The sequence below is a fragment of the Lissotriton vulgaris genome, chromosome 10, assembly GCF_964263255.1.
Source record: "Lissotriton vulgaris chromosome 10, aLisVul1.2, whole genome shotgun sequence".
Lineage (NCBI taxonomy): Eukaryota > Metazoa > Chordata > Amphibia > Caudata > Salamandridae > Lissotriton > Lissotriton vulgaris.
Genome location: NC_141698.1, coordinates 47,438,705 through 47,510,793, shown reverse-complemented (window position 1 = coordinate 47,510,793; position 72,089 = coordinate 47,438,705). Strand labels below are relative to the sequence as shown.

At 44.1% G+C, this 72,089-nt stretch overlaps 1 protein-coding gene across 2 annotated transcripts; it reads left to right on the top strand.

The window, feature by feature from the left end:
- The first annotated feature begins 44,995 nt into the window (after nucleotides 1-44,995).
- LOC147684565 (metalloproteinase inhibitor 3-like) lies at nucleotides 44,996-69,884 on the top strand. 2 transcript variants are annotated; one of them, XM_086940401.1, is made up of 6 exons: nucleotides 44,996-45,145; nucleotides 49,764-49,932; nucleotides 60,330-60,403; nucleotides 63,753-63,867; nucleotides 67,989-68,110; nucleotides 69,352-69,884. In XM_086940401.1, exons 1-6 carry the CDS (start codon nucleotides 45,023-45,025, stop codon nucleotides 69,502-69,504), a joined length of 756 nt encoding a protein of 251 aa, XP_086796527.1. In that variant the 5' UTR covers nucleotides 44,996-45,022; the 3' UTR covers nucleotides 69,505-69,884. The 2 variants fall into 2 exon arrangements, with proteins under 2 accessions (XP_086796527.1, XP_086796526.1); XM_086940400.1 differs by having other exon boundaries at nucleotides 45,037-45,154.
- The last annotated feature ends 2,205 nt before the right edge of the window (nucleotides 69,885-72,089 follow it).

The following is a 72,089-nucleotide window of genomic DNA, read 5'->3' as shown; positions in this document are numbered from 1 at the left end:
GATTCCTTAAATGCAATCGCAAAATAAGGAATCACAAATTTTGCGATTCCTTATTTTGCACCCAAATTCTTTCATACATACCATTTTGCGAAAATTAGTTCGCAAACGCCGAAATTCTGCGAATTTCGGCGTTTGCGAACCCATTTGGCCTTGATACATATGGCCCTAAGTGAGCCTCCAAGTACACAGGACTGATGGAAGAGCACCTTGTATCTGAAAGAGAGCTAGCTGCTGGGGAGGAAAGCAGGAAATAGGAGTCTCATTGAAAGTGGCATTGGGGTGACTGGATAAGACTGCAAATGGGGGGGTCTGTAAGGCGGGAGGTGGGGACAGACAAGTTAGAAGAGGGAGAGAGTCACAGGAGATGTGGGAGTGCAAAGGACAGCTTGGGAGGTACAGGGAACCACAGAGGCGGACGCAGAAAAATAGAGAGATCCAGAAGTGGACAAAGGAGTCGAAAAAGCTCCTGATTGGCCAGTTTGGCCCTAGGCCGAAGGTGCAGTGGGAGGTATTTCCATCATCAACTATTTGCATTTTGCATAACTCATTTTTTTAATTTTTTTTTAATTTTTGAAAACCTTTATTTGTAAACAAGGTGTACACAGCTATTCAGCCGAACATCCCGGAGGCACGGCAGCAGGATTAGAGACCAGAACTATTGCAGCACACACAATTTTGCACAGGATGAGTGAGGTTAATTTTAAATTTTACAACAGGATAGTTACTGTTAGAAGAAATGAATTTCAATATAATAACCAAAAGAGCAGAAAACAAGAAAGAAGGGTGGGATCAGTCACAGAATCTAAATCATATATCTATCGGCATCTTTAAGGGGGGCCAATCAGTATACGCGTGCAATCAAACACTAAGCACACCCGGCCATCGCCTGTTCACGGGGAGGCTTAATGAAAAACATTCATGGGCGGAACCCACGGTCAAATGTCAAGAATACGAAATCAGGTAATGCACTGCACCGATCCCAGAACCAAGAAAGAAGGGAAAGGAACAGAGAGTCCAGTTAAACTAATGAAGAAAAAAGGCCATAGAAACAAGAAACAGAAAAACAATAATACCCCATCCCGCCCTCTCCCCCCACCCTGCACCCCTGCAAATGGCTACGGCCTACCACCCTAGCAGCGTGCCTGTCGCCCAGCATCCAAAAACACGAAATATAGCGAGAAAAGGGAAATATAAAAAGATAGAAAAAGGAAAAGATAAGAGAAAGAAAAAAGACAGAGGAGGAGAAAAATCACATTTGCCCTCGGTCCCCTTACCCCCCCCTGCGGTGCACGGTCCCAGTTCTAAGTATAGCAATTACGTAAGCAAGTTATTGAAAATAAAGCCCAGGGAAGGAGTCCGACACCACCCCACCACCGCAAGCAACAAAATGGCGGATCCCCCGAACTTCACGCACCCCCAAAGTAGAGATCTACAGCGGTCTCACCCTTGACCCCTCCGAATGTTCACAATGAGTTCAGCCAATTGCACTAGAACGTATCTAGGAAAAATCAAAGTTTCCGCCAGTCTGTGGACCTGCATAAGGAGTCTGATCAAGCACCTCAGTCCATCAGGATCCGCCACCGCCATGACACTTGCCGTTTTCCAGCCAAAGTACGACCATGTCGATATCAAACTCAGGGCAAAGTCAAAACAATCGAGTGATGTTCGCAGCATCCGCCGGGTCGTATTAGCCGTGGGCTCAGGAGAAGAGAAGACTACAAGCACATCAGTGGACGGATGCGCCGATAATGGCGGGCGTCTCTCTGAAACAACAGGTCCATTAGCACATAGTGTTCCAGGCGATAATTGCGAGGTTTCGACATGAAGGGAGTCTCGTTTGGTAAGTACCGGGAATAGCGTAGATATAACAGCCAGCTCAAAGGCACCAGGCAGGTCAGGGTCCTCGCACGATCGGGCAGTTTCAGTGACATCCGCGATCGTCTTCTGGTGGGTAGAGGCCATGAAGGATCGCAGCTCTTTAATGGCGGCCATCACGGTCCTCAAAGACGGCTCTTCATTACCCCGCACCGCCTCCTCACAGTCAGCTCCAGACATTTGAGTGCACTTCGGAGCGCCCGATTCCCCCGGGGACCGAAGTGCGGGTCGTGCAGGCGGGGATTGGAGGCTCACTTCCGAACAATGACGGGGCTTCTCGGGCGGGGGCACCAGCCCGGCGAGGGGGCCAGCCGCCGGGAAGGAAACCCCCGACCTCTCAGCCACCTTCAGGATACGTACACCTCCGCAGTGTGCACAGGACCGCAGGCACCTCACCAATATAGGGATGGGAAACACTCCAGGTCAAACATCCGGACCACGTCTGGGGCACCCAACCGCCGCTGCTGCCCAGTAACCCGGCTGGGTCAGTAATCGAGGTCCCGGCTTACAGGCAACTCTGGGCCAAGATCTTTCACACGGCACAATTCCGCCAATCCGGGTGGGAAAGTTCTCGGGACCACACCGCCAGTATCAGCAAAGATTACCCTGCACGGGGGTGAGGCGCGAAAGCAGGATATATGTCAGGATCTTCAAGCAACAGGCGGAGGTCGACGGAGCCGAGAGCTTATGCGGCCATCTTCGTTCGTCGCTAGGCTCCTCTCGCATAACTCATTTTTTAATCATTATATCTCCACTATGCTGATGATAGCACCAGCATGATGAGCGTTTAAACAATGGAAGAACAATGTCCATGACATTTCAAACTGATTGTGTGTCCCAGTGGATCAGTCAGGGTGTCCTGGGCTCCAATACGAGAAAGGACAAATTGGTACCTCTGCCCAGTATTTTATTTAACAGATGCACACACGCATGTGTGCACACACATACACATGCCACACGCGCGCACACATAACCTCCATCTTCTCTCTCTCTCTCTCTCTTCTCTCTCTCTCTCTCTCTCTCTCTCCTCTCTCAAAGTCCTCTGAAAGTAAATTTAGAATTTAGACTGTCAAATGTACACCTAGAGCATGCTTAAAATAAGGTCATGCCACTAGGTTCCCATGGTGAGGCAGAGCACAATGACCTGGATTCATTCCTCACAGCTAAAATGGGGCAGCGCCCATGAATAAGTCAACTCATGATCACATTTCTGCCAGCTTCCTCTGATCCATATCTTGGATAAAGTTGAGGAAAGTAAGTTTTTTCAGGGTCAGGCAGAGAAATATACAGGAATGAACAAGTGACTGTGGTTCAATGCATCAAGGTGGAGCAGGCATCAGCCTGAGACACAAGACTTTTATGATGAGATGCCATAGAGAAATGCTCATTTCTCTTTGGGCCAAGGAAGTCCCTTAAGAGTGTGCTGTTCACACCAACAATCCTTCCTGTTCTCTTGTCAACGTTTCCCATGTGTACATTTCTGATGGTCCTTCCAAGCAGCTTCTCATCGTGAAACATAAGTTATCGGTCAAGTTTAAATTTTATATTGATTTAGGATTACGGCACTCCCTAAGAGGTCCACATAAAATCACATCATCACATAGGTATAAATAGAATAGGATTCTACAATTGAATACACATAATACAATACTCAACCCAACCAAGAGATCTAACAATCTTATGTTATGTAATGTTAATAATAACTTGTAGAGCGCACGGACACCCGTAGGCTTCATGGCGCTAAATCATATAAGATATCCAAAGTTCTAAAAGCTTTTACTTATCAAAAATTCCAACAAACAGCAACATGTAATGCATAACAGGAATAAAAGTGCCTTTTGTGCCATCAGTGCAAGAATTTAAGAATAATATCAAAAAGAAAAAAAGTAATATACACGAAGTGGCACTAAACAGCCTCTACACAAAATACAAATGAATATAACTTAATATAATTTTAAGAAACACTTAAAAAAGTTACAAATTCTATTACAGAATATTTCATTTGGAGGAGCCTAAAGTGATTGTAATACTGCTGATGCTGAGAGAATGGATAACTGCAAACATACCGGACTAAGCGACATAAAAGCAAATCAGGACAAATAAATAAAACATGGTTAATATCTTGGAATCTATTTTTACACAGGTTGCAGATCACTGATGAACCATACCATTTTGCAAGAAGGAGATTTAGAGGAAGCATGCCCTGCCTCAGAAGTATCCAAAAACGGCACACTGCATGAGGCAGATTCCACAATATATACACCTGTGCTTTGTTTATCAATCAATGCAGCCATCCCTGTCCATACTGAAACCTAAGGACCAGGTGGACTGTTTTAAAGTAACTTTTAATTGGTGAGGTATCAAAGTGAAAATCAGATAGGGGTCTAATAGTAGCAAATCTTTTGAAGTCATAAAATGTCTGTAGATTAATACATTTTCTTTTGGACGATTAAAATTTATTTTTGTAGCCAGAACCTAAGTGTATCATGGTTGCTCTTTGCTAGGTCAAAGGCCCAACTCACTACCCTTACGAGGCCCTGCAAAAAAGGCGCTTCTCATTCTAGCCTAAGGGTGGCCATGGAAAGAGCTGGGTTAACCGAGTCTAGGCTTCTAAGAATTCTACCTTCTATTATATTTAAGAAGCCCCCATTTTGATACATCAATCAAATCTTAGCACAATAAACCTCCAATAAAGGTACATGTCTTCCCCTTGTGGCCCTATAAAGGGAGTCTAGACATTTTGCCTGGGTAGTGGCTTTAGACATATTATTTTCTATATGAGTTTTGTCATTTAGATTTCCACACACTATATTTGCCAAAAAAGGATACAATTTCACAATTTTAAATTTTGACCACCCAAAAACCATGCAAAATGTCCATATTTCGGCTTCTTCCTCCCATGCACACACATAATTTTACTTTTGGATACACTGACTTTAAGTAGTGAGCCTCAGCATATTTTTGGAGTGCCTGCAGATGACTATTTAAGCCCTTCAAAGTTAAATAAAAAATTATTATGTTTTCTGCATAAAGTAGGCACAAAATAGGCTTTCCCCCAACTATCAATGCATTACATTTAATTTGGGCCAAATGATTATGGGACTCTCAGACATAAAGGGAAAAGTGAAGGGGGCAATCTACCCCCCTTATGTTAACCCATTTGTGGGAGGAATAGCTTGTGATAAACCCCTATTCCCACCCAATAAAACTCTACATCAAGTATTGGTATGAAGGGCGTGAGCTAACTCTAGAAGGGTACCCGGCATACCCAAATTTAAAAGCTTATTCCACAGCAAAGAGTGTTCTACTTCATAAAATGCTGTGAGAAAGTCAATAAACGCTGTGTATACCTTTCCCCCTTTAACTTTAACATATTTTTCATTTATTATCAGAAGGGCAGTCATTTTATCACTCATTCCATGCTTAGTCGTGAACCTTGTTTGCGCCATAGGTATAATTTTTTGAGCTTTTGCCCATTCACTAATCTGGGTCAACAGGCATTTAGCAAAGACTTTACCAACCACGTCAAGAAGGGCGATCTGATGATACTTTTCTGGTAGGTTACGATCTCTCTTCTTAAAAAGAGGAACTATGATACTGTCCTTCGCATGGGGGTACCTCTTTTCCTTTCATAGCAACATTTAAAAACTGGGCAAAGAATTTTACTCAAAAGAGGACCATTTTGTTTTCTAACAGTATTTGGTACTTCATTGGGGCCCATTTATTTATTTATTTATTCAAAGTTTTATATAGCGCGAACAAGATCCTTACAGATATCAGAGCGCTTCACACGGACAAGGTAGGGGCAGTAGGAATGAACAGAGATAATGGGAGCAGTGTAATAGTCATTAACATGGTAATAATCATAACATACATAAAACATATGCATATACAATCAAATAAACAAGTAATATAAGACAGCACAAGTCGTTGATCACACTACAGGGGTGTTCAGGTACACCTTGGGTATGTGGATGGCTTATACCAGTGTTATAGTATATAGAGAACACTGAGTGAGGGCAACGGGAGAGTGGATCAGTAAACCAGCGTGTATCCTATATTAGTCGGTAGACGAGAGTAGCGTAGTAGTGTCCCCATCAAGTAGAAGTATGGTGCCAAGGGACAATGAGAACAGTGGTACAAGGCAATGCAGAGTCACTGATCCAGCACCTGTGAGGTTCAGGAGATCTTGGCCAGAAGGATGCTTTTCACCTCTTTCTTGAAGAGTGTAGTGGAGGAGATAAGCCTGGTTTCAGGGGGGAGCGCATTCCAGATCCCGGGTGCCATTCCTGAAAAGGAGCGCTTGTATGTTTTCTCTTTCCGGAATCTACAAGGTTTCAGGAGTAGATTTTTTGTACTTCTATTGGATCTCGACCCTCCTGATATAGACAACTTTTGAGCGAGGTAGTTGGGTGCATTGTGGTGCACGGCTGCATGTGTCATAACTGCAATTTTTAGCTGTATTCTGGCTTCAAAAGGCAGCCATTTTAGCGATTTTAAGTCTCCCATCACGTTCGAAATGTGCTTTCCCCTAATAACAAGTTCCCTTTTTCATGGGGTGGGACATACAGAGAGAAATCCCCCTTTACTATAAAGTACTTTAAAATGCCTTCATTGCTGAGTAGAGATCCTGGATAAAATGTAAGCCTGGGCGAAGTTCTGCTATGTGCAAAGTGCAAAAAAAATCCAGCTTGCTACGCGGAGCTCCGCAAGTGGCAAAGTGCGTTAGATAAATGCCGTTCGCAGTGCTTTTCAGCACCAGGTGTTTGTCCACATTGTGCAATTATTGTGAACAGCACCATGCACAGCACAAGCGGGCTCCGCTTCCTCTTTGCCGCTTGAGTAGATTTTTTACTCAGGCGGCAGCTTTCTCAACGGAATGGATGGTTTTTAAACACAAGCGGTCGTGAGCATATGCCACCACCTGCAATGAGAAATTTGATTGCCCGTGTTGAGAAATCTTGCCGGGATGTTCATTTTCCATGCTTGCACTCGCCAACGTGACATTACCGATCGTGAACAAGCAAAAATCTTACCCGGAGGTGGAGTTTTTCTTGCTCACGCTCGCCAACTTGACGTTTACAACACAAACGTGGAGTGGAGTTGAGTTTTTCGGAACTACGTGAGCTCCGCGTAGCACGGAGTGCTGAAAACTCTGCAAACTCCGACTTAATAAGATTGGTCCATCTAAGTTCTTCAATAGAAATAGGGACAGATCTGGCTCTGGCTTCGCACTCTCCAAAACAGGAGTCCAGAAAATCTGTATCTCACCTTTCAATACTGCTTCATAAGTTTTATCCAAAATCTTTTCTAAAACCACCCTTCAACTAACTCCTCCTCCTTTTTAATAGTGTGTCTTTCAGGGGAATAATAAAGATATTGCTCCCTAACCAGAGCATGTATTTCAGGATTTAACCAGAGAAAGGGATGGGGAATCCCTTTCAAACGTTCCTTTGGGTTCACTTGTTTAACTGCTTTAACAAGCTTCGGCATAAAAGTAATATAGCTTTTTATTTTATTTCCTGCCCAATCAGACAGTTTATTTTGAGAGCCTCTAAGATACCTTTAAGGCCAACAATTGCAGTATGATCCCAATGGCTTCTCCCTGTTTTCCTTTTAAACCTCACAAACTGACCATCCACCATCCATGAATTAATGGGAGACGTATTAACATTTACAGAAAAAGATAGGAGATTAAAATCACTAAGGATGGAATCAATAACCTTTAAGTCACCTAGTAAAAAGAAGGAAGCACATTCTATGACCACATAGTCCAAAATAGACGCTGCCCCTGATGTTTTATGTGTATATGGCGTGGGTAACAATCTTATTAGATCAATTGATCGGTTTCGTACATATCTACCCCTGTTGCAATTTGAATTTTCCCAAGTGAAGCAGAAAAGTTAAAGGCAGAAATGTTGTTTTTAGGTATACTTTGGATGTGTTCTGTAAGTATTAGGTTGGATATGTATACGTTTCTATATTTTTTTAAATGTATGAAGTACAGCGATAGAGCTTCAGGAATTCCGTGGTACCTCAAATACAATAAAAAAATACATTAAAAAGTAAAGATACACTGTACTCCCCAATATTTTGCAAAGTTAGTGAACTACAGTGTACTTTTTATTTCTAACTTATTTATGTCTTTGCCAAAACATTTACAGAGTGCCGTGGATATACCTACAAATTATTGAACTATTTACAAAGTCCCTAAAAAATTCACAACTCTCTCTAAACAGCTGTAATAAAAATATAGAAAACTATAAATGCATTTCTCTACTTATTAACATTTTAATAAAGTGGTAATAGGTGGGGGACAACAATAAAACCTACTTGTTACCCTGACATCTCCTTATTTGATCAAACAAAAATAGGTCCATACAGTGATCACTATGCATGGTGCATTTGCATTGCTTTACAAACAATTGGTTCATTTTGCCTCTTCCTGCTCATTGCAGACCTTTATTCTGACTCTTTCTGCTAGTTTCTGACTTTTAATTCTGCCTCTTTCGGCTCATTTCTCACTCTTTTTGCTGGTTACTGACCTTTGTTCTTCCTCTTTCTGCTCATTGCTGACCTTTATTTCTCCTCTTTCTGCTAGACCTAGGCAGAGTTTGTGGAGTTTCACTCCGCAGAATACCGGGGAATTACCAAAAAACTTTGCGGAGTTCCATGAGCAGCCAGAGAATCACTCTGCCACTCCTAATAAATCACCTTGGCTGCTGAGAGTAGTTAGGGACCAATAACCCCTCCTGCTACCACCAGTAATTTCCCCACAGTGGGATTGCTCGGACGTCATTGGAGGCCCTGCCCCCTTTTTCAAAAACTCTGCAAATGAGCCTTCTGGTGCACTACTGGTTGGGGGATGACGCCCCCTTGGCTGGTGAGTGTCGTTTGTGGCCTCTTTCTGATCTTTATTTTGTCTCTTTCTGCCTCTTTCAGCTAATTTCTGACCTTTTACTTTGCCTTTTCTGCTCATTTCTGATCTCTATTTTACCCCTTTCTGCTTGTTTCTGACCTTTATTTTGTCTCTTTCTGCTCATTTCTGATCTCTGTTTTTCCTCTTTCAAGTCATTTCTGACCTTTATTTTGCCTCTTTCAGCTTATTTATGATCTCTATTTTGCTCTTTCTGCTTGTGTCTGACCTTAATTTTACCTCTTGCTGCTTGTTTCTGTCCTTTTTTTGCCTCTTTCTGTGGCAGGATCTGATACCGGATTGGGAGACACAGCCATAGCTCTAGTGGCTGGACTATTGGCAAGAGTTTGAAGACTCAGAAGAGAGAGCTTCCAACAGTACAGGTTTGTACTGGCTGAGAAATGTGAATGCCAAAAGGAAGTCTATAGTTTTCAAACTGTCTTCCATTTTTTTAGAAAGAAAATCTGTTTAGGTACATATTTTTCCTTAAGAATTATAATCACAAGCGGGAGGTAGAGGTCATGAAGGAAAAAAAGTTATTTTTGTTTCTTGTTTTAGATTCAGATATGGGTACCATTTCATGAGATGTGAATGGTATTGCTGCCAGTCCATTTTTTGATTGGTAGGGTTGTCCAAGGTAAATCTTGAAGATGACCTCTTGCTAAGTTTTAAAAAAACACACACTAAGAGGGTCATTACGATGGCGGAAGGCCTGCCACTGTCAGCCATGCAGTGGCAGGCCCTCCCCCATCTGACAGCACTTTTCCCCCGCCACATTACGACAGCGGGAGAATCGTTCTGCAACCGTTGCGGGCACAAAGACCGCCCACCACACTTCCCCCACAGGCAATTGTTACGATTGCCTGGCGGAGCGGCAAGTATATGTAAAATGGTGGCGGTGCCTCGCAGGTAGCATCCGCCAAATTACAATGCTTGCTGCAGCCAGATTTTCCATGGCAAGGAAACCCCCATGGAAAGTCTGGCAGGGATTGCATTCAGGAGCAGGCAGGGATTGGATTCAGGAGCCCACTGCATGGTGCGTGCCACGTAGTGCAGGGAAATACAGTGCATGTAGTTTTTTAGCTCTGCAGACGATGCTGCAGCCAGCAGTACCATCCGCAATGGTAAACCGCCTTGGTGTGCCTGCCATGGTGGCGGGCAGATCGTAATATGAGTAGTGGGATCGCCACCTTACACGCGGGCAGTCCCAAGCACTGCGACGATGGCAGGCCGACTCCAGTCCGCCCACCATCGTAATGACCCCCTTAGGTAACTTGTTTCCCCATTAGGTTCACTTTAGGGAAGATTAAAGGATAACGGTCGCAATTTGCAACACTTCTTTTTCAATAAAGCAGGTTTTTTTAAGTGCTGCCCGTTTTGGGATATATCTCAAAAATAAAAATGAAAACTGTTTTTTTCATTTTTTAGCAATGGTCTGTGGGACTGATGTCTCCTCTGAAAAAATATTGGTGCCCCCCTTCACAAAGGGAAAGGAGTCCCTAGGTGACCCTTCTCATTTGCGAATGGCTAATCACCAATTTGATATTGGGGGTAATATGAGTGTTGTAAAGTTATATTATGTTATGTTAAAGTATAATTGCAAAGCGCCAACTTGAACTCACCAATGGTCTCTAAGCGCTATTACCAGGAACCCAGGGATGGCATATAACTTGAGGATAGGGCAGAAAGGTGGTGAACTTATCCAAACGCCTCAGTGAACAGGATAGTCCTAAGTTTCTTCCTAAATGGAAGGAGAGTCATCTCCCCGCGCAGATTTTCTGGTAATGTATTTCAGATTTGGGGAACAACAACCGAGAGTGGTTCTGTAAAACCGCGGACAGGCCAGCAGGTGTGTCCCTGATGAATGAAGACAGAGGCCAGGCACATAAGGCTTCAGACGGTTTTTGATGTAGCTAGGCGCCGTTCCATACTTAGCCTTATGTGCAATGCACAGACCTCTGCTTAATAGGGAACCAGTGTAACTGCCGTAGCAATGGTGTGGCATGTTTTCTTCTCGGCAGTTTAAGGATCAGTCTAGCTGCATCATTTAAAACCACCTGAAGTTTCCCCAAAAGTTTATCGGGGAGTACTAGGTATACTGTGATGCCGTAGTCCAGGCGTGACAGGATTAAAGCTGACACCATGGTACGCAGGGTAGCAAAAGACAGCAAGGGTACAAGTTTCCTTAGTTGCCTTTTCAACCCCACACAGCTCCCCACTAAAGCAGCTACCTGGTTATTCAATGTTAACTTAGAGTCTAACCTGATACCCAGTACCCAGGCTCTTCACTGCTGGCACCTGAATCGGAGTAGTGCCAAGGTCTTGTGGCCAGAAGAGACTGGACCAGGTGCTAGCCCCTGTTGCAATAGCAGGGGCCCCCATCTTGTCTGGATTTACTTTGAGTGAATTCAAAGTCATCCAATTCATAATAAACCGACGGATGTTCTGTACCTTGAGCTGTGCGTGAGAGGAGTTATCAATGTGGACAATTAGTTCAGTATTGTCGGCATAGGTATATATCTTACAATCCAGTTTAGCTAATGCTGCTATCAAATTCTGGAGATTAATATTGAAAAGCAGAGGGGACAGCGCAGAGCCCTGGGGAACTCCCCATGGCAAAGTGCCAAGAATGGCTTTACCTTCCCCTAGTTGGACCTTTTGGGACCAACCCTCCAAAAAGGAGGCAATCCATTGGAGGAACGTCCCAGTGACTCCCAACCGACAGACACAATCCATCAGTAGTGCATGGTTCACTGTGTCCATAGGATCAACACCGAGGGGGACTTCCTATCAGTTGTTATCCATAGCTCATATAGCACTGAGAGCATCACCAACTCACTGCTATTGTGGGCTCTAAATCCCGCTTGCCTGGCATGTAGTAGCTGATGCGCTTCCAAAAAGGATGAGAGCACTCTAAGCAAATGTTACTCAAGCACTTTAGCCAGATATGAAAGTCTGGAGATAGGTCGAAAATTCTTCAGATTCTCCGGGTCCACCCCTGCTTCCTTTAGCAAAGGGGTTTGGACCACAATTCCCACAATGCACATGGACAAAACACTTTCAGATCCACTTGACACACTTCAGTCATGGGATTCTTGGTGGTGATGGTCCAGGGGAGGTATGTTACCTGTAGCTTGCAGGGAGTCTATTCTTTTTTCCCCTTGAAGCAAGGTACATTCAAAGGGCTGTAGATCCAGATAGTGCAGCAGGCGCAGTCAGTCAGAATGCAAGGCCTGATGGTGCAAATCAAGTTTCCAGCTTAGCAAGCCTTCTTCTTCTCTTAGTTTCAAGCAGCTGATCTGAGAGGCTGTGCACCTCTCACATACTTATTCAGCGTTCACTGGGTTCAAGCTGGAGAGCACTCCTGTCCTGTCAACACCCCTGAGCATGACCACTTCATCCAAAGTGTGGCATAATCTTCTCACAGAAAGCAATATTCCTCCAAATATCAGTATGGCTGTATTCTCAGCAGAGGAGCAAGAACTACTTAAACCAAACTCCAGTATGGCTCATTTTCATAGCTTTCCTCCCCCGGCCATCTGGCTGGGTTACAGGGACCAGGGTAGATGGACATACGTAGGAACTGCAAACGCAAAGAGGACTATATGCGAGAGGCAGAAATACTTAAAACCAAACTAGTAGCCAGAGGCTATTCCAATAGAATTGTCAAGAAATCCATGAAACCGGCTTGGTATTGCCCTAGAGAGGAACTTCTTACCTCCAAAGAGAACGCACAGCTTAACAGAATAGTTTGCGTCACCACCTTCGGGGTACACACTAACAAAGTTCGTAATTTAATTACCAAGAATTGGAACATAATTAAAAGCATTGACCCCCAAATGGAGGTCCCCATGTTGGCCTACAAGAGAGGTAAAAACATAAAGGACCACCTTATCCGATCATCCATCCGAGATTACTAAACGAAAAAGCAATACTCTATAATCCACATGGGGATTACCGGAGGTAAAAGTTCATCATAAATGTGGTAATTGTGTAGCTTGCCCCTTCACGAAAAATACCAACACTTTTAAAATTGGCACGCATACCCTCCAGTTTTTTTCAAATTGTAACATACGTAATGTGGTATACTGCATTTGGTGTCCCTGCGGACTATCAAACATCGGGCAAACCCAACAACCAGTCAAAGCCCGCATTGGGCAGCATCGGAGTTGCATACGACGGTCAGCTGTGAATTCCCCACTGGTTTCTCATTTCAATACATCACACAGATGATGAGATCAGGTGGCAAGTGATTGAAATTGCCACAGTACCTGAAAGAGGGGGAGACATCACACAAATTTTGCAAAGATGTGAATGTCATTGGATAGACAGAATTAATTCTAAAGATCGGGGACTCTATTCTGCGGAACAGTGGTGTGGCTTTGTGGCCACATTAACATGAAACTGCCACAACACCTTCCCCCACCCTAGAACTGGACTAGTATGTATATGCGATTGTACAGTGTTCTTTGAAATGCTCGATTATGCCAGCACATAGTTATGATCATGCGCACGCCATGTATATTTCTGAAATATTTATGGAAATAGCCAGAGGTAGCATGGTTGACCAATTAAGTACATCACCATAATAGTTGTCCATGATGTTGTTAAGTAACAATCACTGTAGCCACTAGACTAAGCTAATGTACATTGCTAAATTATTTATACAAATACTAACTGACAACTTTATATGTTCACGCATCCGTTTTGTCCAGATTTTCATGTGACTCCTATGCCAAACACTGCTTTTTCTAGACAAGTTCTTGATTTTGCAGACAAATTGTATGAGAACACTATGGGGCTGATTAGGATGGAGGATTCTCCGCATCGTCCGGGCCGGCGGAAGCCACCGCCGGCCTGGAGGATGCGGAGAATCCTCTGCGGACCCACCAAGACCCACCGCCACATTAGGATGGCTGGTGGGTAGTGGTTTCCGTCCACAGCTTTTCCTCCGCGGTTGGCTTACAACCGCGGCGGAAAAGCACTAATATGGTGACGGTGTCTCTCAGACACCGTCAGCCAGATTAGATGTGCTTGGAAACATGCTTTTCCGCGGCGGCTTTTCCGCCGTGGAAAAGCATGTGTAACTTCACTGCGGGGGCCCTAGGTGAAGGGGGGGGGGTGGGGGGTGCACATAGGGGGGTACCTATGGTACCCCCCTGCATTTGTATGCAGTAAGCGGCAGGCACCGCGCGGTGCCTGCCACTTTCTACATACAAATGCAAAGCGTGCATTTTTAGGTTTCGGCTACCGTCCCACTGCTTGAGCAGTGGGCGGAGCCGAAATCTTTTGTTAGTAGTATGGGGGCCTGAACACGCCCCTCTTCTTCATTGGCTGGCCTCGTAAATGCTGGCCAGCCATTGGAGGAGAGGAGCGTCACTCAGTTCAGGGCCTGCCTTGACGCGATTCGGGGGCGTTTCTGGGTCTTTTTTTAAGTCCCGCCCTCTCCTCTTCCCATTGGCTGGAATTTTACCTTCCAGCCAATGGGAAGGGGAGAGCACGCCCCCGAATCCCTACAGGACGCTGTGCTTTCCGAACAGCGTCTACCGAGGCCGTGAGGTAAGCCTCTGCCCCCCTGTTTGTGCCGTTGTTTCACGTTCCTTTCGCATGATGTGAGCACCACACCTAAAGACAGTAGCACCCCCACCCCACCCCAAATAAAACACGGACTTGTTAGGCCTTATGGCTTCCGTCTGCATGTTTTTACTATGAACAATTTTGTGGCAACATGTGAACTGCAGCGAGGCCAGTTTTCCGGGTCGTATCACGTCATATTTCAAAACACGAAGGCACTTGTAAGTGACCCCGTTCCAAATACATTGGGTATAATTAAACACAACGCCCCACCCAACAGCTTGTTGAGACAGAAATGACGCACCCTTTTCACACTCAGCAACTTGCAAACAAGTGCACTTCTGAATTAAACTGCAAGTCGACAGTGGCAGCCCGTTACAGTACAAACGCACAATGGCCAGCATTGAAATATCCATTCACTCTTAGGAAAACTACATGCGCTGCGTTCACCACTCGTCCCACCCTACTGCTGTAGCTTAGAAGCCCGGAGAGCAGCTAACCTTCCCGAAGTCTCGGCGTTTAGTTCCTCGTGTTAATGGTTTACGACTCTGCGCCAGAACAGTTCTAGAAGCTCCTCTTCGCCTATGGAAATGCACAAGAACCCATGCACTGGAATGTGAGCGCGCGGCAGGGCTGAGGCGGCCACTTTCTACCAGAGCCTGGCCGCAGGCACCGGTGCGCTCATCAGTGCTGCGTGCGCGTGGCTTTGCATTCTGAGGAATGGCCTCGCCGGTAAAAGTCACCGCTTATAGGTTACACAGCTGATTTTATTGTCAACGGACTGTACCATACCGGATGCAGTTAAAGGGGAGACAGCCAGCAAAGATCTTGAGGACGTTTTTTTTCCTTTTCTTCTGCAGCTGCAATTTCCCAGCCGTGAATTTGTGATGATTTCCGACACTCTAATTTTAGCTGTCATGTCGTGTTAATGTGAAAAAAGCATTAACGGCGTTGTGATGCAGCATTGCCGGGCATACTAGGCGAGCACCGGTCAAGAATTTCCTCTCAAAGGCCTAGCACGATTTTGCATACTCAAAGAGCAGATATTGGTAACAGCCACTAGCATTTCAATCAATTTTGTAAGAAGAGAAACTGGACACTACAAACATATAGTGCCGTTTTCTACAGTTAATTAAAAACAAAAATAGTCTTTTCATTGTCAGAAAGGATCTTGGGAAGTAAAAGAACTGCGTACATATATCAGCGAAATGCTCGATATAATTACTTCCCCAACTGCATCTTTACTGCAATTCATCAACCGTGCATATAAGGCAATAAGGAAGCAGGGCGGGTTTATAAACATTGATTTTATCAGCTTTCCGTCTAACGTAAGCGAGCACTGTGCGGAGCGGGGTGGGATAGATATTTTGATCATCACCATGCCTGGATGAAATAACGTATACAGGCATCCAGATACTTATTGGTCTCTCTGTGATGGCCGATATGCTGCGGTAAATTAAACCTATAGAGAAAGACACCACCCACTCATTAGCAGGAGGGCTCAGGCGACAATGGTGACTGCATTAAAATATGGACTAGAAATATCGGTGGAAACTGTAAAACATGACTTGAAAATAGAAGGATTTTTTATATACGCAGGTGATAATACCGAGAGAAAGAAAGACAGACACAGACACACACACCCACCCAGTCACCCACCTCCTTCTTAAACGTGCAAGCAAGCACATAATATTCTAAACATACCTAGAGTAAAAAGTGCTTCTTCACACTAAATAAATAGTTAAGCCAAATTCACAAATTTTGCACAACTACAAGGTTTCATGTGAAGTAAAGAAACTAAAAACCTTCACAGAGACTTTGCAAGGCGATTTCTTTTCCCCGAAAATTTTAATTCTGCCCAGAAACCAACAACAAACACGTAGTCCGCCCTTGTTCTCCTAGGTCTAGTATCAGAACCATCAAATGCAGTGCAGATTTCTCCACACGAAGGACACTTTAAGAATTCAAACAATTCCCAACACCAGAATATTTGTTTTGACAATTAATGGTTTTTAGTAAACCATGAATAAGCAATAACCCACCCCCTACAAAACTCAACTTTCAGGATGGAGATGAACGCCTTTTTGGAAGTGGCTCTGGTATTTTTGTCACAAGGTTGGTGTTAATAGAATAGTGAGTCTTTGACGCTAAATATTAATAGATATTCCTTTAATGGATAACTGCAAGTTCTTGTTTTAGAATGTTGTGTGCAGCATGAGATGGAAAACTATATAACTTCTTGGTTTAACAGGGCTTTGAGAGGGTGATGAGGGCAAATATTTCTTCAAGGCAGGTTTAGTTTTTTATGCTGCGTTTTGTTAAAGGGTATGAGGGGTGGGCGAGGGAGAGCAGGAGAACAAAAGTACTGCAAAACACCATTACACATTTTAAGGAATGCCTTGTGTGGTCTTAGTGGAGGAAGGAGAGGTAGTGGACACTATAGAGCGAACATTAGGCACTTGACCGCCTTTCTGTATATTTGAGGAGGGACGTTTTACACATTTTTGTGTTTTAATGGCAGGCCAACCAGCTTTTAGATGCAATTCTGCTTAGAATTTCATACTATACATGGTTTGGGGGCTTGGTTACAAGGGATGTTTTCACATTTTTCAGATTTCGCCTGGCGTTCCGCTGCGCAGCAGCGTTCGCAGGCGAAATCTTTTGAGAACAGTGTATGTGGCTTTGTCCCGCCTCTCTGTTCCATTGGCTAGCTCCATAAATGGAGGCTAGCCATTGGAAGAGAGAGGCGTCCGTCATTGTCCAAGGCGATTTGTGGGCGTTCCGCAGATTCTTTCCCTCTCCGCAACGTCATGAAGACGTGGCCACTGTGGGCGTGTACTTTTTTTTTTTATACACCGATGTTTGTCTTCATTATTAACTTTGTCCCTGTCCCGCGTGGCTGTATCCTGACCACCTTCCCGCTGTCCGTCCCCCCTCCCGCTATCCTTGTCTTTGTTCCCGCCCCCCCTCGCAGATCACTTTTCCAGCTCTTCCAGAACTCTCGTTGTTTCTTGATGACAACGCTTCACTTATATTTTTGTCTAGAACATTCATCACGTGACTTGATATTATCGTTATACGTGTAACCTTCTCAATATTGTCCTTGCTGTTCAGTTTATTCATATATTTTATCCTTTCAGTTCCTACTTTCTGCCCCTTTCTTTCGGTTTCCCTGCTGGGCTCACGCTGTGGAGGCAGCTGTGCTCTCAGGGCACCCAGCCAGATGGCAGTCCAAGACAGGGAGCCACCATGTTGGGTCTGTCGGCTGGTTGCAGGCAGTCCTCACCGGTCCTGTTCACTGTATTTGCCTGGCTGAGTACAGGTTCAGCCTCGGACTGGCTTTGTGTTAGCAGAGAGAGGGTGGGGGCTTTTGGTTAATGAATTATCCGTGTGTGAGCGCACATCCCAGTGCCGTGCTGCAGACGGCCCTTTCCGGAGAGCCCCGTGTGGTGCTGGATGCTGAATTTGGTGCTGCTTAAAGCGGTGGTTTCCCAATCATCACCGGATGCATCCTTCTTGCCTCATGCATCCCACCCAGACACAGTGAGGGAAGCGGCGCAAGGTGTCTCGTGCCCTCCAGGAAGGTGAGTCTTCGGCTATACTTAGTGCAGGGTTTGCACCGCTTTACCGATCCGCTATCTGTGCATTCAGGTAGCGGTTTACAATGGAGGCTGCTGTGCTCTGCATTTCTTTACAACACTGGCGCACACGCACTGCATCGCAGAGTCGTAGATATTTCGTAATTCTTGGTTGCTCACGGTCCCTTATTATTTATGTATGCATGCATTATTTGACTTCTGGGAGCGCGTCTCGGTGGATTAGTGCATCGACTGCCGAGATCGCTGTATATGCACTGCAGTGAGTTTCTTGTTTCAGTTTTAGACGATTGTTAATATTCAACAAGAGTTCATCTTCTCGAGGCTTTTTGTATGCACACAAATGTTGTGGTAAATCGAGGTTCAAGGGCTTTGTCAAAGACCACTCCAGCGTCCCCGTGTTACCAGGTTACACGTTGTAGCACACAAACTTGGCTTCGCAGTTTGGGATCGTGACTGTTGAACTTTGTATTGTAGGCATTTTAGACGTTTGATGTTACTCATTTTAAATCATGTGTACTTGAGAGGTAGCACTGGCTTAATGGACAGCAATGTACATTGAGCCAGGTAATAAACTAGGGCACGCCCACCTCCTCGTATCCCGCTGAGCTCCGCACACTTCACAAAGGTAGCCTTGAGCTCAGGGGATGCTTAAGCCAATCTCTGCTACAAGGGAAGATGTTTGTAGGAGATGACCCCCATGTGAGCTCTATATAAATGTTAATGTTCACTGTTTATATGTAACTAGATACAAGCATTAGCCTTCGTATAGCGCTTCCTGTTTGGCAGAGGAAGGAATTGAGGAATCGGAAAATGAAGGGATTTCACCACAACTAAACCAACTCTTCTCCCGCCGCCTGAGGTCACCTTGGTTTCTTGAAAGACAAGGCAGTGCTTGCTTCCCTGCCACCTGGCTGTGCTTGCTTCCCTGCCCCCTCGCTGCGCTTGCTTCCCTGCCCCCTCGCTGCGCTTGCTTCCCTGCCCCCTCGCTGCGCTTGCTTCCCTGCCCCCTCGCTGCGCTTGCTTCCCTGCCCCCTCGCTGCGCTTGCTTCCCTGCCCCCTCGCTGCGCTTGCTTCCCTGCCCCCTCGCTGCGCTTGCTTCCCTGCCCCCTCGCTGTGCTTGCTTCCCTGCCCCCTCGCTGTGCTTGCTTCCCTGCCCCCTCGCTGTGCTTGCTTCCCTGCCCCCTCGCTGTGCTTGCTCTCCTAGGTGTGTTTGTGTGGCTCTGGGTGTGTGTGTGGCTCTGGGTGTGTGGGTGTGTGTGTGGCTCTGGGTGTGTGGGTGTGTGTGTGGCTCTGGGTGTGTGGGTGGCTCTGGGTGTGTGGGTGTGTGTGTGTGGCTCTGGGTGTGTGGGTGTGTGTGTGGCTCTGGGTGTGTGCGTGGCTCTGGGTGTGTAGGTGTGTGTGTGTGGCTCTGGGTGTGGGTGTGTGTGTGGCTCTGTGTGTGTGTTGCTCTGGGTGTGTGGGTGTGTGTGTGGCTCTGGGTGTGTGTGTGTGTGTGGCTCTGTGTGTGTGTGGGGGTGTGTGTGTGTGGCTCTGTGTGTGTGGGTGTATGTGTGTGTGTGGCTCTGGGTGTGTGGGTGTATGTGTGTGTGTGGCTCTGGGTGTGTGGGTGTGTGTGTGGCTCTGTTTGTGTGTGTGTGTGGCTCTGGGTGTGTGTGTATTGCTGGCTCTGGGTGTGTGTCTGTGGTAGTAATTGCTGTCTGATGAGCTCGTCCAGTAGGGTACAATAGGTCTTACATTTGCAAGAGATTAAGCTGTTGGCAATGTAAATGACAATGCCACTTATTTATCTGTTTTCAAAACCAACACATAAATAATAATGTTGTCATTTACAATGCCAATAGCTCTAACTTTTGCAAAGGCGAAACCGTTGCATTGTAAATGCTTGTTAACATTGCTGCGGGTGCAGCTTGAAGCTCCACCCGCCTCAATGCTAAAAATAGAGGATGTGACCGCCACCCTGGCGGTCACATCCTAATCTGCACAGACGGAACGCCGCAGCCCATGCGGACGTTCCCTCCTACTCAGGGGTCGCGGACGGACTCAAGTTCGTCCGCGATCCTAATGACCCCCTAAGTGTAACATAATTTTATGTTTACCATTTTTTGCTCAGCTACCCGTATATAACAATATAGGTGTGTTCACAGCTGTTATCCCTGTATTATTAATCCCAGATGCACACCATATCTGCCTTTTCACCATCTTTTTCTCAACAATACATACATTGTGCCAACCGCTTTGATCTCTCTACTCATATGCTTCGACACACACAGTGTCTGTCTTTTTTCCCTGTTCCCTATGATTGTCAGCATACCGCTAAGTCTTTTTTCACTTTTGTTGGGCTTCCATCACCGAAAACTGGATAACTCCGAGTTGCGGCAATCATTCTGATGCCTGCGTACTGTTCCGGTCTTTTGCTCTGAGAATTATTTAAGTCAGCACAAGCATCCGCTCTGTGTCATCGACCTCCAGCAAGCAGACGGCTGCAGTCTTGCTGTTAGCACGCATCGTATGCATAATTAGGTAAGACAGAGGCCTGACACCACGAGCAGGCACGCAGATTGTTAACGCTTATGAGTTACCCACGATGTCAACCCTCCGATTTCTTTTCCCACAGGAATCGTGTTACAAACCCACTGAAAAGCAGACATCCTGCCTGTGATTGCGATCAGGTTGCCTATTGTTTGTATTCCACAGATAGCTGGGTTGCCATATGGACGTTATACCAGATATATGTGTAACCCACTTGGGAAGGCTTTGATCATAATGCCAAGGCTGTGTGATAGTGTTCTCCCAAAGGTTTTTTTGTGCCAACAAGGTCAGTGCTTTTCAGAAACGAATCCAAGTGTCACAAATACAAATGTGTGTCAAAAGTCGATGTGACAAATGAAGGGCAACATTAGGAAAGAATCATGTACATGTAAATTGGCACTATTTCCTACCAGGTTTAACTCCGGCACATGGCAGTTATGCGGGGAGAAAGATCCATAACTCATCCCAATATCTGTAGTGCTCTTTTGCACCATCAGCTCTAGCACCAGCAACCTATCTCATAATCAATTGACAAGGAACCTGGGTTTCTTTGCAGAAAGCTCATTCAATCTCCACTGTCACTTCTTATAATACCAGGCCATATAGAGGTGTCTGGGAATATAATGCTAGACTATGCATGCTCCTTCTGCTTAAGAGGTGCAAAAGGTTGGGTTAAGAGAGAATTGGATGTTGAGTGTTCCTGGATCCAGGCCCTGATTTATCTCAGCAAGTGGTTGGCCAATAATATTAGACACACCCGAGAGTCATCAATCGCCGTATTCCCTAATTAGGTGGCATCACACTGAGAAAGTTGACTATAATGAAAGACATAGCACAATGTATCCTACTGTTCCTCTTGGGCCGTCAGCAGTCACCCAACTATAACATAATGTTGAAACCAATGACACTGATCCCTGTAGACAAGATAGACCAAATAAAAGTTGCACAATACTTTGACTGCCTCCTGTGGGCCACATTCCCTCATAAGGTTGCCTAACAGAGAAGAAGCCGGCCTATACACCGACTTGAATTGTCTGGGAAGGTGGATGTATGTCAGAACAACGAATGACTTTTCCACATAGGACATTCCAATGTGCTCTTTACCACAAGCTTATCCGTACAACACACGTCGTAACCAGGCACGTCACAACCACCAATACACACAGGGATACATTAAAAGCAGGATTACCACACATACCAGTACCATGCATACTTGTTACAGCACACCATTAAACTATAAGTTGAAAAGTATTTTTAAAATCAGTATGAAATCAAATAAAAATATATAAATAATTAACCCCAGAATATTGACCTACAAGAATATCATTGACAGAATATCAAGAAGCATAATTTTGAAAGGTAAGCACTTATATGGAAGTATAGACTTACTATTCTTAACTCAACCTCTATGTACCCTGAAGATATATATCACCAAGTTCCATGTATGTGGAGTTAGGTGTAGAAAATCCATACTTTCCTGTTCATATTTCAGATTCTATACTACGTCCTCGATGGTCTGTGCCATTGATATTCTGGTTTTCTTATTCAGAATGCACATCTGGTGGTCATATTTATTTTCTTCCTTCTGGAACACCAGGTTGTTCCTGGTGGTCCTGAATAGGGAAAAAAGCATGTCAGAATGCCCGCCCTAAATAGAGAAGATGGTCTCAGATGTTTAGACCAGTAGCCTAATGTCGATTGTGCAGTCGGACTGAGGTTTCTACCAGCAGAAACATGATACCTGGCAGACTGTCAGTTTTAAGTGCAAAGATGCTGTGCACACCTTTATGATTCCTTTTAAATTGCTGTTCATATCTAGACCTGTTCCGCGTGCCGCCCGGTAGCGTGATCCGCACTGGTTCACGCTAGGTTAAACATCTTGGGTAAACGGACCGTGAGTTACGTTCCTTACACGGACGCACAGCAATTGTTTGCATCGATGAGTAGTTTTAAGACAGTTAGAGGTTGGAATACATAGCGTTATGGGACGGGTAGTCATTAGGACGATCGGCAAGAGGTTGAGGACGGATTATTGGTTGAGAGAAAAAGGAGGGGTCAAAGCACAGGGTTGAAAAGCAAACAACGGCAGAAAGGAGGGTGCGGTAATTGAGTAACAGTATGGTATGGAGGATAAACACTAAGGAACACGAAGGTATGTGTGCAGGCGGGTGCTTATTGAACGGGGTCACTGAGGTACTTGATTCTCCTTAGCACACACTTTTATAAACTAATGCACGTATATACATGTGTTTCCACCATACATTTGACACACAAAACTGATTTTCAGTCCTTTTATTCAGGGTGGTTGAAGTTTATTTCAGGAGACGTCACAGCCGACATGTGTTTCGTCGTTTTGGGGAATGTAACCCCCGACTTTTTCAAGGCTGTTTAAAAAAAGGGTGATGTTGTAATACAATACTTCAGATCTTGACATTTTTTGACATAATTCTATAACTTTATCAGGTCTAAGCTGGTGGTGTACTTAAAATTACAACAATTGGTGCATGGTTGTATTTATAGTGCTTAGATTATTTTCATTCATTGAAGATCTTTTGTTTTAACATTTAAGGAGTATGAGCCCATTAAGAGAAATGGAGAGACCTGTGAGCGTGTATTATTAGCTTTATTTTAGGGTCATAACCAGAGTACCTACAACTAGGCAAAGTGTACACTCCTCTGTAGCGCCATCGCCTAGTAACATTACCACTAGCCAAGCAGTAAAACAGCTCAGAGGAACACTATGAATTCCATGACAAATAACAGAGCAGACAGAGATAAGGAAGCGGAGGATCTATTTAATAACATGGGTACGCAACAACCAAGTACCTCTTCAGGTCAAGGAGGACAACCCCCTAGACAAGAGGGTCTCAAAGAAAAATTCATCAGATTAGAAAAGCTTAAAATCTCTGAGTCATCCAGGTGGTGGGATGCAGCTACCCTAAAACAATACATAAAGGTTAAAAGAATCCCCAGGGGCCTCAGATCACAAATTATGCCAACATACGAGGACCTAGAACCGGATCTCTTACTAGCCTGGGAAAAAGAATTGACTAACAATTCGAACAATCTGATAATGATATTAATAGAAAATTGTGAGAGGAAAGTGGCCAAACTACAAGCAGATATAGACAAACTTGAGCAAGAAATAAAAGAGCTCAATCTTCCTGATGTGACCACCAAAAACTATCAGATTTTAAATGACATAGTACAACGACATGTCACTGATATAAAATTAAAAAAGAGCAAGAAACTCAAGAGGGATGAACGAGACTATCTGAGCGGGAGGGTATTTACTTTTGCGAAGAAGTATGACCATCTCGTCCCCAAAAATACAGCCCAGACTCCAAGTGAAACTGTCTCGGTTGGCTCCAGCATAACATCCTTAGACACCATCAACTCAAGCGAAAATAGCATAGAAATGATGGGAGCTACTAGTGCAGTTGACCCCAATAATAGTGTTTAATTAGAGATCAACAGAATAAAAAAGGGGAACAGGGAAAGCAAGAACAAAGGGCAACAAGGAAAACAAGGAGAGGCAAAAGAGCAGGCACCCGGTCAAAACAGACAAGGACTGAGAACCAGGTCCTGGACCCAGAATCAGAGGAAATAAACAATGTAACAGTGATGAATCTGAGTGACTTTGACCTCACAAAAGATATGATATCTGTGTTAGAAAAGGGGATGAGTTTTTGCCCTAACAATGTTGGTGATCTGTGCAGTACTAAAATTGATTTGTTTAAATTTACCCGACACCTTAAATTGAAAAAACATTTTGAAATGACAAAATCGACAAATAAAGAATTGCAGCAAAATTTGGGTATGATGGCTAATGGTAATTATTGTATTCAAGACATTTTAGACACCAGATTATTACTGTCAATAACAGAATGTGAAGATGAATGTATACTCACAGAGAGAATTATGAGAGACTTTGACATAAACATGGATTACAACATTACTAGTGGGTTAAAAGACAAATCCAAATGGACACCTACACTCACTGCGGGTAACAACATTGATCAGTTCTTTAAAGCAGTAACAGCTGACCTAGACCAACATAATATCAAGAAAACTGTAGAACATATACACAGAGACAACCTAACAAGGGAGGAGAGGAAAGCAGTCAATGAACTAAGCAGAAATAGAGAACTAACAATCAGAGAAGCAGATAAAGGGGGAAACATGGTGGTACCTTTTCCCTCCTGAGGCGGAAGCCGGGAGATCTCCTCTCTATTCTTTGGCAATTTTAAGCGAGTGTGTTTGACTTTCATGCTTGTCAATTTTATTTTACTTTTGTGCAGTCCACGTTCGCGCTTGTGTTATAAGCGTGCTGCTGCCTTGCCTTAGACTTCCCAGCGCTTGTAAGCGCTTCGCCTGCTCCCTCTCCCTTGCTTGGGGTTTTAGACCGCCCTCGGCTGAGTGTTGACGCCGAGGGCTGGGATCTCATTTCGGCCGCCATCTTGGGGGTAGGACTCTCCGCCCTTGCGCTCTAGTAGCGCTATAAAAGTGAACTGTAACATCTTGCATGTGATTAACAACTGCTACCTTACCTTTTCCCTCCTGAGGCGGAAGCCGGGAGGTCTCCTCTCTATTCTTTGGCAATTTTAAGCGAGTGTGTTTGACTTTCATGCTTGTCAATTTTATTTTACTTTTGTGCAGTCCACGTTCGCGCTTGTGTTATAAGCGTGCTGCTGCCTTGCCTTAGACTTCCCAGCGCTTGTAAGCGCTTCGCCTGCTCCCTCTCCCTTGCTTGGGGTTTTAGACCGCCCTCGGCTGAGTGTTGACGCCGAGGGCTGGGATCTCATTTCGGCCGCCATCTTGGGGGTAGGACTCTCCGCCCTCGCGCTCTAGTAGCGCTATATAAAGCTCCCCCTCCCTCCGCGCAGCGGACGCGTACTGCGGACGCGCCGGACCTGCGCCGGAGTCGTGCCAGAGTCCTGCCCGTCTGCGCCCGTCAGCGTCCCGGAGGCGTTCGGCGTGGCAGGTACTTCTGGCCATTATGCTTTCCTACTCCGCTCAGGGGCTCTACTCCCTGCGTGCCGTGGATGCTGCCTGTCACTCAGTATTTCCTGGCCGTTACAGGGGTAAACATAAGTGCCCTGTTTGCAAATGGCATCCTACCAGCAACCTCCTTCCCATCCGTCCTATTAAGGACTGTAGCACTAAACATCTTTGCCTACTCCTTAATACGAGGTCGCTGCATAGACACACTCAGGAGATCTTCGATCTCCTCTCTACGACCAGTCCTACTTGTCTGATGCTCACTGAGACTTGGCTTAATGAGTCCTCCCATCCGGACATTATGGCAGCCATTCCCTCTGACTATATCATCCATCGACAAGATAGAGACAAGGGAAGAGGGGGAGGAGTCGCCCTAGTTGTGAAAAAATCTTTCACGTGCACGGTTACGCACACAGACACCATCGCAGGGGCCGACTCTCTCGCCTTTACCCTTTCCCTATCACCCCATCAAGCGGTGAAGGGTCTTGTCGTTTACAGACCTCCGGGTCCTGTGGGATCGTTTTTCGATGATCTCCAGCAGGCTTTGTCTGCTCTTGTTCTTAGATCTGAGCAGTGTCTATTGGCTGGAGATTTTAACTTCCACATGGACGATCATCAAGACCAAGATGCTATTAAGCTGCTGGATATTACATCTACCCTGGGCCTGTCCCCCTATCTCTTCGGCCCGACCCATGACAAAGGTCATACGCTTGACCAGGTCTTTTCCACTTCACCTATTATGGCTGTTTCACTCCTGCCGGTATTATGGTCTGACCATTGTCTCGTCCATTTTGAAATATCTGCCACTGTGAAACCAACGATCAGTGCTACGAGACTACAGGGCAGCAGCCACAGGGCGTACTATCGGGTGACACCAGATCTGTTAGCTCAGGCTCTGGTGGACCATCCTCTGCCCTACACGGGTGATCTGGATAATGACCTTGAGAGTCTGCAATCCTGGCTCCTAGCTAGATTAAATGAGCTAGCCCCACTACAGCCACCTAGATCTGTTGCCCAACGGATTTCGGCCCCCTGGTTTACGGAGGAAGTGGCCCATTCCCGTAGACAATGTAAAGTCGCTGAACGGGCATGGAGAGCCCATTATGATACCGAGGCTAAACAGATCTATAAATCCATGATGAAATCCTATCATGATCTAATTCTTCAGGGCAAGAAATGCTACTTTGCCAAAAGAATTGAGGAAGCGGCAAACTCCTGCAAGGAGATTTTCTCAATTGTTCGAGAATTTACCACCCCGCGCTCACCCTCAGCTCAGGACGCTCCGGCGGAGACCTGGGCCAACACCATTGCTAATTTTTTCACCACCAAAATTAGGCAAATACAGGACTCTTTTCCTCCTAGACCAATAGATGACCCTCTTACTCCGCCGAACAAGACAGTTCATCTGTCGACTTCGGGCCCAGTCCTGCTAGACTTCCCGCCCCTTACGGTATCCCCATCCCTCGCTTTGATGAGGAACCTTAAATCGGGCTCACTGCGCGATCCTTGCCCAGCAAAATTTCTAGCGAGAATGGCAGATGTTGTCAACTCCTTAGCCAATCCCATTCTTAACCTCTCCCTGAGTCAGGGAGCTTTGCCTCATTCTTGGAAACAGGCTATGGTTATTCCTCTCCTTAAGAAGCCCAACCTGGACCCAGAAGTGCCATCCAATTACAGACCGATCTCGCTCCTCCCAGCACTTACCAAAATCTTAGAGAAACACGTTCATAGCGTGCTCTCCAACTTCCTGGAGTCGAACGAGCTACTCCATGAGTCCCGATCGGGCTTTCGATCGAACCTAAGCACCGAGACGGCGCTCCTGGAAGTCTCTGAGATTGTGAAGGAGGTGCTGGACACCGGAGGCAGGGTGATGTTAGTTATGTTAGACCTGTCGGCGGCGTTCGACACCGTCCCCCACGAGGATCTCCTCACTAGGCTACATGACATCGGTCTAGGGGGGACGGTGCTCAACTGGTTTCGCTCCTTCTTAGCCAACCGCCGACAGACGGTCTGGGTCTCATCTGGATCTGCCGAAATGCCGCCATTGGGAGTTGGAGTCCCTCAGGGCTCAGTATTGAGCCCTACTTTATTTAACATCCTCATGACCCCACTGGCGACATTGGCGGAATCCTATGGGGCCCGGATCGTCTCTTATGCTGACGACACCCAGCTTCTGTTCACCTGCCGCAAGAGCGAAGATTTCGATGGAGAAAGTATCCGTGAGTGCCTTGGGGCTGTTTTTAACTGGTTCCAACTTAACAGCCTCAAGTGCAACTCGGATAAATCCGAGATACTCTTCTTCGGATGCCCATCGGAACCGGATTGGCATGGCTGGTGGCCCGCTGACATGTTCCCCCCAGCTCAGTCATCTAAATGGGCTAAGAACCTGGGAGTTAAAATTGACAACGAGCTCACGCTCAAATCCCAGGTAGCCACTCTTACAGGAACGTGTTTCGGGATCCTCAGGATGCTTCGAAAGTTCTTTCCTCTGCTTTCCGAGGAACACCGGAGGATAACTGTCTAGGCACTCATAGGATCCATATTGGATTATGCAAATGTTCTGTATCTGGGTCTGCCAGAATATCTCTTACAGCGCATGCAGGTGACCCAGAACGCTGCAGCACGAGCGATTTTTGGCCTGCATCGCCGTACTAGTGCCTCAAACCTTCTTTTATCCCTCCATTGGCTTCCTATACGGAAGAGGATAATGTTTAAGGCTATGACCATAGCCCATAAAGCCCTGCATGCCAACGGTGCAAAATACCTCCAGAAGAGGCTGGACTTTTACCGGCCTGCACGATCCTTAAGATCAGAGTCATTGGCCTTGGCGGTGGTGCCACGTATAAGAAGGGCCCGACTGGGCGGTCGGTCCTTCAGATTCCTTGCCCCCCAGCTATGGAACTCCCTACCGCTGTCCCTGCGGGCCACATCTAATCTGCTTGCCTTCAGGAAGGGTCTAAAGACTCGGCTGTTTTCTGGTTAGTGCGCCTCTCCCTTTTGGTTTCTGTCTTTTTTACTGTTATGTTTTCCAGTCTTTCTCTAGGTCTGGAGCACAAAGCGCAGGGACACTCCTTTGGAGTAGCCGTTGCGCTATAAAAGTCCCATATAACATAACAACATAACATAATGCTAAGTAAGGATTATGACCATGAAATACTCACCCAACTGCAAAACACAGAATGCTACGAAGAAATAGGAGCTAACCCAATGTGGAGACTGACGGAGTATATCAACAGACTCCTAAAACAATGGCATGGAAGGGGCCTTATTGATGACAATGAACACGCATATTTGAGAATAGACAGACCCAGATACCCATGCATCTACACAGTACCCAAGGTACATAAACACCACACTTTCCCCCCAGGAAGACCCATTATATCGGGCATCGGGGGGCCAACGGAAAGACTGTCAGAGTATGTAGACGTGTTTCTAAAACCACTTGTACAGAATCTTCCTTCGTACATAAGAGACACCAAGCATATTCTAGGGACCATGGCAGACCTACCATGGGATGAAAACATGATAATGGTCACATTAGACGTAGTCTCTTTATATACCTGTATTAAAAGAGACACGGGACTAGCAGCGGTTAAACATATGTTGAGTAGGAGACCAGCTAGCGCATGGTCACACACGGAAATGATTTTAGAAATGATTGAAACAATTCTAGACAACAACATATTTCTTTTCAAGGATCAATGGTACAGGCAAAAGCAGGGAGTTGCAATGGGTTCCAGGTTTTCGCCCTCATATGCCAACCTAGTGATGGGGAGGTTTGAGGAAACGAGAGTCTGGGGCCCACCAGCCTCAGAATGGAATAAAGATATCCTGTATTGGGGAAGATATATTGATGATTGATTTATGATTTGGACAGGTACATCAGACAGATTACAAGAATTTCAAAAATATCTTAACAATAATGACCAAAACATCAGGTTTACCATGGAATATAACAATGTCAGACTTCCATTTCTAGATGTTGAATTTTTTATTGAAAACAACACAATCCAAAGTAGACTATATAGGAAGACTACAGCATGTAATTCTTTACTACACGCGACTAGTGCCCACCCCGAACACCAAAAGAAAGCAATCCCTTATGGGGAACTAGTCAGAACACGCCGCAATTGCAGCACTGAGGTAGAATTTGAAACACAAAGACAAGGAGTGATTAAAAGATTCATAAACAGGGGATATAAACACAAAGAACTCCAGAAAGCAGAAAGCAGAATAGAAAAACTAGCTAGACAAGATACTCTAAAAGAGAAGCCCAAACAAGAGAACAAACAAGATAAGATCAGACTAGTAACAGGTTATAATAACTGGGCCACTGTCTTACGAAAAAGTCTGAACAAACACTGGCATCTACTCAGCAAAGACACAACATTAAACAAACACATAACAGAAAGACCAACATTAACATACAGGAAAGGGATGACACTGAGAAATATACTGAGCCCTAGTTACCCTCAAACTACAAAAACAAGCACATGGTTAAAAGATCCAGGCTTTTTCAGTTGTGGAATGTGCATAGCATGTAAGTGGGCTTACAAAAAGATGAAGGAATTCATAGGACCACACAACAAAAAATACAAAATCAAAACCACAATTAATTGCTGGAGTAAATATGTGGTATATGCCCTAGACTGCAAATGCGGCAAAAGATATATAGGAAGCACCAAGAGACCATTAAGAGACAGAATTAATGAACATATCAGGGCAGTAAAACAAGGTGACATGCGCTACCCAGTGGCAGCACACATGTCAATCTGTCCTGCACAAACATCCAGTCACTCATTCCAGTACTTTGGAATTGAACATGTACCTATCCACCCTAGAGGAGGAAATAGAGAACTAGCACTACGAAGGAGGGAAGCTATTTGGATAATGACACTTAAAAGTGTTGACCTGGGTCTTAACATCTACCATGAGTTACATTACTTTCTAGGCACATGAGCAAAACATGAATTCATAGCAGAACAATAGTTGCAACCAATTACCAGTAACAAATGAATATTATGTGCATGCATTGATGACAATCATTACTATGTAAGAATATTGCTTAAAATGCATGATATGCCTGTATTGTTGAGCGTTGGTGTGGGCCACGTAATGGCATCTGACAATGTTCTGAGCCCATTTTGGATGGAGAAATCAAATAATAGATACTGGACCAAAAAAAAAAAAAACATTTATTCAAGTATGGGAATTATAAAACACACACACAGTATGGAGAGCACCGAACATCAAATGTGTATAACTACTAAATTGGAATCACGCCTCAGTAACATTGATAGATATCAGCATGGTAGCTAACTTCGAAACATGGAGGATTGTGTAAGACGATATTCTTTAACAATAAGTTACCACTACACTTATATTAATAAATATCCCTATACAACAGAATATAGGCGACAGTAACGTGGATTAAACCCAAAATTGGAAACAACCGAAAATAATATGTAAATGTATTTAAAAGCAAACAGCATATTCGACAATAACTTCGAGACTACTCTAGACGTATTCACTAAAATTGTTTGCCAAAATAATGTTGAAGACCTAATTTTCAATAAACATAGTAGGAAGGCAAATATGGCCGCCGAGTAAACAACAATGAATCCCATGAGATGGGACTTCAATGCGATAATAATGAACCGGAAGTGAATCGTGTCAAGGCGCGCGTAACACTTCCTATTTTGAATATATGGCGCCAAGCATTTGAAAAAAACACTGCAAGATAGAAACAGCAGAGGGGACGAATAACTCTCCGTCAAAGACAGCGGCTAAAAGGTAACGATTGAGAACCACTACAGGCAGGATTGGTGCCAAGTATCGTAGGATGCAATTAGAAAACATAGTCTGCACGTGATAGATGTGGGAATGCAAGTAAGATTAACTAAAATAAATTTTAGTAAGTGATATAAAACGATCGGAATTCTAACTCGGAGCCGGTAAATGTGAATAAACACCGGGTTTGTTACGTGGGGAGCACCTAACGAAAACGGCGGTCTGTAATACAGAACTAGACAGCCGAGTCACTCACAAGGGTAGAATAAGGGGGAGCACTGTCAAATGTATGTACATTTTTTCCCCCCACACCTGGAATTTTGGAAATATACTTCTAAACATAATATAGTATGAGTGGCCTTTCCACATAGAGAATGGAAGGGTCGAAATAACTATACATACTACTTAAGAGCCTACACTAAAGCTCTATACATGTCTTACAGCTGCCAAATATTGAACCAATATATTGGTTTCCACAATAAAGAAGATTTCCGTATATTCACGACATCCCCACAAGAACCCCTTCGAGGGTTAGAATTATCACCTCGAAAAATGTAAGTAACTATTAAACTATAATAAGGACCATATAAATAAAGTACAAAGGCAAGTACTACAAGAAATTGAATTTTGTTTCCGCATTGCTTTTATACAGAACGAACGACACATTGGAGAATAGGTACCGAAAGCATGGTTCATATATATGCATGAACTCACAAATCTAAAAATACCGTTAATGTTCACAGAAACACAGTTATTATTCACAGATTTCTCGGTTAAATCACTTGCATGCCACCCCCTAAAATAAAGCTAATAATACACGCTCACAGGTCTCTCCATTTCTCTTAATGGACTCATACTCCTTAAATGTTAAAACAAAAGATCTTCAATGAATGAAAACAATCTAAGCACTATAAATACAACCATGCACCAATTGTTGTAATTTTAAGTACACCACCAGCTTAGACCTGATAAAGTTATAGAATTATGTCAAAAAATGTCAAGATCTGAAGTATTGTATTTCACCCTTTTTTTAAACAGCCTTGAAAAAGTCGGGGGTTACATTCCCCAAAACGACGAAACACGTGTCGGCTGTGACGTCTCCTGAAATAAACTTCAACCACCCTGAATAAAAGGACTGAAAATCAGTTTTGTGTGTCAAATGTATGGTGGAAACACATGTATATACGTGCATTAGTTTATAACAGGGTGTGCTAAGGAGAATCAAGCATCTTGTGGCATCTGCCTAACCAGAAGAGGATAGTGGTTCTCTTCTCCTTTTAGCACCACTGAAAAGTCATAACCAGAGTACCTACAACTAGGCAAAGTGTACACTCCTCTGTAGCGCCATCGCCTAGTAACATTACCACTAGCCAAGCAGTAAAACAGGGGTCACTGAGGTACTTGAATACTGGGTTGGTTGTAGCCATCACGGATTGGGATTATTGGCGGGAAACCTAGAGTTGGTTATATGAGGGATAGTGACGAAGGGAAACTTGGAACATTGTTTGGTAACTGAAGGTTACGGCAAATGGGTTGCTTAAGGGCTAGGCGCAAGGTAATGGGTTTGAAATGTCGAATTTTTTCTTTTAAAATAAGAATACAGTGCGTGTGTCTATGTTGGGAAGTGGCAATTCTTTGACATATGTTTTCTTACTTACAGTGAAACCCCTGAAGAAGAGCTTTGTAAATGCTCGAAATGCATTGGGTACTAAATGATTTACTCTCGAGAATGTTTTATGTTTGTGAGCGTGCCTAGAAAAAGGCTTTAAATAGCATATCTGGGCATGAGAAGCAGTTCAAACATTTTATCTCACGTGTGATTTATCAACGGAAAGAAAAAAATTAAATTAATTGGTTGAAATTTGAAAACTACTCATCGATGCAAACAATTGCTGTGCGTCCGTGTGAGGATCGTAACTCACGGTCTGTTTACCCAAGACTGTCAGTTTTAGCAGACTCCACTACAAACATGGTGGTGCTCATTGTCTGCTAATCTCCAATTAACAGCCACAGTCTGGGTGGGGGGCAACCATGTGCTCCTCTGCACCTCACTTTCTTTTCTTGGATGAACTCTTCCTAGGTGATGTGGTCGTTGGCAGAGAAGGTCATGGCACCCAGGTTCATACTCCCCAGGTCTCACCTGGTCAGGTAAGTAGAATGGTGTGAAACAGTAAAGGATGGAGCCCTGGACGTGTCTTGGCATCAAGCCCAGCTGATGCTATGATAGGTTCTCAGTGTCAACACTGCTTTGCCAAAGAGGATGAAGCGAATCCTGCCCAAGGCTGCGACTGTCACATTACTTACTTAGATGACATTTGCACTCAGAGAGACTAGCTAGAACGGCACAATTGTCACAATACATCGCACTGTCCCTGTTGGGCGGTTGCGAAACAATGATACAGTGACACAATCAATGACGTTGTTCCCTCAGGGCACGAAAGACCTAAATACTTTGCAGTGTGCATCACGCTGCTTCCTCTGGACTCATTAAAAATTGCGCAAACAAGCTTACCTAACTGAAGTAAATCGAGGCTTTGTATCCAGTTAGGTTCTGTGAGGAAAGCTGACCTGATTGCACACAAATTGCACAAGAGTTTCTAATGCCCTGCCCAGCAATGACCCAGAAAGCATTGCATAACACACCTCAAAGTCTGCACACTGGGATCACCCTTGAATATTGAAAGAAAAATACTATAGTTTATAAAACTAAAAACTCAAATCAAGAAGGCAAAAAACAATTACACAAAATGAAAGTGATGAGACTTGAGAGGTAACCACCGTATATCAGTCAGTGCTAAGTGGTAAGACTGAAATAATACACGCACAGTTGTTTATAGGCTTGGCTGCATAAAAGCAATAGACAAGAGACTTCCATTGTCCAAAACAACATTTATAGCCCACTTAGGGCCATACGTGTCAAGATACCAATTAGCGATTCTGTAATAGCGATTTTTAAGAAATCGCTATTTCAGAATCGCTAATTGGTATGTATCAAGAAATTCGCAATTTCTTGATATTCCTTAATTGCGAATTCGCAAATTGTGAATTTGCAATTAAGAAATACTTTCCAATTAATTTCTATGGGCCTCCTGGCCCATAGGAAGGAAAGGGAATGTATTCTCAATTTGCGATTCGCAATTTGCTAATCGCAAATTGAGAATAATTTCAAGAGTGCAGGTTTGTCCAAAGGCCACCCTGTTGCATCCCGGAAATAAGTATGGGTGCACATGTGGTGCACATACATGCCCTAAGGGCATGTATGTGCGTCACATGGCACTTTGAAAAATGCAGAAATGTGCATTTTTCAAGGAAATCGCAACTTACCACCAGCTAGAAGTTGGGGGTAATTTGCGATTCCTTAAGGGCATTTTGGATTTTTTTTTTTGCTTAATACATTGCATTTAAGAAATCACAAAATTTGCGATTCCTTAAATGCAATCTCAAAATAAGGAATCGCAAATTTTGCGATTCCTTATTTTGCACCCAAATTCTTTCATACATACCATTTTGCGAAAATGAGTTCGCAAACGCCGAAATTCTGCGAATTTTGGCGTTTGCAAACCCATTTGGCTTTGATACATATGGCCCTAAGTGAGCGTCCAAGTACACAGGACTGATGGAAGAGCACCTTGTATCTGAAAGAGCAGAGAGCTAGCTGCTGGGAAGGGAAGCAGGGAATAGGCGTCTCATTGAAAGTGGCATTGGGATGACTGGACAAGACTGCAAGTGGAGGGGTCTGTAGGGTGGAGGTGGGGACAGACAAGTTGGAAGAGAGAGAGAGCCACAGGAGATGTGAGAGTGCAAAGGACAGCCTGTGAGCTACAGGGAACCACAGAGGCGGACGCAGAAAAATAGAGAGATCCAGAGGTGGACAAAGGAGCCGAAAAAGCTCCTGATTGGCCAGTTTGGCCCTAGGCCGAAGGTGCAGTGTGAGGTATTTCCATCATCAACTATTTGCATTTTGCATAACTCATTTTCTGATCCTTCTAACTCCACCATGATGATAATAGCACCAGCATGATGAGCGTTTGAAAAAAGAATAGAAGAATAATGCCCATGATATTTCAAACTGATTGTGTGTCCCAGTGGCTCAGTCAGGGTGTCCTGGACTCCAATTCGAGAAAGGACAAATTGGTACCTCTGCCCCTTATTTTCTTTAACAGATACACACACGCACGTGTGCACACACATACACATGCCACATGTGCGCACACATCACCTCGATCTTCTCTCTCTCTCTCTCTCTCTCTCTCTCTCTCTCTCTCTCTCTCTCTCTCTCTCTCTCTCTCTCTTCTCTCTCGAAATCCTCTGGAAGTAAATTTATGTACACCCAAATGTACACCCAGAGCATGCTTAAAACAAGGTCATGCCACCAGGTTCACGATCATCAGGCAGAACACCATGACCTGGATTCATTCCCCACAGCTAAAATGGGGCAGCGAACATGAATAAGTCAACTCATGATCACATTTCTGCCAGCTTCCTCTGATCCATATCTTGGATAAAGTTGAGGAAGGTAAGTTTTGTCAGGGTCACGCAGAGAAATATACAGGACTGAACAAGTGACTGTGGTTCAATGCATCAAGGTGGAGCAGGCATCAGCCTGAGGCACATGACTTTTATGATGAGATGCCATAGAGAAACGCTCATTTCATTAGGCCAAGGAAGGCCCTTAAGAGTGTGCTGTTCACACCAACAATCCTTCCTGTTCTCTTCTAAACGTTTCCCATGTGTACATTTCTGATGGTCCTTCCAAGCAGCTTCTCATCGTGAAACACAAGTTAGCGGTCAAGTTTAAATTTTATATTGATTTAGGATTACGGCACTCCTACGAGGTCCACATTAAATCACATCATTACATAGGTGTAAATCAAATAGGATTCTAGTTTACAATTGAATACACATATTACAATACTCAACCCCACCAAGTTCAAGTTCAAGTTCAGGAATTTGTATAGCGCGCTACTCACCCAGAGGGTCTCAAGGCGCTTGTGGGAGGAGGTGCATTATTTATCGAATAGCCAGGTTGTAAGTTCCTTTCTGAAGGAAAGGTGGTTCTGTGTGAGGCGGAGGTGAGTGGGGAGAGAGTTCCATGTCTTGGCCGCCAGGTAAGAGAAGGATCTTCCTCCCATGGTGGATCTGTGGATGCGCGGAATTGCGGCGAGCGCTTGATTGGAGGATCTTAGTTGGCGGGTGGGTGTGTAGAAGGACAGTCGTGTGTTGAGGCATTCGGGTCCTAGTTTGTAGAGGGCTTTGTGGGCGTGGGTGAGGAGGCGGAACGTTATTCTTTTGTTGACGGGAAGCCAGTGGAGGTCTTTCAGGTGGCCGGTAATGTGAGCTTGGCGAGGGATGTCCAATATGAGTCTGGCTGATGCATTTTGGATGCGTTGGAGTTTTTTCTGTAATTTGGTTTTGGTTCCGGCGTAGAGGGTGTTTCCATAGTCCAGTCGGCTAGTGACCAGTGCGTGGGTGACCGTCTTTCTTGTTTCGGTGGGGATCCAACTGAAGATTTTTTTGAGCATACGAAGTACGTTGAAGCAAGAGGATGAGACGGCGTTGACTTGTTTGGTCATCGAGAGGGAGGAGTCTAGAATGAAGCCTAGGTTACGTGCATGGTCTGTGGGTATGGGTGCTGTGCCCAGGGCCGATGGCCACCATGAGTCGTCCCAGGCCGAGGGGTAGGATCCTAGGATGAGAACTTCCGTTTTGTCTGAGTTAAGTTTTAGGCGGCTGTTTTTCATCCATTCGGCTACTTCTTTCATGCCTTCATGAAGATTGGTTTTGGCGGTGTTAGGGTCTTTGGTGAGTTCTAAAAGCTTTCACTTATCAAAAATTCCAACATCCAGCAACATGCAATGCATAACAGGAAATAAAGTACCTTTTGTGCCATCAGTGCAAGAATTTAAGAATTATATCAAAAAGAAAAAAAGCAATTTATATACACGAAATGGCACTAAAACAATACAAGTGACAAATATATAAGAGGTAAAAGAGTGCTCACTTGGAAAACACTATCAGGCTCTAAAAAATACAAACTAATATACATTAATATAATTTTAAAAAACACTTAAAAATGTACAAATTCTATTACAGAATATTTCATTTGGAGGACACAAAAGTGATTGTAATACTGTTGATGCTGAGAGAATGGATAACTGCAAACATATTGGCCTCAGTGACATAAAAGCAAAGTAGGACAAATAAATAAAACATGGTTAATAACTTGAAAACCATTTTTACACAGGTTACAGATCACTGACGAACCATAGCATTTTGCTGGAAGGGGATTTAAACAAAGCATGCTCTACCTCAGAAGTATCCAAAAACGGCGCACTGCATGAGGCAGATTCCACAATATATAAGCCTGTGCTTTGTTTATCAATCAATCTTTAAGATGCAGCCCTCCATGTCCATACCGAAACTTAGGGACCAGGTGGACTGTTTTAAGGTACCTTTTAATTGGTGCGGTATCAAAGTGAAAATCAGAGAAGGGTCGAATAGCAGCAAGTCTGTCGCAGTCATAAAATGTCTGTAGATTAATGAATTTTCTTTTGGGCGATCTAAAATTTATTTTTGAAGCCAGAACCTAAGTGTATCATGGTCGCTCTTTGCTAGACCCATGGCCCACCTCACTACCCCTAAGAGGCCCTGCAAAAAAGCACTTCTCAACCCAAATTCTAACCTTAGGGTGACCATGAAAAGAGCTGGGTTAACCGAGTCTAGGCTTCTAAGAATTCACCCTTCTATTATATTTAAGAAGCCCCCATTTTGATACATCAATCAAATCTTAGCACAATAAACCTCCAATAAAGGTACAAAATGTCTTCCCCTTTGTGGGCCTATAAAGGGAGCCCAGACATTTTGCTTGGGTAGTGCCTTTAGACATATTATTTTCTATATGAGTTTTGTGATTTAGATTTCCACACACTATCTTCCCCAAAAAAGGATGCAGTTTGACAATTTTCAATTTTGACCACCCAAAAACCATGCGTAATTTCCATATTTCAGCTTCTTTCTCCCATACACACATAATTTTACTTTTGGATACATTGACTTTAAGTAGTGAGCCTCAACATATTTTTGGAGTGCCTGCAGATGACTATTTAAGCCCTTCTGGGTTAAATCAAAAAATAGTATGTTACCTGGATAAAGTAGGCACAAAATAGGCTTTCCCCCAACTATCAATGCAATACACTCAATTTGGGCCAAATGATTAGGGAGCTCTGAGACATGAAGGGAAAAGTGAAGGGGGCAAGCATGCAGCCTTATTTTAACCCATTTGTGGTAGGGATAGCTTGTGATAAACCCCTATCGCCACCCAACAAAACTCTACATCAATGGAGCGTGAGCTAACTCTATGGTGCCGTTCACAATGATTGCACAATGTGGACAAACACCTGATGCTGAAAATCACTGCAAACGGCATTTATCTAACGCACTCTGCTGCTTGCAGAGCTCCGCGTAGTGAGCTGAAGGTTTGTTTTGCACTTACTAAAGTTCCATGTAGCAGAACTCCGCCCAGGCTTAAATTTATATCCAGGATCTCTACTCAGCAATGAGGGATTTCTCTCTGTATTTCCCACCCCTGAAAAAGAGATAGAACTTGCTTGGAATCCCTTTTAAACGTTCCTTTAGAATCACTTGTTTTACTGCTTTAACTAGCTTCTGCATAAAAGTAATCAAACATTTTATTTTATTTTATTTCCTGCTCAGACAGTTTATTTTGAGGGGCCCCTAAGATGCATCTAAGGCCTACAATTGCCCTATGATCCCAATGGCTTCTCCCTGTTTTCCTATTAAACCTCACAAACTGACCATCCAACCTCCATGAACTAATGGGAGACGTATTAAAATTTACAGAAAAAGATAGGAGATTAAAATCACTAAGGAGGGAATCAATAACCATTAAGTCACCCAGTAAAAAAGAACAAAGTACATTCTATCACCACATAGTCCAAAATAGACGCTCCCTCTGACGTTTTATGTGTATATGGTATGGGTGAGTCGGAGGGTAACCTCCAGTTCGCTATAACACCATCAACCTTTCTCAGTCCAGATTTTCCCTCTCTTATTATTTTTTATGTTTGGAGGAAAAAGAGCTTGTGGTTGCATGGCTTCCTCTCTTCCTTTCTCCCATAGTTGATCTAAGGCAGAATTAGATATTTTACAGTTCAGATCCCTAACCAAAATTATGTGGGAGAAACTCATTGTCGTACACTTTTTTAAGATAAGAAAAAATCTCACTTCACAGGACAATCCTACATTAAAAGGGGTGTGCTCTGGTTCCCTGCAAGATAAAACGAAGGTACTTTCCTAACCAACTTCTTACATTGTGATTTACAAGCTTGAGAGCAAGAATCAGTTTGACAACCAACACCTGTCTGAGCATTCCCTTATCCAGATGTCAAACCCCTACTAATTATATTTATTCACTGGGACCTTGCCCCTTTCCCTTTTTATTGCTCACCACTCCTTTAATATTCTTGATAACATATAAAAAAAGCAATCCAGCCATCAACACATTTTTCTAACAAATTAAGAATTGAAGATACTAAACCTGTCTAAGCACACTAAGGAGTATGATACTTTTAGCTGTTCATTTGGAGGCTAACTGGGTTGGATACCACTCACAGCGAAATCAGGTGTCACAGAAAGATGGCATATCAAGGAAGAATTATTTGGAAAAGTACTACTGAACAATTTCATTCCCTTCTGAGCTATCACAGCTCGAGTACCCACAGTCTCCACAGTCTTGCTAATGTCCCATAAATCATATCTCCGACATAAGTCTACATCCAAAGCTGGCAAGTTAAAGTTCTCATCCTGTGTCACATCCTGAGCATTTGCTGCTATCGGGGGGCATGGGGCTTCTTGAAGAATTATATGTGGATTATCAATTACCATTACTGGCACTGATAGATTGGGGGCCATGTGAGGTCAGGAGAGGGGGTGGACTATTTATACCCCCAGAACACCATGTGGAATCCTTCTCCACCCTTAACATCAGGTACCATAGGATGCAAATTGTCAATGGCACCAGGTTCCATAGGACGCAATTTGTCAATAACATTAGCATTAACAAGAATATGGGTACTAGCATGAGCCCCCCCCATTTAATTCACTCAATGCATTTGGTTCCACCTGGAGTGATTTCTGCTTTTCCCATAGGCTGAAAATCAGATGTTCCCTTCCAGCATTGTATCGTGACAAAATGGATTTAAACACTTTGACTGGATGCAATCCCACTCACTTGAGAACAAGGGGTCTCTGCTAAAACATGTAAGGACTTCAAATTGCTGTCATCTCCTTGAGGGATAAAATGCTTTGATGTGATATGGAATTGGGCCTCTGTGCTTCTTCTCTTGGTGCACTGCTGTGCTTTAACGGGTCTCTCCATTCCCTGGGTGGAGTCTTGTTTGTGGATTCTAAATAGGGGCCATGACCCGCCCGCCTTCGTTCCAGAAAATGGATTTACTGTGGAATTAGTGTGGCAGGAAAGTGAGAAAGGGAGATGAGGGAGGCATTTGCCACCCTTTGGAAATGATGGACTCTCCGCGTGAGGTAGGCTATAGAGGAGCAGCAATAAGGATTGCGAAAACATATACCCCCACTTTGAAATGCACGTGGCTATTTATTAATTTGCAAGGTATGAAATGTACTTAAAAAATGCCAACTTTCAATTGTGGTGTTGTGACGCTATTCCGCTTTATTACAAATGTGCACCACAGTACAAAGCAACAGGAAAAACAATGGTGCATTCCGGTATCTGTACGGAATGTATGACATTACAACGCATACATTTACATTGCATTCCTTTACACAGCAGTTTTTAAATCACAACATCCTTTAGAATGCATTCTTTTACATTGCATGCCATTTCATTGACTTTTCAGACACTGCCTTTACAACGCATTCCATTACATCGCATTATACCTTTACAACGCATACCATTGCAACACATACCATTACATCGCATTTAAGGTAAGTGTCGGATAGTGTAAGGGTACTATGCGTTGTAATGGTATGCATTGTATTGACTTGCGATGTAATGCCTGCCTTGTAGTGACATGCATAGTAATGACATGCGTTGTAGTGACATGCAATGTAATGCCTGCATTGTAGTGACATGTGTTGTTGTGACTTGCAATGTAAAGGATGTTGCGATGTAATGACTGCGTTGTAAAGGTTGTTTCCCATCCCTTGATAGCGATGGGGATCATCACACTATCGCAGGGGGGAGTCTAGCAGAGTTGGTCAATGGGAATATCTCTGACTTTCCTCAGTTTTTGACTAGTCAGGGAAAAGAACCAAAACCACCCACTGCTCTCAGGAGCAGAGAGAGGTTTTCACTTGGCTCCTGGACTAAGAGTAACATGTCATCTGCATATAGCGCAGCTAGCAGTGCACAAAGAAAAGAAGCCCAGAGGCCCAATTCCGGATAACATCAAAGCGTTTTATTTCTCAAGGAGATGACAGCAATTTGAAGTCCTTATATGTTTCAGCAGAGATGCCTTGTTCTCAGGTGAGTGGGATTGCATTCAGTCAAAGTGTTTAAATCATGTTATCACGTGGCTTGACAACTCTGACAGATGGGAACTCCTGAGAGCAGTGGGTGGGTTTGGTGCTTTTCCCTGACTAGTCAAAAACTGAGGAAAGTCAGAGATATTCCCATTGACCAACTCCACCCATCCTATACTGCTAGACTCCCCCCTGCGATAGTGTGATGATCCCCCTCGCTATCAAGGGATTTGTCTGCATTTTTCTCCCTCAGAGGGTATACGCCTCAACTGCGGTCCTGCTGTTGACCAACAGTCAGCTCATATTGACAGATGGATATAGCTTCCACTGTCAGTTGTGGGCAGAATTACTTTTATAAAAATGGTTGTGTTACCTTGCTTTTTATATCTTTTCCTCACTGTCCCAATCCTGCTCACGACTGCGGGCCTCATTTATGAGGCCCCTTGCGCCATCGGAACGTTACTTTTTGTGAAGTTCCGTGGCGCAGAAGCCTGCGTGATATTTATCTGGCAGCACTAAGCCACTTTTTTGGGCTTAATGCTGCCTGATAAATATCAGTCCCTTTAACGCAGTGTTCTGTGTTAAAGGGGCGTGCAATAGGTGTTGCTGGGGGCGTTCCCAGCAACATCCATGGCCTTTTGACACTGCCCCAGATTTACGAGAAGTCGTAAATCTGAGGCAGTGCCAAAAGCTTATGCTTCCCCAGGGGAGGTGTAAGGGAGGCGCAACGGGGAGAAATATCTTTATTTCTCCTCGTTTTTGCTTTTTCCATGTGAGCTACATTCACGCATACAAAGAGGAAAAACCTCTTGTGATTATTTTTGCACAGAAAGGTTTCCCTTCCTGTACAAAAATAATCATCCCCGCAACGCAGGCACCCTTGCACCATGGTGCAAAGGGGCTTCCATTGGTGCACGGCAGCCCATAGTGCGCCAGCGCAGGGGAAAAGGACTGGAATGTGCCGTATCTTATAGATACGAAGCATTCCTGACTTTTCTTTTGCCGCAGGGAAGAGCAGCAGGAAGGCCTGCTGTGCTTCCCTACGGCCAAACCTCATAAATGAGGCCCCCAGTTCTTTGATGGACTTCGGAGCCTGCTTATCAGGCTTATCTGTGTTGGAGTCAGGCATGTATAGGCTGGCAAACGTTGATAATGCCCTTTGAATGTGGAGGGTTTGGGTTCCCAGATTTTTATTTATACTACTTGAGCCCAGGCACAGTATGCATACTACTGGTACCACCCAGACGCACGGCTGGCATACCTGAAGCCGGAGTACTCACAGGTTCATCCGGGCTCTCTGTCAACAATCCTCACACAGGGACTTTCACGGTCCCCCTCTGAAATTTGCACGATAAACACCCGGCCTGGGCTTGGGAAAATTATGACGATACATGGTGGAGGGCTCTCTATACTCCCTGCACTTGCCGTTACAAAACAAGCCATTGATCCCTCCCACTCATGAAGCCTGGTGCCTGCTAGGGCCAGTCCGGCCCTGTCAGCTGCACACAGTGGGCAATCTTTTTCGGGATACCAAACTATGGGCTGTAGCGAACCTGTCAGAGGGTAGTGCGATATCCTTTCTGGATAGGTTTCTTTTATAAAGAACACAGGTTTTTACATAAGCTGCAATAGACTCCTCAATTACTGAACAGGGAGAGTTTCTCCCACTTTCACTTATGATTACATCGGTTGATAATTCGCAATTAGTCCAGCGTCTGTATTGACTAATGCAGACACCACCTGTGGGGGGGGAAGGCTCGCGTAGCTTGGAGGCAAGATCTGGGCCAACCCGTAACCGATGTGCAAGAGATAATGCAGATTTTATGCATTTGACATGGCAGTGCCTGACGGTTCAGACCTTCTGGGTAGAAGTATTCAGCTACCTCACGTTCATGACTGAATCAACCTGGCCCCTTCTCCGTTAGCAGCGTTGTTGGGATATGTCCAACCCTTGGCCACTGGAATACGGTCCTTCACTGCCATTGCCCCCCTCCTTGAAAAAAGACAGGTATCCAGAAACTGGGCCTCTGCCACAGCTCTGGTGGTCAAAGCTTGGTTGAGAGATTTAATTTATTGTGTTATGACTAGTGATACCTATGCTTCATTACTGCCCCCCCCACACCTGTAGGCCTAAGAATATGCGTCAGCCCCATCGTATTTGTTTATTACTTAACCTTGAGAAAACTGACTGAGGTAGTTCTCTAATATTTTCCTAGAAGGCACAGGATGTGGCAATCTAGGAATTTGTTATATATATGGATACACTGGGGGTCTGCGGGGACAAATGCCGGGGACACTGTTGCTCCTCACTGCTGAGGAGGAGGCGGATTTGAAAGGTTCTGGCCTTTTTCATTTTATCGTTCTCCAAGTTTTATTCCTACTTGGTGCCAGCGACTCGGTGATCGGACAGGTAGCAATCAATGGTGCTCAGGCTTAGATTGAAAATGCGTATCCTATAACAATTATCCTGGCTGGCATTGGCTTGCAGGTTACTTATGCCCTGCCTAGTTTTTTTTGGTTATTGTCATTGCAGTGATGCCCTTTTGACCCGATCGGCTGAGGTTATGTTGTTTTTTGTTTGGTGTATTATCTGTCATGATCTGCTGTCTTATAGTTTTGATTCTCCTGTCCAAAGTGGCTACAGCTATGCACCTTTACGCAAGTCCTAAAAAAAGAAGTGGGGGGACGCTGTCACCGGAAGTGACGTCATAATAGGAAATGACGCCACGAAAGGTGGCTCCGATCCCGTCCTAGAGAGGCCAAAGGGTGAAGTCCAGCTGTTTGGCAGGGGGGACGGCATCCACCTAGTAAAATAGGTGGCTTGGACGCCGTCCACCCCGACTCGAGCCCTGCCTTTAGGACAGATTCATTGTTGCAAAAAATGCAATAAGATCATGTTTAGGAAAAAAACAGTGAAAACCCACTTGCTTTGACACTGCTTGTTTAATTTTACCTTCAGTATTTTTCCAATTCGACCTTCACTTTTTATGTATGTTCCATTTTATTTGTCGTAGTTTACTTGGCTGTTTTCCTTTGTTGTTGTTGTTTTTTATATCTCTTTATCGGGAAGGTCTCTCCAACCTCCAGTACCTTGCTGTTTTCCTGACCTTTTCCATAGTTTATATTGCATAAGCATCATATAGGAGGAGCAACAGGTTGATCTCTGCCAGGTGCTTCCAGGCAGCCTCTCCCACTGGAAAACGCCTCGCCTGCTTGCTCAATGCCGACTGACTGTCTTATAAAAGGACCTCAGGCTCATTCAAAATCCAGCCACCTCCTGAAACCGCGCAAAGATTTTGCACCATCAGACTTTGAGGCAGTTGACTCGAGATTGAAGCAACAGGTGAGGAAGGTCTGTGTTTATATTTTAAAAATTAATGATGTAGTAATAGGCTTTACTTTGGATTAATTGACTAGAAAGACAGCAAAACATATTGAGTGAAGCAAGGACAGCTATCAAATTTGCCAGGAAGTTTTCTGGGAGTGCTTGGACGGCTGTCTTGCAAACACTATGGGGCATATTATCAAGAACGGCGTTAAAATTATCGCCCCTTTAGTGGCAGGAAATTCCCGCTAAAGCAGCAATTATGAACTTGATAATATGCCCTTAAATGTGGCAGAAGGCAGTTCATCAGGGTGGGGAGGCAATGTTGTCCATCACCCTGAACCCCTGAGCTCCCTCCGGAGAATTCACAATCGGACCCTTATTGAGACATTTGCAGGGCCAGTAGAGTTGCAGAGATTTTCGCATGATTATATATTTGCACATTTGCCACGTAATCCATCATCTGCTGCATAATCTGCATAGTATACCTAAAATATGTTTGCTTCTAGTGCAAAAACATACAAAATTTACAATAAATGTGGAGAGTTGGGTTCCTGACCATGGAAACTTTTTCGCAAAGTTTGGCTGGTTATATTTAGTTAACTGATTGCAGTATTTGGCTGTTAAATTTTTACTAATATGGGGAACTCTTTTCTAGACACTAACACCAGGTGTAAAAATGACTAAATAATCTAATATTACCACCACAAAATGTGCTGCATTATGTTGCATACTTAGCTATTTCATGTTGCACATTTTTTTTAACCCTGCCGCATAATTTGGTCCTCTGCTGCATAATTCTAGCGTCCCTGCCTATAAAGAGAAGGTGCAGAAGTGTGTGCCTTGAGGTATGGCAGTGGAAATATTCAGGGCTTGGCAGAATGTGCATGCGTACCTGACAACACACATGATGCCACCGTGTGGCACACGATATTGACTTCCATCACACGGTCCCTCAGTGAGGAGCCGATTCACAGGGAAAACAAGCTAAAACCTCTTAAAATAGTGGTTTTCCCGATCATTGTCCAAGGCTTTGAACTGCCGACGTCCATTAAGGGGTGTAACGAAACCCCAGGACATTAGCACCAGATACATTTTTTTTGGGGTGGGGGTGGGGGGGGGCGGATGGGGCTTGGGGGTAGGGTGTGGTTCAAAAGAGCCTCGTGGGTATTTCTCGGCACAAGGACCCTGCCCCTTTCAAGGTATGAGAGTGAGGCAGGCGCCAGCTCGGACGCAACATTAAATACTTCAGAGTGAAAGCTGGGACACCTGATGACGGCTCTGGAACCTTTACTGCAGCTGGGTTTCGTCTTCACCCTTCGCATACTCATTCTTTGCTTGCTTTGATAACTTTATTTCGGTCAAGGACCATAAAAGTGCAATAATATGTATACAAGCACAGAGATAAAACATAAATACAATAGAATTAAAAAGTTATTAAACTTTGGTTATCAAAGAAATGGTAGAGGGTAAAAAGCAGTAGTCCGTTATTTCTTATGAATAAAAACAGTTCTTCTCCGCCACATGCCAAGTAAAAACCCGGAGACAGCAAAAACAATGAGAGGGGCAGTGTCATAAGTTAAAACTCTACAAGCGTGTACACAATGTCTGAAGCCCAGGTTTTTGCATAATGGGATGATCCAGCATCTCCGAATTTCACTGTATGCTGGACAAAAAAAGAGGATATGTACAATGTTTTCCCTGGCGTAATTACAGGCAGGGCAGTTGGCCTTCGTAGTTTTTGCCCATCTGGATGTCAATGCCCCAATCGGAAGAGAGCCGTGCCTCAATTGGATATATAGTTTTCTTGCTAATGGAGGCTGCACCAGGTCCAGGAACACCACCGTCCTGTATTCAACTTTTGTTATAAGGAACTTAGTGGACAGTCTGCCCAGGGAAGTGGAACAATGTAGCAATTTAAGGTTATGCGATTTTACAGCTGCCACCAGTACAGTCCTTTGCATCCTCATGCAGCTGTCCTCCGGTGTGTCACAAAGTTGGGGAAGGCCAATTTGATAAAGGAGAGCCTTAACATGTACCAGCCAAGGTATGTTCTTGTTCTTTAACTGCCCCCAAATAGTATTGAATTCTGCTCTAAAGGGTTCAAGCTCTGGCACAGACCAGAGCCTTCTCCAATAGAGCAGGGGTCGTGCAGCCACCAAATCAATAATAGGTTCCAGGCCCAGGTCCAAGCGTAATGGTACGAGGGGCGTACTTTGTGGAAGACCAAACAGATGTTGCATAAAGGACTGCTCGACTTTCAATAAATTGCATGGATTAGTGTGTTCCCAGAGTTCGGCAGCATACAAGACTGCAGACCTGACCTGTGTTATGTATATCTCTAGGGCAGGGGTAGCAGGTTTAAAGGTTGAGGCTCTATGGAGTCTGCCTACGCCACCGATAATCTGTGCAAGTCTCAGGGAGGATTTAGAGACTTGATGGTCCCATGCAAAGTGCTCGATCAAAGTCACCCCCAGCTATATAAAGGTCTTGACTCGGTCTAGTGGGGTTCCATTCAATGTGGGATTTGGGCGGGTGTGCCCTGGCGGGTTGAAGATCATGAACTTGGTTTTCTCCAAGTTGATCTCCAATCCCCGCGAGGCGCAAAAGGAGACAAACCCGTCCAGAACCCGCTGGATGCCTGATGATGTCCGCGACAACAACAAAGTGTCGTCCGCGAACATCAGGGCGAGCACCCTATCAGTAGCCAGGCGTGGGGCATCGTTGTCCCTGACACAATTAAATCTATCTATCAGGCCATTAACATACAAGCTGAAGAGAGTAGGGGCCAGTGCGCAGCCCTGGCGTACGCCCCGGGTAACAGGGAAGCGGTCAGATAATTCCCCGTTTTTCCCACACCTCACCTGGGCGTAATTCCTGGTATGAAGTCTGATTAGGGCATCTAGTAAGTAAGGAGGGAGACCAAGTTCCTCCAGCACCGTCCAGAGCCTCTCCCTAGGAACCAGATCGAATGCGGCCCGCAGGTCCACAAAAACAAGGTAGAGGCTGCCACCCTCTACTCTTGCAGCTTTCCAGTATAGGACCTGGAGTCGAAAGATCTGGTCCAGAGTCGAGACTCCTGATCTAAATCCAGCTTGGAGGGTGGTCAAAGTTTTATTTTCCTCCGTCCAGCCCAGTATCTCTCCAGTAGAATTCGGCCCATCAGCTTCTGGGTCGTGTCGAGTAAACTAATTGGTCTATAATTAGATGGGGCGAGCGGGCAGCCCTTTTTAAAGATTGGAACAATCTCGGCTCCCAGCCAGGTCTCAGGTACTGGGGAACCCTGTAGAACAGCATTAAACAGGACCATCAAGTATGGGGCCCAGATTTTTGGCTGGGAGCGAAAAAGATCTCCAGGGAGCTCATATGCAAACAGTGGGTGCGTATAGGACACTGATGTGTATGCCAACCTGTTATTAATACATCTGTTTGCCTAAGATTTCTCCTCTTGATAACACATGGGCGGGGCGTGTTAGAAAGACTCTTTTTTATAACATTAGGTATCAGTAAAAAAGCTTATCTTTCTCCGGGTCAGGTGGCTCAGTGGACTAATGTGCGTCCAATGCAGGGGCCTGTGTTCGACCTCATGGTCGCAGGTTCAAATCCCAGCGGATCCACTCAGCCTTTCATCCATCTTAAGTCGATAAAATGAGTACCATTGAGTTTGGCAACAATGAATCTGTTACTCAGCGCCAAGAGTCCTCTGGGTGAACGTGCGCTTTACAAATACATATGTCATCTTTGTAACAAGTGGCTCCTACCCATATGCAATTCTGTGTAGTATATTATTACGTAACGTCATGCAAAATTTCTTCTGCATTTAGGACAAGGAAGTGTGTGTCTTTATTATTTCACTGTACTGTGTGGAAGATTCAGTACATGTACGAGACCCCCGACCTCTTTATCAATCTAGGGTATGGTGGCAGGTGCAGATTGCAGGGTAGCTATCAATATATAGACATGCCACTAAATCTAATCTTTGGCAAATATGGAACCCTAAAGACCTTTACAGGTCAGTGCTGTTCTAAGGTGTGACGTGGATGTTGGGGTACACCCGGAGATGTCAGCAGCCCTGCTCACCAGAACTGGACACCGGGTGCATGCAATGCTTTGTCATGTATGGATGACCAAGCTGCAAATGAGAGTGGACAATCAGTACTCACTACCTGGCCCTTCTACCAGCAGGTCCCATTCAAAAATTAGGACCTGTTGGCTCTGAAACGTCAGCTGAATATTTATAATGGACTTAATGACCCTTGCTACAAACAACTGGCCACAGATTCATGAATCAGGGCCTCCAACCTCTCAGTAGTTTTCAGAATCAAGCTGTATACCTCCAAGCCCCACCTCTCAGAACAGCATGCTGTCCCTGAAGTTCTACTTTAGTCTGTGCAGCCTAAAGTCATTATAAAAAACTGTGAACAAAAATGACCACTCTCAAGGACATCAAAGACTCACTAAGGTTACATTAGTTGTCCCTGCACATCCCACTAGAACATTAGGACATTTATAATATTCACAAGAATGTTAGGTATTTCTGTGACAGTCTGGTGAAAGGTACTACCTTGCCACCTCTACCCAACCTCAACAGTTCAAGATTTACAATGTTGCTCTCCTGTTTTCCTGTCTCCGTTAGAACATGCCCACCAGAGGTACAACCATGACCTTCAGGAAATTCATGGACCCCAGAAAGTGTATCTTCCTTGTGGCGGGTCTTCTGATTCTGGAGATCTCTAGCCCTGTTGACGCTTGCTCGTGTTTACCATCAGTTTTACAGAACAGTTACTGCGATCCAAATACTATTGGTGAGTTGAAAAAAAAAAGAAAATGATAATCTTTACTTCTGTTTTTTAAGAAATTGTTTCTTTTGATTTTACTTAAATTATATATTTAAAATGCTTCTGTTTGCTCATTGCATGCCACTGGTTAGCTTTAGTGCCACTCATATTTGCTTAATTCTTATTTGATGCTTTCCTGTACTGAAGCTTGTCAATCTTGTGTTTGTCCCTCAACTGGAGAGTAGCCTCTCAATCATCTTTCTGAGTGGCTGGCATGTAATCAATCAATCAATCAATAAATCAATCAATCAATCAATCAGTCAGGGATTTATAGAGTGCAAGGCTACCCACAGAGTGTCCCAGTCCTAAAAAGGTTTCAATACAACTGAGCCCTCCCACACTAGTGTCCTCACTGAAAGGCTACCTTGAATAAACAGCTTTTGAGTGATGCCTCAAGCTATTTTCCTCCCTTAATGCACGCACATTTGGATGAAGGGCGCTCCACAGATGTCCATATTAAAGGACATCTTTTGGATCCCATATTCTCCAACCTCACTAGACTATCAGTACAATCCCCTATCCCCCTCCCCTGGTCAGATCTTTTTTTTGTTCCTTTTAAACTTAAACTCTTAGTTAATGACCCAGACACACCCCTCCCCCAACTTCCCTCCCGCCCATGGAAAAACTTGGACACAAACTCCTGGGCACAAGTACTTTCCTCTACCACGCCAGTACTGGACCCAGATCCCTCCAGAGCTGATGTCCAACTCCATGAATGGATCAATAATTCTCTAGACACAATCCTGCCACTCAAATCTCTCCCAACAATTAGGAAATCTGCTAAACTCCCTTGGTTCACCCAGGAACTACGAGATCTAAAAAAAAAATGCAAAAGACTAGAGCGCCTATGGAGAAAAAATTGGACTATGGAAAGCAAAATAGAGTACAGAGCCTCCATCAAGCCTTATAAAAACTCTATTAAAACAACACAGGCCACCTTTTTCGAGAAAAAGATAGCTGCAGCGGCCATTTCGGCAAAAGAGACTTACCGTATTGTACATCTCCTCACCAAAATCCAAGACCCCCTACCCACTCCTGACCCGGAGGGCGCAAGATGTAACCAGATGGCCGAGTTCTTCTCCTCAAAAATCGACAAAATTCTGACCTTGCTCCCGGCCCCCACTTTCACACAAGCTCGCACTAATCCTTCCCCTCCCCCAGAGGCTCCCTGCCTACGTACCTTCCCCCACATCACCACAGAGATGTTTCTATCCATCTTACAAGATGTAAAAAGTGGTGCCCCGTCAGATCCAGCTCCCATCAGCAAGCTTAAATTGGTCGCCTCAACGGTATCTCCCTCTCTTACTAATCTCATTAATGCCTCCTTTAAATCAGGCTCCGCCCCGGCCAATTGGAAGAAAGCCACGGTCAGGGCTCTCCTAAAAAACCTCACCTAGACCCCATGGGCCTGATTCACAGAACTAACTTAAGACAAAATCCTAAACTTACAACTTTTGGTATTCACAGAAGTTAGGATTTTGTCTTAAGTTTGTCTTAAGACAGACTTAAGACAGACTTAAGTTAGGATTTTGTCTTAAGTTTGTCTTAAGACAGACTTAAGGCAGACTTAAGTTAGGTTTTTGTCTTAAGTCTGTCTTAAGACAAACTTAAGACAAAATCCTAACTTCTGTGAATACCAAAAGTAGTAAGTTTAGGATTTTGTCTTAAGTTAGTTCTGTGAATCAGGCCCCATGGATCCAACCAACTTTAGACCCATATCGCTTCTTCCTGCCATCAGCAAAGTCGCTGAATGCATGGCCAACCTGCAACTCTCTAAATTTCTGGAAGTCAACCATCTGCTTCGCCAATCCCAGACAGGGTTCAGACCTGGACAAGGCACAGACACTGCACTGTTAGCCGTGGTCGAAGAAGCTAGGAGCATCATGGACGCAGGAGGATCAGTGGCAGTGATCCTCCTCGACCTGAGCGCCGCCTTCGACACGGTGGACCATGCAATCTTTGTCCACTGGCTAAGTCTGATAGGAGTCGCTGACTCCGCCCTAGCTTGGATCAAATCCTTCCTGGAAGATAGATCCTTTCAAGTGTCGGATGGTTACGCCACGTCCAAGGCACAGCCACTCCAGTGTGGGGTTCCACAGGGCTACTCCCTGAGCCCCACGCTTTTTAATGTTTACATGTCCCCTCTAGAGGACGTTGTAGCGCTTTTTGGCATAAAACTATAATGTATGCCGACGACACCCAGCTGGTGGTCTCCCTCAATCAATTATGCAATAGCCAACATAATCTGGCTGGCTGCCTAGATAAGGTGTTTCAGTGGATGTGTGAATCCCGTTTAAAACTAAATGGAGACAAATCGGAGATACTTCTCCTGGGAAATCCAAATAAAATCCCCCCATCCCTCTCCTGGCCACCATGCATGGGAACGCCTCCAACCCCCAAGTTAAGAGTCTTGGTATCTGGCTGGACCAGGACCTTAGATTTAAAACTCAGGCCAGAAAAACGCAGGCATCTGTTTCGGCCTCATCAAGATGTCCCGAAAGATCCTCCATCTGATTCCATCCCAATCTAGAAAACTTCTGATGCAGGGGCTGGTGAACTCCAGACTAGACTACGGCAACGTCCTGTATCTGGGGGCCCCAGCTTCAGTAGTTCATAGACTGCAGTGCACGCAGAACGCAGCTGCCAGAATCCTGACTGGAACTAAAGCGAGATGCTCGGCCAAACCAGCTCTCAGAAGCCTTCACTGGCTTCCAGTGAAAGAACGGGTTACTTTCAAGACCCTGTGTATCTCCCACAGAATAATGCATGAAGAAGGCCCCCCGATCCTGAGACCCTTGATGAAACCGCATCAGTCCAATAAACAATTAAGATCCGACTCTCTCACCCTTGCCAGAGTTCCAAGGATAAGGAAGGCCAGAACCGGCGGTCGCCTGTTCTCCTACAACGCCCCTAAGCTGTGGAATTCCCTCCCACTTACTTTGAGGAGAGAACATAACCTCCTCAGCTTTCGGAAACAATTGAAAACCTGGCTCTTCCCTTGAACCCTCATTCTTCCCTGCTTCTCACTCTCTGGATCTATGGTCACTAGCGCTGGGATGCCCTAGGGTAACTATGCGCTTTATAAATCCCACTCAACTCAACTCAACTCACGCCAGTGCAACAAGTTGGGAGAAAGATGAACCACATCATTTTTCTGAATAGCTCTACATGTCCCAATATGAGGAAAAGGAGCTAACCAGCACAATCCCAGTATGCTGGCCTTAAATTGTAAATTACTAGCCCACATCTACTGAAAACGACCACCAGATGTTTCTTACATGTCCTAGGTCCTTCAGGACAGTTGTTTCTATTGAAAGAGAAAGCTGTGTGTCATCAGCATATGACCCTATCCGGACCCCAAAAGACTCAATTAAAGAGGTCAAAGGTGCCATATAAAGGTTAAAAAGAGTTGGGCTTAGAGAGATCCTTGTGGGTCTTCAAAATTGGTTACTTTAGGGTCGGAAGCATACAGACCCACCCAGACAGATCGGCTTCTATCAGTGAGATAAGAGCCAACCCATGCCAGAGCAGAACCTCCGACTCCGATGTCTTCCTTTCAGCCTGTTTCCCACGATCAAATACCAACTTGATGGAATCTGTTACCTCCACTAGTGCTGATTCAGTCTGAATCTTGACTGTGAGTAGTGTCACAGCTGCCCCTGTTCCAAGCATTTGGAGAGCTGCCCATTAATGAGCTTCTCCAATATCATTGACACCGCAGTTAAAAGTAAAATCTGCCTGAAATTAGCAAGCACTGATCTGCCAACAGCGTTTTTAGAAGAGCCATTAGTTTGTCCTGTTTCCAGCAAGTTGGCGCAGTGGCTGATTGGATGGAACTTTTGAAGAATTGATTCAAATGCTGATTGATCATCTTCAAGCTAGCAATCAAAACCCATGGAGGACATGGATCATTAGGTGAGCCAGATTTACAAGCGTGATTTATATTTTCCACTGCTGACTTTTAGCATACCAATTTTTTCTTGCGCACTTCATGAGTGTGCATGTCTTTTTTCATCTGTCTTGTTTGATTCTATTCCCCCAACCACACTTGTGTTGCTTTCTCTTGCCTGTATACAATGCTTAAGTTGTGGACTTATAAATGTTGGAGCCGGCACTATCGAAGGTTGTGGTGCGTAATACAAAGACTTTGTAGTATTGAATACCCCTCATGCCTCTTTCATCTGAGGCATGGGGGGACAATTGTCCAGACAATGGCTGCCCCTTATCTCAGTCTTGAGGGTTGTTTTTTATTCCTCAATTCTCCCATTGTCTCTTTTTTTCCATCTTTCTATACCTTCTTCTTTCTTCCATTTGTATTTTTTACTTCTTACTCTGCATCAAAGTCTTAGAAGGAAAAAGTAAGTGTCAATGGGCCCCACCTGCAACCTCCAGATCAAATTAAGCACTGCCCATATATTTCTTTCCCACCTTCCCAAGTAGTCTACCTTGCCCCAGTCCACTGGTTGCTTTTCTGCCCACCCTTCTTGTGATTCTATGACCCCCAGCTCTCTGTGTTACTTCCCCCAACCCCAATGTTGCTACCCCGTGTATCTTCCCCAATGTTACAATACCACATGTCGTTCCCTCAATTGTTCCTCCTTGAAAACACGCTTTGCACTACTTTTTGTTTTATATGCCAATCCATTGTAAATCGGCAAATAAAAAGAAAAATAAAAGCAAACGTGCCTTCAAAATAACACATCCACAGCAACCACATGATCACACCTATTTTAGGTATGCTGAACATTATCAGTAATGCTATACAGCATAGCTAAAAACATTGACAAAGCCCACAGGTCTCAAAGGTGAGACCCACTGGGTTTGCCAGTGATCGCCTTTATGTTGGCAAAAGCCAGAATGCTACCCTTTTAGATGTATTCTGTGCACATATGAATGACCTAGATCTACAAATAAAGTATTCAAAATCCTTACTATTGTGATGTGGTCGCCCAAGCACTTAGCCCAAGATTTTTAAAATGGGAGATAACAACTTAGTAAAGGTGATAAATGTTAATTGTTTAGAGACTATTTGTATTCAATCACTTAGTTGGAAATCACTTTTAACATTAAGTGGGTCATTAGGATGGCGGGGGGACTTTGTCCGCCCGCCATCCTATCAGGAAATTCGTACATCTCGGAAGGATACATAATCAGTATCCTTCCGAGACGTACGAATTGTAGTGCTACGGCCTGGCCCTTATCAAGGTGGCATTTGCTCCTTACGCACTACACTTTTCTCGACGACTTTAAGACATCATTGAATTCATTGACCTAGTGGAACCATTGCTCAACTTTAATAATTGCCCTGACGAAGTTCTTTCAAGAACGAAACACGTTGGCTGATTGTTTTTACACCTATGCTTTGGATTTATACAATTAAATACTTTTTCTATGAAGATACTGATTGAGCTTCTTTATTAATTCTTGGATACCTTGGTAGTGCACCACTCCATTGTTTTTGGTGATTCTGTTTCCTGTTTACGGGTTGTACCCCGCAACGGTGGGTACAGGAGTCGTGTATGCACACCATCAGAACACAAGTACTGTCAGATACCTTGGGAAATAATTAGAGGTCGGTGCGGCACTTGGAGTCCACCGTTGGCCCGTTGCATTCAGTTCAATATTGGGAGGGCTGGCATTCCCATTAATGCACTCATGGTAGTAGCAAAATGGAACTGGAACACTTATCTCCAACAACAGTGCAGGAAGACTCCATATGCACCAGAGATTCTGCTGTGGACACACCCTGACAGCTTTCGACTCACACACCATCACAACACAAGAACATAGTGGGAGGTGGAGATAAAGAACTAGGGAGACCTGTTTAACGAGGGACTGTGGTTCCACTTTGAGGAATTGAAAAACCAATATAATATAGGTGCGAGTAGCTTCCTACTTCGCAGAGCACAGCAGACGCGCCTACAGCTAACTTACAACACTAGCTTAGGGAACCAGTGGTCTAGACAGGGCTGAGGGTATTTGTCACTCACAGGAAGCACACCAAAGCCTTGACAGTGCTCTATACAGCACTATTTTAGAGGAAAGAAATCTTGATGCCCCATCTGCCAAATAGGTTGAGCGACCGCCTGCATTTGGAGATCACAGGAGCTAAATAGGGGAAAAGTTTTGGAATTGTCAAAATGATCTCCAGAATTGCAAGACTAAAATGTATTCAAGTTAATTACTTACTTTATGTGTGTTAGACCTGTCAGCCCTAGGGTGGTCTTTCCTTGTTTTTTTTCACCCTCGCCTTGGTTTTCCACGCTCTTTTTTGTTAGACCTATGTCTCCGGGCACCTTACCATTGCTAATCAGTGCTAAGGTGCAGGTGCTCTCTCCTACCAACGTGGCTGCCACAGGCCCCTTCTACTGCGGAGTGGTCTTTTTAGTAGCACCCTAGTAGCCAGGAGCTGGCTGGGACCCTTAGATACTGTTGCAACACCAGCCCGCCTTTTCTGCCCATAGCTAGACTGTGGAAGCTCCTGGAACCTTCCGGAATAGGGGAAGGGTCTCCATTTGCCGCCTCAGAGAGTGGTCACCTGACCTGGGAATATTTAAGGAAAGGAGGGAAACCTTTTAGATAGTTAGGGCATTAGTGACCTGGGAGAACCTACGCAGCAGTCTTAGGCGGTAGGGCCTAGGGGGGAAAGCGCTGCTGAACTCGCCGCTGCGGTTCCGGCTGTGTGCCCCGGAGCGCTGCCTGCTGTGCCGAAGTGCTGCCTGCTGTGTTGGAGCTCTGCCTACTGTCCCTGGCACTGTGTCGGAGCGCCGCTGCCGCCCCTTGTAGTGCGGACCCCGCCTGGGCCTTTGGCCCCTGCTGCGGCCTGACGGGCGCCTAGGGAGGCCCCCGCTTGTGGACAGCGTTGCAGTGGCCCCCGGTGCCAGGAGAGGGCCACCGGAGTATAAAGTGGGCCGCGCCAGGCCCCGAAGCCATCACGAGCCCCACTTGACGGGGGCACCCGGCCGCGTCATTGGCCGCGCCCCTGCCTTTGCTGCCCGGCAATTGGGGAGAGGCTGACACGCCCGCAGGCCGCGCTGCCATTGGCGGCCACGTGCACGCCTCCCCTCAGCCGCCTTTGATTGGTCACTGGGCTCCGTAAGGCCGAGAGAGGCCTGGGACCCGTCCTGCTGCTGGCGAAGGAGACTCCCAGGAGAGCGTGAGCCCCCCATCAGCCCCCGAGCTCTGGGGCTGCCGTCATCACCGCAAGGGGCCCGGGAAGGCCCAAAGACTCAAGGTAAAGCCCCGGGGGAGGGTGAAGGACTCCAGTAGAAGCGGGTCCTCCCCGGAGTGTGAAGGAGGCCCCGGAACCGCCCTCCTCTACCGGAGACTGTGATTAGGCCTCGTTTAAAACCCGCATTGGGCCTGAAGGCTCAGAATAGGAGAGAAGTTGGTAGAGGCCTTCTGAACTTGACCCCGGCTTCTAGTAATTGCTTACATACTGTGCCCGAGGTAACCCCTGGCTCGGGGAGTGTTCTTTCCTGCATGCCTTCGAGCAGGAAACCCTGTTGATGTGACTGGTATGCCATTGATGCAGATGTTACCCCCTTTAGCAATCCACTTTCCCAAGAAACGTTTTCAATTGGAACAGGTCCGCTGAAATGTTTGTCACACCACACTTGCATATGGGGAATGTGTTATTTGAAAGTGTTCTATGAATGGGTTACCCTGCATCTATAATGAATTGTTGCTTGACCCTTGACAAGAGAGGTTTTGCTTCTGCCCAAGTACCCAAAGAATAGTTTTACTGTTGTCTAGGCCTCTATGATGGAATGTTGCCTAGTCTTTACTACAGGAGAGGATTTACCTGTGCCGACCAAGAAATGTTAGTAATGAGTTAATGTTGAAGTGATTACTGGATTACCCTGAATGATTTACCAGTCGTGACTTGGGTTTTAGATAAAAGTATATTGATTTTAACAGATCAGCTGGTGTGGTGTCAATTATTGTGTGCGTTTCCAGTCTCAGTGGGAGTGTGTGCTGTATGGTCACTTTACACCTAAGCTTTCAGGTGCCTACCTGCTCACGCCAAGCTGCCCCCGTGGAATTGGTGACCAAGTTCGCACAATGTGTATTCGACTCCACAATGCATAGGTCAAAGTATCAGGGTGCCACAAATTGCTGCCCACACTGTGCAATAGGGGAGGCAGAATTCATGCACAATGTCCGGTACTGTGTACAGTTGTCTGTATACTGGGATTAAGTAACATAAACCCTAACAGACATTGAAAAAGACCCTGTTGACTGCCTACTGAGCCCAGTGAATCACACAAAAAAAGTGAAAAAATCTGTGTAAGTTTATGGACCCGGCTCTAGTTCTGGTGAAAAATTGTATATCAATGTTCTAGTAGGCACTGGCAGTGCCTGGCATCTTGCACTGGTTGCTGATATGAAAAATGGAGAAGTGCAAAGCTGCTCTCTGCCCTTGAAGCATGGAGATGAGCGAGCACAGTATTGATGTATGGAATGGGTACTTATGAAAGATGGAAGCTAAAACGGATATATGTCCCACTTGGCTTCTGTGACTTGTCTTAACTGAGATGTTAGTATGGGGGGACAAAACCGATTGCAATACTCCATACACGGGGGGAGATGGGGATCTGTAGACTGCAGTGATACCTCATCATGAAGGATGCCACATAGCTGTCTATCCCCCCCTCCACTAATACAAGATCAAGGGGTACAAGAGGAGGTCTTGGTGGCCTTTGGCCACTGTTGATGTGTAACAAGCTCAAGTTTATCATGAAACCCAAGATAATTTGAATGAAAAAAGATCAATGACACGTGTTCACAGTAAAATACTGAGCTTTCTTAAAAATTCGCCAGTCGCCCTCTGCCCTTCAGATCAGCCCCTCAGTAGAATTTGTTTTTCAAAAACAAACTTCCAAAAGGGGGAAAATAAAAACACTATTACGTCCGACACCCTCCGATTAATTTTGTTTCTCAGGGTTTGGTGGCCGTTTGTGCATTTTTTTGTGTAGGATCACAAGGCTTTACCTGACAGTCCCGAACAGGAAAAAAGTAAGTCAGAATGTCCGTCCTAAATAGTCCATTCATGAGGGCATCAATCCAAGGTTTCTGCTGGCAGAGGCAGCAAGTAGGAACATGGTGATATACCTTACTGAATAAAGCACCCTCGCCACCAAACTCTAAAGAAGGCAATTATATCCAATATTTAACATGAACTTTACACCTGGCAAGAATCTAGCCTTCCAGGATCTATTTGAAAACACATCTCCTACCAAAACTATTTTTGAGAAGCATGCATGTTGCATACTATCATCTTCCAGTGTTTTCAAATGTTATATGATCAAGGGGAGAGCTGGCCATCCAGTGAACCATGTCACAATACATCTCAAAACCCAAGATGACATCATCAAACAAGATGACATTCTAGAATGCTTATCTCAGTGATTGTTTAAGATGCAGGGCTGGATAAAGAGGACTCTTTGCCCCTTTAAAAGAACCCCTCCTGCACTTGCATACAATCAGGCCAGGTTCTAGTGGCTCTTCCCAAAGCCAGTAAGGAGCAAAGGCCCACATGCATCAATGTTACATTTTGCGATTTCTTAATTGCGAAAATTAAGGAATCGCAATTAAGAAATCGCAAAATGCTATGCATTAAAAAATCGCAATATTTTTTGCGATTCTGTATTTTTCCTTCATTGCGTTTCACAATTTGCATTAAGGAAAACCCTTCCCATTGATTCCTATGGACCAAAAGGCCCGTAGGAATGAATGGGAAGGCATTCACATTTTGCGAATTTCAAATTGCGATTCGCAAAATGTGAATGCAATTTCAAGGGTGGAGGGGGGGGTCCAAAGAACCCCTCCCTGCACCCCTGAAATGTAACTTTGAATGCAATTTACCCACACACATGCCCCAAGGGCATGTGTATGTGTAAATTAAAATTGTCAAAAATGCAATTTGTACATATTTGAAAGTTTTCGGTAAATTAGCATGAAGTTCAACTTCATGCTAATTTACCACTTCCAAATTTCGAATTTGCAATTACAAAATGATTATGCTTTGCATTTAAAAAATCTGAAATTGCGGTTTTTTAAATGCAATCACAATTTTAGAAATCGCAACATGGTTGTGATTCCTAAAATTGCGAAATGCATGGTGCATTCCAAATTAGTCAATTGCATTCGCAAGCGGCCGAAAATTGCGATTCGCACCGTTTACGAATGCAATTGACTTTGATGCTTGTGGGTAAAAGCCACAAAGCTAGATGAAATTGGCGTCTTTTTTACTTAGTCTTTCAGGTAGTAATATACATCTTCCTTGGGATGGTAATACTTCCTTACTTAATAATTAATTGATGGTAATTTGCTGCTGATTGTCTCTTTTTTTTGTCTGACAGTTCTAAAAGTTAAAATCTTGGAACCCTACGAGAAGGCGGATGGGAAGAAGGGCTTTAAAGTTGAAATCCTCACGGTAATGTTATTTCTGTTTCTCATAATTCACAGCGTGAGTGAAGGGCATCGCCATTATTTTGACAGTATGGCTTTCATTAGGTAGGAGAGGGATAACAAAAGAAATGCAACGTTTACATCTCAGACCATATCCCTGTTCATTGAGCTTTAGTAGCCTCCAGGCTGATCACAAACCCAAACACCACTGTTAACTTCCAGCTGAACTTCTTTCTAATCTTTCACTTGGATGAATTTGAGGAATATATCTAGGGTTTATGTGACTAAACATCTTACAGTTAGTAGAAAGAAGCCCTGTATTTGACTGGGGTACAACTGGTCTGGTTTTGGCAAGCAGTTCCAATGGTTACTTTTTTTTACACTTTGTTTTGCAAGCTTATGCAGAACAATACAAAGAGAATAAAAGACATGGCAGGGAAATACTTGCCATACAAATCAGAAATAAAAAAAAAACCGCTTTAATGGATGTCAGAGGAAACTATGGTTCTTATTGGTTTAGAGTAAAGATGTTAATGGTTTTGGATTACTGTAAGGTGAAGGCATAGTTGAAACACACAAGGATGACAACAGAATTCAAAGTATGGCAAAAAAATGGAAAGGAAAAAAACATTAGCAAAATGAGGTATTTGTCCGCCAGCACTAACACTGACACGCATTTCTTTTAGGTGAATGTACACACACATGTGAGAGTGACAATGAGAAATATCGTCACTCACAGTGACTGTAAAGAGCCAATTGGTAAAGTTAATGTAAAGGTTCTTATTTTTCTCAGCAATGTCAGTGATTATTCACTCATGCAAGGTGGGTTTAAATGATAGAATAGGTAAACCTGTTGCTCCAAAATATAATAGGAAAGAATCCTTACCTTACTAAAAATACACGTAGACCCACCCACTCCTGACCCTGTAGTAATCTTTTCTCAAATAACTATCTGGCAATGGGATGTCAAATTCTACATAGTCCTATTTCAATCTTAATAATAGAATGGTCTGAAAAAATTAAGCAATTAGTGCAGCTGAAATTAAATCTCTTCGAGTAGCAAGTGTATCATTTTGAAGCATGATTATTTTCTTGCTAAAATCTATTAAGACATATTCTTCCTTCGAAAATGACATTAATTTTGTGGTTTAGGATTCTTCTTCTTATTTTTTCTATTGGAGTCCAGAATATATGCAACATGCTTCACAAGTTTTGTAACTGTAAATGCATTTATAGCGCTTACCACCCCTGCCATGTTGTTGAAATGCTGTACGCCGGGCAGCACTCTGCTCCGGAACCCAAGGATAGTGGTCAGTTCATAATTATTGGGATTAGCCTTGCAGGGACGGCCTTAGGCATGTGCAAGCTGTGCACCTGCACAGGGCCACCAAACCCCAGGGTCCTCCACGCCAATACATATCCTTATTATAATAATCCTCTGAGGATGGATACATATTTGCGTGGCGGCCCCTGGCAGGGATTTGGTGGCCTCCGGCTCTGTTCCACTTCCAAACACCCTGACCCCCCCTCTACACTGGCCTCCACGCTCCGCCCCGCCCGAACCCTCTTCCAGGGCCCCCTACCTACGCTCCCTGCCCAGGGCCGCCATGAGTCTAGAACTGCCCCTGAGCCTTGTGACCGTACCATGCATTCACTCCAGTTTCTTTGGAGTAGATTAAATTAATGTGGGTTCATGTAAATGATGTCAACATGATGATGTAAGCATGACTATTTCTTTAAAAATATAGGTCATGGAAATGTAAACTTAATCATGAAAATGCCAAAGATAGCACCCTTGCAAAGGAACTGGACAACCATCTTGAAGTTGTTGTATCACTGTTTTGTGCTTTTAGGCACTAAGAGGCAGCTTTGCTATACTTCTGACTCACCAGTAACAGGCCTCAATGCCTTGCAAAACTAAGCAGAGGATAGAAAAGGTCCCAGAGCATCATACAACTGCTGAGTGTGTACACAGCATTTACCAGAGCATTTTGTCTTCAAACATAAAAATCGTAAATGAAAGACAAAGGGGCATATTAACAAGCGGCAGCGAAAATTATCGCTGACCGCTGTTAGCGTTAAAAAATATATCGCCGGCTATCCCTGGTGATAGTCGCTATGGTAACGCAGTATTATCTACTCTGACCGCCATGGCTATGGAAAAAAAACAGGGATAGCAGGAATATCACCGTTTTACATCAAATAACACTGGCTTTCCAGCGATGTTTAATGAAAAACTGTGATAACCTTGGTGATAGTGACTGTGGTTGCAGTCACATAATCAACCTCCCATTACAGGTATGCCTAAGTCTGAAAATTAGCAGACTTTAAAAAGCAGCGTTAACAGTGGTTAGCGCTGCTTTTTTTATCTCTAAGAGGGTTCGCGTGAAGCTTGATAATAGGAGAAATGTCGCTTAGCAACATTTCTCCTATTATTTTGCTCTGGATGCGATTTTGCATGTTAGCACCCTGTTGTTGATAGGGAGATAATTTTATCTCAGCTTTTTTGGCTTTTAAAGCGGAGATATATCCCTTGTTAATACACCCTAAACTTCCTTTAAATAGCAGAGTGCCAGGTTCAAGGACTTTTAAGAGGTGGTCAATTACTGATAATTCCACAGGTCTAGTTGTGATTAATCAGCGCGGTTTAACACCCCCATCTATGGTATGGCGCAGTTTAGCATGCTTTGCACATGTTACTTGTTCATTAATTGCGTATACTGGCTGAGTTTAGGGGTTTTTTATTCAGCTTTTTTACTTTTCTGGCTTTGCCTGTGTGAGACTGGTGTTCTTTGTGTCTTGTCCTCTATTCACTTTCTCGGTTACTATTTTTATTGGCCCGTGTTTTATCCCAGCAGGTTCTTAATGGTTTTTAATGTGTGTGCTTTTATGGTTTTTGTACAAGAAACCGATAAAGATAAAGATTGATTGATTGAAAAAACAACATAAATCCTACTACTTGTGGAGAATGACATGAACAATTGAAAGAAGTGAACATCAGGCTTTGTATGCAAAAAAGGAATTGAATCAGGTGGACAGGAGACTCATGGAGGGGGCACTTTGGAGGTGTGAGTTTTGAGAGAGACGTTTGGAGATGGTAAGTGGTTGAGCATTAAGCCTCTGTAGCCAGGGCATGGGTTTATGCAATTATATTGCAACATGTTGGGGTGTCCAGAGGAATGAGTCAGTGTTGCTGTCTGTTCTACTACTTTTGGCCTCGAACCATGGGAACAACGCATATGTCACAATAATCAAATAAAGGTAATTAAAACTGGGCAAAAAACATTCATGACTTTATTGTCTGCAAATAATTTGTTAATGTATACAATTAATATGCCGCTAACCCCTACCTTATTATTCACTTCTCATGCTAGGTACTGAAAGGCGATCAGAAATGGAAGAAAGAGACGTTTATCGATTCGATGAGCGGGACCACCTGCGAATACTATTTCAATACCAATGGGTTCAACGTTGAGTACTTGGTCATAGGTCAGACATCTCTGGTGTGGTGCTGGGGAATGCTGCATTAAGCAGGGAACATTTTCACTGTCTGCAACTATTCTATTGGGCTGTTCCTCAGAAGCCACTCTGAAACCTCTGCGCCCATCTTATACACCCTTGTGTACCCCCGACCGCACACCTCTCACGTTCATCCAACATGTGAAAAGGTTTACTAGCATCAATCATAACATATGTGTAACACAGAGCTTACTAAAGTGATATTAGTCGACTGAATGACACCCAATGTATTGACTTCAGAAACATGATTTGGAGACACAAGGGGTCTCAGCTGCCATACAGTTCTGTAGTCTAGAGGGCATGAGGTCCAAGAGCTGTCTCATATGTAACAATAATTCAGATAATTCTAGCCTAATGTCGATGCAGCTAAATAAATGTATCTAGCCACAGCTATACTAAGATATTTGCATTGTAAACGTCTTAGTGATATGCAGCTACATGTCAGAACTTGGGAAGATTAGTTTCAGAAAACTCACAGAATTGGACAAAGGAAACCGCTCACTTTTCAGTCCCTGGCGATTAAATGGCAAGTGCTCTAATACTTGCAAAGATGCACAAGCCGAAATCTCTGCTTTATATTCCGCATTCGTGGTCCGAAATTCAGAAAGCCCTATATTCACCACAAAGGCTATTTTTGGCTTAATATTCATGTAACAGCATCATTTACATGGGTATCAATGTGCTCCTCCACCTAAAGTGTGTAGGAAAACTCTTCTATTGCAAAGGGAAAGGTACTGTTGCATTTCTAGTCCTTGCTTATACTGTACACAGTGGCGGCTCGCTTAGGGCGTGCTGCGGGTTGGTGGGGCGGGGCAGGGGATGGGCAGGGTGATGGGTAGTAAACTCAGACATACGATGGAATGGAGGAAAGTAATTTTACTTTCCCCCGTTCGGTCGTATGTCCGAGTTTACTACCCCCCACCCTGCCCCTCTCCCGCCCCACCGCCCCACCGCCCCACAGCATGCCCTATGCGAGCCGCCACTGCTGTAGAATGCTCTAACTATGTCCTTCCCAGCCACAAGGAAACAATACAGTGCTAAGCTAGAGGGTAAAGACGGAACTCTTGGCTTGTGGTGTGACTAGGATTCTACAAGGACCAAACACGTTGACCCACAAATGTAAACTGTTTCTCTGAGAAACACCAGAATCATCACCCTTGGTAGATTGGAAGAAAATGGCTTCTCCAGAGAAAATGCATTCCTAATACCTGGTACATTAACGGAAATTTGCCTAATGCTGATACCATCAATAGAGAACTTAAGAGACCTATACCACTTTAGATAAAAACATCAAAAACAAATTTTTCAAAAGTCACACCATACAGAGAATTGGATGTAATATATAACAAAAATTGCAAAAACGTACTACAAAGAAAAGCATAGAAAAAAGTCCCTCAACTTTCTCAAATTGGAAATGAAGAATATTTTGAAAAAATGACACCCACTGTGACTGACCCGGTACATAGTCAGGCAGAAGCTGGCGGGAGGTCCCATTTGAATTTTTTGCCATTAAACTTGGTCATATTTTTTAACCATGGTAAGCTTTCAAATGAAAGCGCCCTGCAAAAACAGCTATTTGGTAAGCGGCCCAGTAGCACATGTTTCCCACTAGAAAAGATCAGAGGAGGAAAAATTCAATGTGAAGCTGCCGAAGAGGCATTTCTTTCTGGGAGGTTTGGTAGGTTGACCCAGTGTTCTAGGAGTAACACGTCTATAGTTTTATCCCAAGTTCTGCAGCACTGCTTTCTTGAACAAGAGTCCTCCCATGTCCAGGGCTGGTAGTTTAGGCTCCTGTTAACCCCTCACAGTTTTAAGAGAGTCCCCCCAACTCGGCTTTTATTTTCCCAAAAGTACAAAATCCCAGTTTTAACGGAGCCACTGGAATTCGTCCTCGGCTAGCGCCGGGACGCCCCGTTGCTGGGGCAGCTGTCGCGCTCAACAAACCTATAACATAACATAACATAACATAGCATCCTCTTCCCTAGGACAATCTATACATACCAGCTACTGGAGGAAAGTTTTCTACTGACATTCAAACTTATCTCGCAAACCGTAAATCCCATTTAGTCGAGCCATGAACATAAGCAGAATACTGGTGCATCCAGTCCTGGAGCCATCGATCTCCTTTCGGTGAGCCCAGGACAGAGTGTTAAGTGATGAAGCAGTCAGTCTTTGGTAGTGAAACCTAGTTAATCCCAAAGAAATCCACAGGCATGCCAGGTCCAGTATTTTGGCAGAGGGTGGCACTTCCTTTTCTGAGTTCCCACATCACGGCATCAATAATTTCAGTGTTGCATGCACCCATAATCCATCATTGAGAGTTTATTCCTCAGCCCTGCTCCCCACTGAAATACAGATGAGATCTCCTCTGAGCCAAGAGTTGGTTCAGGCACCTGCACAGGCTGTCTTATCTGAGTTTTCTGAAAACCCATCCTCTGAATTAAGTAGGGGCCACAGAATCAGTCCACTCACTGATGTTGTACTTGACAATCCTCAGGGGTTTCCTCCCTCTGATGTTAGGCATGGTGTTGCCAGTAATTTTAAATGCAACCTTTGCAGAAAGAGCCAACAAGGGATGCAAATGCATCGTGATCGCTTACGAAAAGTGTGTCTTTTGGCATGAACTTCACCTGAGCTCAGGGTTTGGTCAGAGAAATCAGCAGATCTGCAGGATAAGTATTTCTGCAGAAAATGTATTTGGAGGAAATTATAGTGGGGAATGACAGATTATAGCGACTGTGGCCCGGTACTTTACAGCTTGAGAGGGCCGGGGGTGAGGAGTGGGTGTCCTGGTACATGACTAAATTAAGACATGCAGGTAGATCCATGAAAGAAAAATCGGCTCACAAAGAGTCAGATTCTGTGAATCTGGCCCTTTGCGAGCACAATTTTTGCATTTGGGATTCATCATCCCAAATGTAAAAATCGGTAATTGCGAAGTCGCATATTTGCGAGGAATTGCATTTAAGGAATCTCTATTTGAGATTCCTTAAATGCAATTCATTAACCATTTTTTATTTGCGAATTCGCTATTTCTGGACGCTATTTACCGCGAGGTCAAACCTCGTGGTAATTAGCGAAAACTTGGAAAAATGCATTTAAATGCATTTTTCAAAGTTGCATGTTACACACACACATGTCCTTTGGACATGTGTGTGCGCAACACCAATGTAGATTACATTTCAGGGGTGCTACAGGGTGTCCTTTGGACACCCCTGGCACCCTTGAAATCGCATCCTTATTTGCGATTATTCATTCCTATGGGCATTTAGGCCCATAGGAATGAATGGGGTTATTCCTTATTTGCGATTAGCAATTTGCTAATCGCAAATAAGGAATGTGTAGGAATCGCAATTTATTTAGCGATTCCGACATGAATCCCGTTTTGCAAGTCCTTAATAGCGATTCCTTAATAATCGCTATTAAGGACTCGCAAAACGGCACTATGATGAATCTAGCTGATAATCTGGACTCAGGGCTTTGTAATCCCCTAGGCTAAAGTTGGAGCCCAAGTAGCATTTCTTAGAAAACAGGTAAAAAAACAGGATGACTGAAAGGAAGTAGTTCTGTTGTCAGTTGAGCCTATTTTAAAGAAGCCTGCTTGTTACTGTTGTTGGTGTGTTCAGCATCTGTATGCTCCCCGAGTGAAGATTCCCTCACACCTTAAGCAGTAGAGCCCACAGCCGGATTTCATTCATATCCTTCTCCCAGGTTGTATTGGTCCCCACAAGAGGGAAAATGAATTACTAATGTGTCAAATAGACCATCTTGCTCCTCACAACTATTGTTGGCCAGCAACTGCATGCAAGGCCCTACAGGATGTTAGTAGCTGCACCATGGAACTAGATGTCCAACTGCTCACATGTAGGAAACGCCATGTGCTCGCAACGGGTGGAGGAGCCCTGCACTAACCAGTGGAAGCAATGTACCAGGGTGCTTCCATTGAAGTAGTCTTAATACATTAGATTCCAGCAGCAATTAAATGCATTGAAGAAACTTACAGCTCACCTGTTGACACACTGTTAGTGAGAGTGATTACTCTATCGAATGCTAATGGTAGCTTTTGTCTTTTCTCCGCTCTCTCTGACCAGCTTCCATCAAGAATGGCGTCCTCATAATGAGTAGCTGCAACTACAGCTCGCGCTGGACTGCGCTGACTTCCGGTCAAAAAAAGGGTGTAGAGGGAGCCTACCAGAAAGGATGTACCTGTAACGTAAGTGTTTCCTTGGTCACGGGTCCTGTCACGGCCACCAAATAAGTAGCATAGCAAAATGGAGTCTTACCAGAGGAGGGACCAGTGGCAAAAAAAGGAGTAGCAAAAGACATAGGACACTCAAGGGAATATTGTGAATAAAATGCTAATCTCTTTACCTCAATTTTTCGAATACCAATAATGTTGTTCTCTGCACTTGACCAGAACATTTTCCCTATAGGATCTTTTAATATTCTAATCATTGCTGGAACCTGGCTCTGGATCCATTCCATAGGGAGCTGAATTTGTCTGGACTTTCAAAATCTCCCTAAGAGTATATACTACCGGATTCATATCTATATTATTTCCAGAGGATATGGTAGTGCTTAGAAAATCTCACAGTAACACCTCATGCTGCTTTAGTAGAGGAAAGCAAAGCTTAGATGTCGGTTTGAATAACATTCCTGCAATATCTTAATCACCACAGAAAGTTGAAGCCTCATCACTTCATATGGAACTCTGTGTCTTAATCTCAACGGCGTGCCTCTTAGTCCAATATTTACACTTGGGAGTAAATTACAGCTGCAAAGAACACTATGGAGGAAATAATATTAGTGATGAGAGGCACCTGCAATGTGCAGCACATTTACATCTGGGAGTAAAAAATGACGACCTTTGCATCCATTGGATATGTAAACACTACTGCACAGTGTTTTCCACCAGCAGTTATCACAAGTGAAATATAGTGGGTAACTGCCCAGGAAGACATAGGAAAGAATGGAATGAATACTCATCTCCAAATCGGAAGACATGCAAACCTGGACATAAAGCTTTTCAACACTTTTTCACAGCTGTAAATGATCTCCTAACTCTTTGAAAATGAACCACATGATTTCAGAGCCAGAACTCCATTGCACATGTCTTAGTTATTGAGCTTAATTAGGTTTTTTTTCGGGTGGATCTTTAGGCAAATTATCTCAAAAGTCATGTCTTGATTCCATGATTTGTGGGTACCTGTACTAAAGATCAGCTCCAGCTCTTTTGATAACGTCATTTTGTAGTGAGGACAAATTTTGTTACATATTCTATCGAGACAAAATATTTATTTTGTAATACTCTAGTTAAAGCCTGCTTTGGAATTAATTTTGCTTGAAGTTTCTTCGTCACTTTGATATAAAGTACATTTTAAAGCTGGAACACTGCTGGTGGCTACTTTTGTGCTTGTTGGGTGACCAGGCTTTTGTTTTCTATATTTTCGACAGATTGAGAAATGCTCCACTAAACCCTGCCCATCACCGAAGGCAAATACATGCATACTTGAGCAGTATGCAGGGGGCGATGCTGATAATCAGGCAAACAACCAGGTCTGCGTCCCTAAGACCAGCGGTGAATGCGAATGGAAGAATATTGAGTAGGACGAGTTGACCAGAGAAGCCATCTCGATGTTCAACAACCCACAGATGGTTGAAGCCCTTCTACACCATCCATCTTGTAGATGACGAATAGTCAGGAAACAAAGCGCAGCTCCTACATCTGATTAAAGTAGTCAATAGAAAGTGGGCAAACTACTCTTCAGGAAGCCCTAAGTAAAATACCTTTGTACTTTGCAGATTGTTTGCTACTTCTCTAATCCTTCAAGGACCTGCACACATTTACTGTCCACAATTCACATTGCATGTCTCCACAGTCTCATTTTTTATCTATGTATCTTGTTTCATAAAGCACTTGGGGGCCTGGTCGACACTTCATAAATGCTCAAGAAAATTAAAACAATAAAAGAAGTATTTTGGAACCACCACAAGAGTCACTTATTATAATTAATCAACATAAGACTGATGAGCCTCATTTAGAGTTTGGCAAACAGGATAGACCGCCACAAAGGTAGTGGACCACCCTGTTGGCCAAACTGACGGTCTGCAGACTCTACTTAGAGTCAGGTGGACTGACATGTTTTCATCAGCGGAGCCCTCGCTGGTTCCACTAGCTGTACCCTAACACCAATGCCCAGATGAACATGCTGCCTATTTTGAACAGGTGTTCTGAGGTATTCTTTACTGTTCAGGACTGTCAAGAAAAGCCTAGTGGTTCTCAAACAGAAAAAAAGAAAATTTGACTTCACACCCTGGGAAAAAACATCCAGGACATAAAGGTCATTACAGGTTTTTATTCATTTATATATTTTTGTTTTACTAGACTTCTGGATAAAACTTGATGGATAATATCTAAATCTGTCAGGGTGGCAGAGGTTATCACCTTTGCCCCCCTGTCAGATGGCAAACAGCCTGCCATATCTCTATTAAGAACCTAACAGCCACATGTACTAAGGCATTCTCCCATATGCACAGAATGGGTAAAACCCTTTCATACATCTGGCCCTGAGTCTTTTACATAAGCCATTGTCTTGGTAATTTTTTAACAGACTGAATTGCCCTCTTACAACGAGTTCGTGTGTGATAAATAATACCTCTACAGCAATTGAAAGAGCAAGAAATATGAAGGTGTGCAGTTTTCTCATCCCATACTCAGCCTCAAGCACTCCATTGTAACAGCATATGACAATATTTGGGTTTGTGCGGCTATACACCGTACCCCATTAAATCACATGAAGGCTTGATCATACCTAAATTAATTTAATATACAGTTCAGTTCATTTTAAACCAGAGGCAAGATACTCTCCTGGCCGACAGCGCTCTCTACAAATCTACTTAACAAAACAAACCAATACAGCCATGTTAGAAATTGGGGCAGTGGTTAAATGAGGTGTTAACCCTGCTTAAGCAACAGGCACAATCCTTGTCAAGGTGAACCACAAATCCATAAATTGACCTGTACCTAACCCTTTGGTAGCTTGGCACAAAAACAATGAGGCTTAACTGAGAGGAAATGTGTAGAGCATTACATAAGAAAAATCCCACATCAATTAAGAGAAATTGAGGCAAATGAAAAAAAATATTTCAACAAAATGACAAAAATCTATTCTGCACAATCAGAGTTATGAGTTTTTAAAGTTTAAGGTAAAAACGAGAACCTAAAAGATCAGAGCACCAATTGCAGACATCTTGTTGTGTGAGAGCGGGTCAAAGTCGAAAAATATGACATACTGTGATGGAACTCCTGTTGGACACAAGAAGTGGCTTTGGCTTACATTTAGACTTAGAAGAAATTTGCTGAACAATGTTCTGAGAAGGTAAAGTTCAGCAGGACAAGGTTGCAGATATTGTCTGAGACGAGAGTGCCATTGTCGGGGTGCTGCTGAGCGATATATCAATGAAGATTTCTCCGTTTGGACTTAGTCACTATTTTGGAAGTCAAAATATCCAGCGGGATAACCATAACAAAGCCCGCATTGGGCAGCATCGGAGTTGCATACGACGGTCAGCTGTGAATTCCCCACTGGTTTCTCATTTCAATACATCACACAGATGATGAGATCAGGTGGCAAGTGATTGAAATTGCCACAGTACCTGGGAGAGGGGGAGACATCACACAAATTTTGCAAAGATGTGAATGTCATTGGATAGACAGAATTAGTTCTAAAGATCAGGAACTCTATTCTGCGGAACAGTGGTGTGGCTTTGTGGCCACATTAACATGAAACTGCCACAACACCTTCCCCCACCCTAGAACTGGCCTAATATGTGTATGCGATTGTACAGTGTTCTTTGAAACGCTCGATTATGCCAGCACATACTTATGATCATGCGCACACCATGATAATATTTTTGAAATATTTATGGTAATAGCCAGAGGTTCATGGTTGACCAATTATGTACATCACCATAAAAGTTGGCCATGATGTTGTTAAGTAACAATCACTGTAGCCCACTAGACTAGGCTAATGTACATTGCTAAATTATTTATACAAATACTAACTGACAACTTTGTATGTTCACGCATCCGTTTTGTCCACATTTTCTTGTGGCTCCAATGCCAAACACTGCTTTTTCTAGACAATTACTTGATTTTGCAGACAAATTGTATGAGAACACTAAGTGTAACA

Coding starts and splice junctions, on each gene's coding strand:
- LOC147684565 (XM_086940401.1), top strand. CDS start 45,023: ATGCCGACTGACTGTCTTATAAAAGGACCTCAGGCTCATTCAAAATCC. Junction 45,146..49,763: donor ACTCGAGATTGAAGCAACAG/GTGAGGAAGGTC, acceptor TGTCTCCGTTAG/AACATGCCCACCAGAGGTAC. Junction 63,868..67,988: donor CGTTGAGTACTTGGTCATAG/GTCAGACATCTC, acceptor CTCTCTGACCAG/CTTCCATCAAGAATGGCGTC.